At 36.1% G+C, this 55,784-nt stretch overlaps 1 protein-coding gene, 1 long non-coding RNA gene and 1 pseudogene across 3 annotated transcripts; 2 read left to right on the top strand and 1 right to left on the bottom strand.

Annotated features, from left to right (window-relative positions):
* The first annotated feature begins 12,583 nt into the window (after positions 1-12,583).
* LOC145956833 (uncharacterized) lies at positions 12,584-13,855 on the top strand (annotated as a pseudogene). The gene is made up of 4 exons (XR_014433122.1): positions 12,584-12,952; positions 13,076-13,194; positions 13,288-13,353; positions 13,442-13,855. The product of XR_014433122.1 is annotated as an uncharacterized LOC145956833 (transcript).
* Positions 13,856-13,929: 74 nt separating this feature from the next.
* LOC145956832 (uncharacterized) lies at positions 13,930-32,357 on the top strand. Its single transcript, XM_083072581.1, has 2 exons — positions 13,930-14,188; positions 23,992-32,357. Exon 2 carries the CDS (start codon positions 27,451-27,453, stop codon positions 28,093-28,095), a length of 645 nt encoding a protein of 214 aa, XP_082928707.1. The 5' UTR covers positions 13,930-14,188; positions 23,992-27,450; the 3' UTR covers positions 28,096-32,357.
* LOC145956834 (uncharacterized) lies at positions 15,212-16,625 on the bottom strand. Its single transcript, XR_014433123.1, has 2 exons — positions 16,523-16,625; positions 15,212-15,489 (listed from the first exon to the last, which is right to left on the bottom strand). It is a non-coding gene; the product is annotated as an uncharacterized LOC145956834 (long non-coding RNA).
* Positions 32,358-55,784: the final 23,427 nt, after the last annotated feature.

Raw genomic sequence — 55,784 nt, forward strand, 5'->3', positions numbered from 1 at the left:
CATCTTCTGCTCATCCAGGTAAGGGGGGAGTGAGAAACCTCACTCGGGGTCTGGGAATAACTGTTGGGTAGCAAGATTGACCCCAATCCATACACTTTATGAAAGTTTTTTGTTTTTCTTTCTGATTGTTCTGTTATGTTCCTTGTGTAAATATGCGTTTAATTTCAAGAATAAATAAGTTTTAATATGAATTAGAGTGCTCTATGGGTTTATATGGAAAAACCCTATGAGAAACAGGAAAATTTTGAATGTTTTCTGTTTTGAATTCTAAGTTTTCTATTGTATTCCTTGATGATTACTGAGCATGAATGTATGTTTTATTTTGAGTTTGAATATGTTTTGATATAAATTAGAGTGCTCTATGGGTTCCTACGGGAAACCCTATGAGAAACAGGTAAATTTCAAATGTTTTCTGTTGTGTTCCTTGGTGTTTGCTAAGTATGAATGTGTTTGATTTCGAAAACAGATAAGTTTTGATATGAATTAGTGTGTTCTATGGATTTCTGTGGGAAACCCTATGAAGTGAAATTAAGGATATGATCTTCGGATGAGTTTTGAGGCATTATATGTAAAATTGATTATGGATTCGTGTTTGAGATAATATTTGGAGTGTTTTGACCGATTGAAATATTATATTAATTGGCTAGTTTTAAAAACAAATGTGTGAACTCATGAAGTTCGGTTTATGACCTTTATGTTTCCTTTGTTAGGAATTGCGAATTGAATGCATATGATGTTGGATAATTTCTTGGTATGGTTTATGTGCTATTCTGATGTATATGCCTATGAGAAGTTTCTTGTATGAGATTATGAATATGATGAGACAATATGAAAAATGAATATGAGACATGAGACATGATGATATGTGTCAGTGAGACATGATATATGAGAAACTATGACAAGTGAAATGATGAGTCAATGAAGTGTGAATGTGTGACATGCATCATGTGCATCTATGTGACGGGTACGATGTGGAGTACATTATTAGGGAAGGCCCTCCTTGTGTAACAACTTGGGGGAGTCATAGGGGATAGTGCGGTTTGAATGTATTGATTTCGCCTATTTGTGAGTACGAGACGTAACTTGCGCAGCTTCGCTATCCCGACCAGACCCTGACAGTACATCCTTCTAGTTGAGAGTGTGTGGGTAGCTCCCTACATGTACTCCTAGATTACCTTAGGTGTGTTGTTTCAACAGCACACTAGTGATATGTGACTAGTGTCACATGCATGCATCTATGAGTCGACTTATATGAGTGAGATGTTTCTCACTCCTTTGTTTGCTCTATGTATGTTTTTTATTGTGTTGTAGGCGACCATCAACATGAGGATGTTGGTGACAAAGTTTAGGCTTCAATTAGGCGTGCTCTGATAGGACATGTGACATAAAGGTGTAGTTAGGACTAGCCTAGGATGTTGTTTCCATTAAACTGTTTTGAAAACCTTAGTTTCTTTTCTTTTGTAATTTCTACATTAGAGTTATGGTTTATGAGTTGTGAATGTGAATCTTCTACCCTACACTTATTTTATCCATGAAAGATGTTATCAACTATGAAAAATTTTATTTACTCAGAAAATTATAGTTTACATTATTGTGTATTAACGTTGGGGTAGAGAGTGTCACATCTTACATTAAATTTTAATGATTCAATTGTTAAATTAAAATTCTTAATATATAGATCAAGTTTGTAATTTAAAAAAAAAAATAAAACTATTTGATACTCCATTTCATTAATTCAAATTGACAGATAATCATAAAAATATTTTTTATACATTGATTTCAATTTATATAACAAAGTGTCAAATAGTTTTCAAATTTTGAAAAAATTTGCAGACTTGATCTATGCATTAAAAACTTTTAATTCAACAATTGGATCATTGAAATTTGATGTAGAACTTACTCTTGGAGTAAGTGAATCCCTCCTCATATATATATATATATATATGTGTGTGTGTGTGTGTGTGTGTATGAATGTCCTGAGATTGTTACATGAGAACTCTAGAGTAGTTTAATACTTTTGTTTTCGGCTACATAGTAGTTGTATTATTCTAAGTGTAATGATTTATTTGATCGTTACAATTGGTAAGACATTTAATAGAAGGCGAGATTTAAATGTACATTTATTACTATTAAGTATTGGAGGAAAGTTAATGAATTTTATTGATATAATTAATGATTTTTTCTTAATCCATACATTCATCCATAGGGTGTTTTTTTTTTTTTTTTTTATATTTATGTATTTTAATTTTTTAAAATAAAAATGTCCTATTTTAAAAAAACCAAATATATTAATTTGCTATATTACTTCATTTATAGTTTGTAATTTATCTATGATCTACAAGTTTGATAGTATTTTAAAAGTAGTCCTGGTTCAGACAAGATTATATTTATAACCAGTAAATAAAATTAAGGGATAGGTAGAATTTTCTTCCAACAATTAATTATACATGATCAACTGACCAAGAGTATTTATGATGTGTTTTATCTTTTTATAATATAGAGTAAAATAAATTTTTGACATACTTTTTAGTCTGAACTAAGATATTTTAGAATTTCCTTTTAGATATTTTATTTATTTAATTAAATTATATTAATTGATGAACCATTTATTAAGAAATGAGATTTAAACGTACATTTATTTCTATTAAGTATTAGAGGAAGGATAATAGATTTTTATGATTTCATTAATGAGTTGTTGAATTCTTATATTCACTTATTGATTACTAACATTAACATTTTAACATGTGAAATGCATAATATAATTATTTACTTTACATAACTAAATTTATAATAAATATATTTTTGATTATATATTGTATTATAATTAAAATTAATAACAAATAAATAGTTTCGAATATATAAAATTATATTTTAAATTTAGAGTAAATAATTTAAAATATGATATTTTTTTTATTATTGATGATATTTATCAAAAGAAATATTGAAATAAAATAGATGATTTTTTTAAAAAATATATTAAAATAAATACAAAATTGTTGTATTTAAAGAAATAAAAGGTTAAAAAATATTAAAATAAATATAAAATATGCATACATATAATATTTGAATTTCAAAGATAAAATATATTTCATTTTTTTATTTAGGTGTTATGTCTAGATAATACTATAATAGATCATTCATTTAATATATGAAAGAAAGAGATACCTAATATTAGGAAAGTAAAGTTCACCTATTTCCGTAGGAAAATTGATAGATAAAATATTAAAAAAATATTGAAATAAATATGAAATAATATATTCAAAGATATGAGGTTAAAAAATATTGAAATCAACTTTTATATATTAAACACGAATTTCTATTTTAGGTAAGAGTGTATTTTAGAGTTTTTCTTCAACGAAAGGATTTGAAATTTTTTTTTAACTTCTTATCTAGTTTGATTTTTATTTATCATAATTATTTAAAAATTAAATATTAATATTTTAAAATAAATTATCAATAAATAAAAATACTTTTTTATTATAATAAAAATTATTTATCATAAATCTAAAATATTATTAAAAAATATTCATGTATATCAATTTTAAATATAATTTATATATTTAAACATAATATAGAGGAGGGTTCAAATGACACCGGTAAGTATTACACCGCTCAATAACTTTATATTAAATATAAATTTTATAAATTTAACCGTTAAATTGAAAGTTCTTTACTATAATAACTTTATTATATTTTGAAATATATATATATATATATATATATATATATATATATATATATATATTACGTCAATTTTATTTTATAAGAATGAAGTATCAAATCATCATGAATTAATTTAATTTTTTTTTATATATATGATCTAAGAGTAAAAAACTTTCAATCTAATGGTTGAATTTATAAAATTTATATTTAATATAAAGTTATTGAGCAGTGTAATCAGTGTTTTAAAAATCGAACCGGTCATTGAACCGGTGAGAGTACTGGGTCAATGAGTCAATGGTTAAACCGATGGGTCACTTATTAAACCGCATGACCCGGTTTCTATTAAAAAAAATTAAAAAAATATTTGTTATACATATTTCATACTTATAAATTTTTTAAAAAAATCACATCATACCTTAAAAGAAACTCCAAAAAAATTACAAACACATTTTAACATAATTTTATAATGTCATTCATGAGTTTTAAGCAAATAAAACAAGTTCTAAATATGAGTAACCAATCCTCCTTATTGCCAGTAATAAAATTTATTTAATAATAAATATCAAAGGAGCAATACACTATCTTTATTCTTTAATTAGTCAAACAATTACGTATGTCACAGACCAAAATGTGCTACTAGCTATATAACTTATCAAGTAATAAATCTATTCGAATTTTGTAATAACAATCTTCTGGATTCTCCTTCTTCGGAAATGAAAACATTTACCTTGTGAACCGGGTTCATAAAAGCCTAGCTATTCTTCTAGATGCTGAGACGCGGGGACATGATACTGACGACCGGGGACCGCTGAAAGATCAGATGCATCTCCACCCCTACCTGCTCCGGTGAAAGATGCACATATACAAGCTAAAACTACAGCCAACAGATCTGTCTTTTTTCCCAGCTGTCTGAAGAAACCAGCGACTATGCGGTGGTGTAGTGGTGCGACTGTGCAACTGTGCGGCTATGCAGAGTGCGGCGGTGCAACTGTGCAGCGATCCGACGGAGCGACGAGCGACGCGCGATGGTGCATGAGGGTTGGGTTTCGGTCTTAAAATCAAACTGAAAAAAAAAGACTTAGGGTTTCAAAGCTTAAGCGTGCAGCAAATGGGGGCAGAGACATTAAAAATTGAAGATTTTATTTTTTAAATTAAAAAAATGACGCCATTTAATTTTTTTTTTCCAAAAAAAGTGATGACCCGGTTTGGGTCATGAGACCCGCGAGTCGCTGGTTCAACCGAATTTTTATCCGGGTCATACCGAGTCATACCGAGTCAGCTACACATCCGGTCTGATCACTGGTTCGGCTCGGTCCAACCACCGGTTTCCGGTTCGACCGGCCGGTTCGAACCGAGTTTTAAAACACTGAGTGTAATCCTTAGTAAAAATTACACGAGTATTGTTTAAACCCTCCTCATATATAAAGTTATTGAGCGGTGTAATACTTAATAAAAGTTACACTGGTCTCGTTTAAACCCTCTTCACACACACACACATATATATATATATATAGATATATATTTACATATATAATTTATTATAAATTTTAATCAATTTATGTATATTAAATATGAACTTTCATTTTGCATAAAACATTTTTAAGGACTTTTCTTCAATAAGAGGACTTTTAATTTTTTTTTTATCTAATTAGTATTTTATCTTGTGTAATACAAAAATTTGTGTATTATATATAATTAAAATTTATAGTATATTATATATATATATATATATATATATATATTATGTTTGAATATATAAATTATATTTAAAATTAGTATTTATAAATATTTTGAACATATAAATTATATTTTATATTTATAATAGATAACTTGTTTTATAACAAAAAATATTTTTATTTATTGATAATTTATTTTAAATTATTAATATTTAATTTATAAATAATTATGATAAATAAAAATTAAATTAGATAAAAATTTAAAAAAATCTGTACAAATCCTTTCATTGAAGAAAAATCCTAAAATCACTCTTAAATATGTAGGAGTTGATTTTATATTTATGACAATTAATTTATTTATAATATAATATTATTTTTATTTAGCGGTAATTTGCTTTTAAAATACTAAAATTTAATTCATAAATAATTATGATAAATAAAAATTAGATTAGATAAAAAATTTAAAAAACCCTTATCAAAGAAAAGTCCCTAAAAATACTCTCTTGCAAAATAGAGGTTCATGTTTAATATATAGGGATTGATTCGATTTTTATTTATCCTAATTATTTATGAATTAAATTTTTATATTTTTAAAATATGTTATCAATAAATAAAAATAATATTGTGCTATAATATAAATTAGTATTTTAGTTTATATAATATACAAACTTGTTTATTATATATAATATAATTAAAATTTCTAGAATAAAAATATAATAAAAAAATTATATATAAAAATAAATGCTATGTTGGAGTATATAAATTATATTTAGAATTAGTACACTAAATATTTTTAAAAAATTATATTTTAGATTTATGATAAATAATTTATATTTTAACAAAAATAATTACTTTTATATATTGATTATTTATTTTAAAACATTAATATTTAATTTATAAATAATTATGATAAATAAAAATCGGATCATATAAGTTAAAAAATTCCTACAAACACGTTTGTCGTTTGTGTAAGGAAAGTCCTTAAAAACACTCTCCCATTAAATAGAAGTTCGTATATATATATATATATATATATATATATATATATATATATATATATATATATAAAAGTTAATTATTTATCATAAATCTTAAATATAATTTATATATTTAAAATTATCTATTTATACAAATTTTAAATATGATTTTATATATTTAAACATAATATTTATTTTTATATTTTATTTATTATAAGATTTAGTATATATAATAAATATTTAACTTATGCATTTCACAAACTAAAATACTAGTAAATATAAAATTACACATACTGATAATGTTTGAATTTTGAAGATAATATATATATATATATATATATATATATATATATATCATCTTGATATTAATTTATTATTTACTAGATAATATTATAATAGATTATGCATTTTATATTATACCTAGTATTTTACCTTGTGAAATGCCCATGTATGTTGTAACACCTCCTAACCCACATATTATAACATATAAATAATAAAAGTTAAATAACGTAATTCTTTATCAATAAAAAAAATGTGTTTGAAAATAAAACTAATGTCTTTCAAAATAATTTAACAAAACAACATTCTAAATAACTTCTAGTTAAGCCCCGATGTCACATGTCCTATTAGAGCAACCCAACACGAAGTCTAAGCCTCATCACCAATATCTTCAACATCACGTCGATGATCACCTACATAATAACTAAAGGAAACAACACAAAAAGGGAGTGAGAAATATCTCACTTTGGCTCACGGTGCAAGAATGCAAACCAGATAGCCAAATACAAACAAGACATACGACAAGACAAAATATACATATATAGTATCATTATCACACTTGGTTCATTCATGGCATAATAAACAATAATAATTAACATTATAATGCATATGCAATGGATACGAACTACATATTATCATGCATGTGACGTAAGTAAAAACGTCACACTTGTGCATTGTCGCTAACAATACACGTAGTTTAGGAATACATGGGTCACATCCTTTGTGTACTCTCACTAGAAGGAGATATTATCAGAATCTGGTTAGGATAGCTAAGTCGTACAAGATGCATCCCATGCACATGAGGGCGGAATTGGGACTTCCAAACTAAGTTATCCCTAAGGACTGATCCCTTAGATTTTACACAAGGGGACCTTCCCTAATAGTGTATTCCATATCGTACCCTATTAAAGCACATTTTTATGTGAATGATGTATGTCAAACATATTCGATGCAATAACATACACATGATCTCACTTCATATATCATATATTCCTCATATCACCTCGTATATCCCATGTACATCAACTAGTTATTAGTAAAAAGGTATATCAAGATCACAAGGGTAAAACAACCATTTAATAGTCGTCAAGCAACCTGAACCCCCCTAAGGCTTCTTGCTGAACGACTAACATCTAGCTAAACAAGATGAGCCCTCTAGGGCTTCTCGCTAAGAAATCCAACACGTCTTGTTGACTGAGAACACGGTCTTTGTCTGTGGAAATCACATCTCCTCAACGACTACAAGTCATCCATATCTAGTTGAGCAAGCTGAGCCGCTTGAGGCTTTTTGTTGAGCAACCAACATCTAGCTACGTGAGTTGAACCCTTTGAGGCTTCTCACCAAGCGACCCAACACGACTCACTAAGTGATAATGCGATCTTCTTCCCTAGAAATCTGGTCCCCTAAACAATTACAAGTTACTTGTGACACCCTCTACCCCGACATAATACACAATAATTGTAAGATAAATTTTGAATGAATAAAAACTTTCTCAATTAGCAAATAGGTAAAGGATTCACATTCACATACATAATCATAGTTCACTTGCGGAAATTACAAAAGAAATAAAGTTAAAGGTTTTCCAAACAAGAAAGAAACTAAAGTCCTAAACTAGTCCTAACTATGGCTCGATGTCACATATCCTATTAGAGCACTCCCAATTGAAGCCTAGGCCTCATCACCAACATCCTCATTTTGATGATCACCTGCAACACAATAAAAATACACATAGAGCAAACAAGGGAGTGAGAAACATCTCACTCGGTTTCAGGTGTGAAAATAACAGTTAGGCAACACACACACAAATCATAACAAGCACAACCATAGCTACACATTAATCAGGTGCAAATTCAAATTATACATACAACAGTAACACATGCACAGTCATTCATCATGCAATGATGTCATGGACTTGACTCATAAATGCATGCATGTGGTGCCAGTCATATATCACATATCACTGGTGTGCTGCCTAAACAACACACGTAAGGTAGTCTAGGAGTACATGTAGGGTGCTACCCATACACTCTCAACTAGAAGGACGTACTGTTAGGGTCTGGTCAGGATAGTGAAGCTGCGCAAGTTACGTCTCGTGCTCACAAACGGGTGGAATCGAGACATCCAAACCGCAATATCTCCTAGGACTCCCCCATGCTGTTACACAAGGAGGGCCTTCCCTAATGATGTACTCCACATCGTACCTATCATATAGATGCACATGATGCATGTCACACACTCACACTTCATTTACTTATCATTTCACTTGTCATAGTTTCTCATCTATCATGTCTCATTGTCACATATCATCATGTCTCATGTCTCACATTCACCTTTCACATTGTCTCATATATTCACAGTTTTATACAAGAAACTTCTTATAGGCATATACATCAGAATAGCACATAAACCATACCAAGAAATTATCCAACATCATACGCATTCAATTCGCATATCCCTAATTTCACTTATAGGGTTTCTCATAGAAACTCACAGAGCACTCTAATTCATATCAGAACTTATTTGTTTTCAAAATCAAACACATATTCACACTCAACAAACATCAAGGAACACAACAGAACATTCATAATGCAAAACAGAAAACTTTCATATTTTGCCTGTTCCTAGAAGCATGCATTAGGCAAGGGATTGAGAGCCAATCCTGCTACCTAAAAATTATTCCCACACCCCCGAGCAAGGTTTCTCACTCCCTCTTACTTGGATAAGCAAAAGATGAAGCTAAAGAAGAATCTGATTGATCTCCTTCTCTTGGTTCTCCTTGGTCTTCAGAGAGCGTGTTAATTAAGGAGCAGTGCCTGAGTATGCTATTTATAGATGTCAAAGGTGGCCATAGCGGCCCGTTTTGGATCCAGAACGGCCCGTTCTAGATTCATTCATCATGAGTTAAATTCGCATCTAGAACGACCCATTCTTAAACCAGAACAACCCGTTCTGGAGTTGAGTTTTAACGCATAACGACCATATTTGGAATTGTTAAGTCAGACGAAGAAATTCTCAGTAAGGTTTTGAATGATACAAATATAATGCTTATTGTTATCTCTAACAAATATGTTAGTGTTTTAGATAAAAACATAAGTACAGGAAAGTTTAAGAATAGAGAAGATGCATGTATCACCTTCTACACCAGAAACAAGACAAAATTAGCTAAGCGCCGAATGAAGGTGATGAACATTGATCAAAAGAAGGAAATACATCAGACAAAGTTACCCATAAACTACAAACCTTGCAGTACAACAAATACAATGCCTCCTTCCCAACACAGACACAATGAAAAATAAAGAACAGAGCACGAGCAACCAAGATAAAGAGTAAAAGCTAACAAGACATCAGATGAGGAGATCAAACGAAATCAAAACTAGCACAAGAAAGAAGATAACGAAGCCTTAGATGATACAAAACTGCAGACGATGGACAAACCTAAATCAAAGCATCCTAGACGGAGTCAAGAGCTTGCATAGTTGACCTAAATCAAAGCGTCTGAAGTCATAATGAGAAGAACTACCTAGCATCCACACTCTTAGAAGAACACATGAAGTCATCAAAATAGAAAAAGAGAGAAAAGAAAAATGGACTAGCGCTTATCCACAAGTCAAAGCTACATGTGTCAGAGCAAGTACACCTACTTTTCAGAGAAAGGCAACGCCTTTGCAGCTACAATGCCAGGAAAGTACAAAGATGTCTAGGTCATGATTAAACCCAGACATAGAAGTATACAAACAATACAAAAGATTTCACGTAACCCAAAATCACCAAGCAAATATTTAATGTAAAATCAAATGCATTAAATGCAAGATTTACGAAGCCTGGACAAACTAAACAAGAGAATCAAATGATGGCTAGTCAAGCATCAAGATTAGGTTTGATCACAGACGGAAGAACATTCAACAAATACTAGATGAGGCCTACTACAAGTAAGAGACATTGAAGTATCAGAAGAAAATCCAAAACAAGACTGAACCTGGAACAAGAAAAGATGTGTTAAACATCAGACGAAACCAGAAGGTCAACTCTGATAAAAGAACAGTTAAGGCAAGGCACATCATGAGAACCAGATGAATCAAATTGAATAAGACAAAGTACAACATGTGCACCAAACGAATATGAGTCCAATATTAGATGAAAATGTGTCAAGAACAACCTCCAGTGCAACATAAGGAATTAGACAAAGCATGAAACAAAAAATAGAAGAAAGTCAACAACAGATAAGACAAAGGACAACATAGACTGAAAGACACTTCAGATAAAAACAAAGTTTATCCATTCACACTGTTGACCAGATCAAAAGAAAATTCAAAGCATTAAACTAAGATGCTAAGACGGAGGTCAAGATTGAGATGCATAGGACCAACAAACGCAGACGAAGACTGTCACACAAGCAATTAAAGAATCAAGTCTCAAAAGATAAACCAAGGCATCGTCTACAATCACTGAAATGCCCTCAACGTAAATGCGTGATTAAAGTGAAGAAACGAAGAAGAAGAAAAACACGCAAAAGCAAAAGCATGCATGTGTCAGAAAAAGTACATCACTTTTTCAGATAAGGACAACACTCTATAGCTATGTGACCAGAAAAGGACAAAAAGGTTCCTAAGTTTCTACTAAATACAAACACAACTACTAACAAGGCAAAGAAGAGTAAACGCAATGTATACTACAGGAAGCAACATTTAATCCAAGAACTCAAGCATTAAATGTGAGATCAAACTAGTCATGAACGACTATTTCTGCTTCAACAAACACTTGCAACGGGCAAATTCAACAAGATAATATATATATATATATATATATATATATATATATATATATATATATCACTATCTCAAACCTTGAGAGGTTGGCTTTTGGATTTTTGGCTGGCCTTTGGCTTTGCATTCTTAACCAAGTGATATCAAGCCCACAATATAACGAAACTAGAGATAAATCGTATAGAGTCAAATGTACCACAGTGTATTCATCTCTATAGACTAAGGGGTCCCAAGCATGTGTATCTTAGGAACATAAACCTTAGTGAGTGTATACAACTTATGTATCCTCTCTATGAGAGTAATCCAAACACTTAATTGTTGTAAGAACTAAGGTTGCATACCTTAGTGAGTGTACAAACCTATGTATCCTCTCTATGAGAGTAAGCCAAACACTCAAACTAAACCTGTTTAGCTATCATATGTAAATCCTAAAGAGGCTAGGAAAAGAATACTTGTAAAGCCTGGAGAGGCTTGTCAAAGAATACTCCCTACGAGCCAGAAGTGGCTGAGTAAAGAATACTACCATTGATGAGTGAAGTCAACGGGGTAGGAGGTGGTCGAGAATACTCATTGAGAGCCAGAAGTGGCTGATCAAAGAATACTAGCGTTTATGAGTGAAGTCAACAGGCCAGGAGTTGGTCGATAATACTCACTGGGAGCCAGAAGTGGCTGAGTAAAGGATACTAGTGTCTGGGAGTGAAGCTGACGAAACAGGAGTGGTTGAGAATACTTGGGACCAAGAGTGGTCGTGACCTGGGTGGTCTATAATACTCACTACGAGCTTGAAGAGGCTGAAAAAATAATACTTGTACTTCATTGAATACTTATTGGAACCCTTCATTTGAAGGAGACTGCATGTAGCTCAGTTTGAGTGAACTACATTAGTACAAAAATGATTTTAAAATCGGGGTTTTAAAATCGGTTATAAGGTAACCGATTTTAAAAGTGACGCGGTGGCAATTTTGTAAATAATGACATCACTTTTAAAATCGGTTACGTTATAACCGATTTTAAAAGTCTCTGACACTACTTTTAAAATCGGTTCTTGAAGAACCGATTTTAAAAGTGGATCTTTTAAAATCGGTTCTTAAAAAGCCGATTTTAAAAGTTCACTTTTAAAATCGGCTCTTCAAGAACCAATTTTAAAATTCTACTTTTAAAATCAGCTCTTTAAAAACCGATTTTAAAAGTGAACTTTTAAAATCGGCTCTTGAAGACCGATTTTAAAAGTCCTAACCCCCCTTTCACAAAATGCGCGTTTATCTCTGCTCTACACTCGCGCTTCGCTTCGCCTCTTGTGCTGTGCCACTTTCGTCGCAAACTCCGTTCTTCTCTTTCCGTTTTGTTCTCCGATGCCACGTCTCAATCGCGCCGATGTTTGGAAGAGCAAGGCTCGATCCCTCCAGCTCCAACTCAGGGACCGTTTCAGAGTCGTCGTCCACCGCCACTGGCGCCGCCGCCACCTCCACCATCAAGCCCTCATTCCCGCCGCCGAAGGCTACTTCTCCTCCACCATCCAGCGCTAGCTCACACGATTTCGCGATTTCCGCCGAGACTCATTGCCTTCTTCCACCTCTTTCTACCGCAAACGAGGTAACTCGATTAATTCTCTATTCCGCAAATCCACGTATATTTTCTCCAACGAATGAAATACGCAATAGGCATTATTGGCTAGGTTTTTTAATTTTTGCTTGACCTATATATATAAATCTATAGTGACTAGGGATTTCAGTTCCGAAGAAGATTAAGCTCTTGTTCGTATGATGCAAGTTGTTGCCGTTCCTGTTCTCGGTAACGTCTGTCACGTGTTTATGAACGGATTAAACCATGTGCAGGTATGATATTTACACCAAATATCTGGTTCGGTTTATCATGTCTTGCATTCTTATATTTCATGTTACATACTCCGTGTATGTATGGAAGAAGAGGTGTATGGTTTAGAGAAACTGCACTCTGCGTTGCTGCAAAGACCTAAGGGTAAACCTCTTCTTACGGTACGTGTTCTTTCTAGCTATGCAATGGAACGAATCTCTGTGTGTGGATTTAATTCATTGACGGGGGATTTTTTTGAATTTTTTTTAGGTTAGCAATCATGTTGCTTCCATGGATGATCCGCTTGTTATTGCTTCGTTGCTTCCTCCGAGTGTTCTTATGGATGCTAGGAATCTCAGATGGACGCTTTGTGCAACTGATAGGTGCCTGCGTTGTATTTTAGGAATTTTATCTGGAGTCTCCTGGGTCCATGGTTACATGCTAATAATAATGTTACCATCATACTCTTTTTCTAACTTATAAGTAAATCATGATTAGGATTTATACATTTATTTATAGTGACCAGAATTTTTCTCGTGGGACATAAAGTTAGTTATTGGTGAAATATTGTATTGTATTTTGTGTCACTTATATTGGGCATGTTTTGATACTGGGATGGGTACACTTTATGTGAAATAACTCGAGCTTTACTCACTAAAATAAAATTTATTACTTGAATATAAATTCAGTTTAATTTTTGTATTGATCAATACTCATACTGATAACCTATGGTTTTGTTGTCGATGTGTTCCGAAGATTGTAGAGCTATGGACAAAAAGAAACTTCAAATGTGATTGTGGGAATTCAAAATTTGGTGAACTCTACTGCAAGATTTTCCCAAATAAAGATGTAGAGAATGTTGAGAATTCATACAATCACAACTTTAAAGGTTCCTATTGCACATGTGGTCGCCCTTATCCAGATCTAGATGTTGAAGAACAAGTAGAGATGATACAGTGCTGTCTATGTGAGGACTGGTTTCATGAGGAGCATCTTGGTCTTGAGTCTTCTGCTGAGGTTGGTATCTTTGAATGTGGTGTTTTGACTTCTCTTATCCTTTTATTGTGTTCTTGTACTTCAGTCTTGTGAGATTTATATGCAGTTTTTGGAAAATAAAAAATATAAGGGTTTTTTTTAATAGACTTGCCAGGCAGGTTTTATGTTAAATCACACCATACTATCAGTTCATGTTGATAATAATCCATATTGTTTTGAAACGAAAGTATATCTATAAGAACGTAGACTTACAGATTTACTTTTTCTTTTTCCTTTTGTTTTTAAATGTCGGATGTCCCGCTGAACTAATAGTTTTAAAGTAGAAACAAGACCTGAGCTTTAGAGATCTTACAAATTATAAATTTTAAAACATAATTAAGAATATGAGGCCATTTAATTGGGACTTGTTATATTGCCATGTTAGCGAAGTAGAGAAAAGAAAAGGGAAAAACGGTAGAGCCTAGTTTCTGTACGGGGGATAGGAGCAAGCATTGTGCCCCTCCCCTACATAAGATTGCTTTCGGTGTCATTATAACACTGTAACTTGTAAGATATAATGACTAATCATTTTTGCTTTTTTTCTTTTACTTGTAAGTTTAACCCGTAAGATTAAAGAGGTACAATGGTAATTATTATAGGATGTGTTTGTGTGGCCAGAGCAGTTTTCAGAGCATAATAATTTTTATAGGTTCAGCTTGCTATGGGCCCTGATTAGGATTTTGGAGGAAAGTGTGGATATTTTCTATTGTAGAAGTCTGATCATCGTTTTAAATGTTCGTTTGGTCAAACTGGGTTAATTTTTTTTCCATGCTTTTATGTGATTTATTGTTGTGACACCCTCTACCCCATCATCAATATACAACAAATGTAATAACAATAAAATTTTTCTTTTCTTCTTTTTGGGTAATTAAAATCTTTCATAGTTTAATAACATCTTTCATGTATAAAACAATTGTTTCAAATATTATAAGGTAGAAGATTCACATTCGTAACTCATCAATCATAAAAAGTCAACATATAAGTATTAAGATTCAAGAAATCATATAAAGGAAAATATAGATTAATTCCAGCAAAGGTGGCAGAGCCTCCTAGTTAGGAATTAATTTATAACTTTGAAATCATATAATAAAATAGTATAATAAAGATGTACATTTTGGTCTTTTCTCAGGAACGTTCAAAATTACATAAGAAGAGAAAATTAAAGCTTTTTAATATAATAACATCCAAAATAAACCTAGCTATGCCCGACGTCACATCCTATCAGAGCATGCCCCACTGAAGCCTTTAAGCCTCATCACCAACATCCCCATGATGCTGATCATCTGCAACATAATTTAAAACATATACAAAAATAACAAGGGAGTGATTCAGGTGTAGAAATAAAGGCTAGATAGCACCCACACACACAACATATATAAATCACTTATAAACAATACACATATATCATCAATATCACATATACATTCATTTATCATGCAATGATGTCATGGACTCATCTCATAAATGCATGCATGTGGCGCCATACGGAAGTTTCACATATCATCACTGGTGACCCAAAGGTACACCTGGTTACATCACTGGTGACCCTAAGGTACACCTGGTTACATCACTGGTGACCCTAAGGTACACCTGGTTACAAGTTACATCACTGGTGACCCTAAGGTACACCTGGTTACATCACTGGTGACCCTAAGGTACACCTGGTTACAAGTTACATCACTGGTGACCCTAAGGTACACCTTGTTAGCATGTTACATCACTGGTGACCCTAAGGTACACCTTGTTAGCAAGTTACATCACTGGTATGCGGCCTCAGCGGCACACCTGGAATAATATATGCGTATGATGCATGCCATACCATCATAATCTCATTGACTCAATATTTAACTTGTTACATAATTTCATTTATTACATCATGTCCTCATTTGTCATAGTCTCATAATCACATGTCTCAATAGTCCATTCATATGTCTCATGTCATTTGTCCATATTTCACAAGGTCATGTCATAAATACTCCTCTTAAGGTCCGCATAGGTATTCACAGAGATCCAGAGAGCATTCTTATTCATATTAAAACTTATTTATTATTAACATTAATTTCATATTCATTTATTACTTTCAACAAAGAACAAGGTAGAGTAAATAGAAAATCAGACAGAACAACGACACTTTAACAAAAACAAAGTAGAATAAATAGAAAATCGGACAGAACAACGGCACCTTCAACAAAAAGCAAAGTAGAGTAAATAGAAATTTAGACAGAACAACGACAAAGGATTGGGGGCCAATCCGACAAACAACTATCCAAAAATTATCCCCACACCCTTGAGCGAGGTTCTCACTCCCCCCCTTACCTGGATAGGCGGAGTTGGAACTTGGGCAGGGTCTCCTCCTCTGGATCCCCTTTTTCTTCCCTCTCTTTCTTTCTTTCTTTCTCTCTCTCTCTCTCTCTCTCTCCTCTTTCTCTCTCTAAGATTACCACTTTTTGCTCAATATAAATTTTTCACCCCCCCTTGGCCCTATTTATAGGCCTCCTGGCGCAACCGGAACGGCCGTACTGATTTCGGAACGGCCCGTTCCGGATCCTTCAAACGTGGGCAAATTTCTCAACTGGAACGGCCCGTTCCAAAACCGGAACGGCCCGTTCTCAGAAAGCAAAATGGCCCGTTCTGAAACCAGAACGGCCCGTTCTGAAACCAGAACGGCCCGTTCTCAAACTCAGCAGAACGGCCCGTTCTCCCTCCGGAACGACCCGTTCTCCTTGTTGGAACGGCCCGTTCTGGGCCCGTTCCCAACCTAAAATTTTAGCTTATTTTAAATGCTCAGAACGGCCCGTTCCACTTTCGGAACAGCCCGTTCCGAGTTACTCAAATGCCCCTAATACCTTTATAAAATTACGAAAATGCCATCAATAATTACGAAAATGCCATTACTAATAAAAATATTCTTTTAAGGAAATTGGGGTGTTACAATTGTGTCTTATGATTTACTTGCTAATAGGACTCTTTTACCTTCCTGGTTTCCTTGGATTTTGTTATTATTGGATTGTATGTATGACATAATATCCATTATTATTCCTTTTCCATGGCAGAGAGTGCATATTCTAACATTCCCACGACTCCATACAAGTTACAACGTGGAAAAGCGTAGATTCATATTAAATTGTTTTTTTTATTTCAATAGACTTTTAAAATCGGTTGTTACATAACCGATTTTAAAAGTCTTGACTTTTAAGATCGGTTATAAATCAACCGATCTTAAAAGTCTACTTTTAAAATCAGTTGATAACCGATCTTAAAAGTCTACCTTTTCAAAATCGGCTCTTTTAAGATCGGTTCCATAATCGATTTTAAAAGTCTAAAATAACCGATTCTAAAAGCCTTTTTTCCACTAGTGCTAGTATAAAAATACTTGCTCTACACTTTAATATTTTAGACGCACTTTATTTGATTGATTTAAAATATTGAAAACTTCTTCTAACGCTTAACGTCTATTAAAACTATCTTCAGACAAAAACCATACTTGTTCAATTGATTCCTAAAAGAACGATTTTTGCGTAAGTAGTATTTTCTACTAGCAGACGATGAAATTTCCAAACACAAATATATTGTTGAACCAATCCTGGGGAATTCCAGTTGGAATTTATGAATATTATTTTACTGGATGAAAAAGAGCATGCTTGCAAAAACGTTTCTAAATTCCTTTGTTCACACACACACACACATATTCAACCCCCCTTCTATGTGTTTTTCATGCAACTTCAGGAATGGCCCATTCCCAACTTGGAACAACTCGTTCTCAACTAGGGTTTATAGGCCTTTTTAGTAGTTTGGAACGGCCCGTTCTAGTTTGAGAATGACCCGTTATGGGCTACTAAATCACCCTTATTGGGCTTTGAGCCTTCATATAATTTGTGAAAATCGGGGTGTTACAATTCTCCCCCCTTTTTGAAATTTCGTCCCCGAAATTTCCTAAAAACAGAAATGGGTAGGCTCCTCGCATCTTGCTTTCTAATTCTCATGTAGCATTTTCCTAAATATTTCCCATCAAAAACTATACCAGTAGAAAATCCCGTGTAACCTCACTACCTCACTGATGTACAACTCTATCAATCTCTCTAAAGAACATTTAATATCAATAAGGGTAAGGTGAGCAACCTTGGTGAGTTTATCCACTATAACCCAAAAAGAATCAAATTTCTTAAGCATCTTTAGGCAAACCTACAACCAAGGTCTATCTACACACCATCTCACTTCCAAAATGGGACGTCTAAAGGCTACCAAATTCCTGAAGACTTCTAGCAAACTAAACACGAGTACACAAATTTCTATACTCCTTTCTTCACCTTAGGCCACTAGAATATCTCCCTAAGGTCCTGATACATCTTAGTAGCTCCTAAATGAATGCTAAGAGTACTCGTATGTCCTTCCTCTAAGATCATCTTCCTTAATTTGGGATTACTAGGCACATAGATTCTATCCTTGAACCCCAAAACACCATCAACTTCCATTCGTAAATGGCTATCTATACCCCTACCAATCCTCTCCACTTGGTTCACTAAGAAAGGATCTAACACCTAGACTTTTCTAATCTCATCCATTAATTCACTAGTCACTTTCAACATACTTAATTCAATGCTCCTAAGGGTAAGCTCACACACCAAGCTTAAGTCTCTAAACTCTTCAATCAAATCCAACCTTTAAATCATCAAAGACGATAGGTGAAAGGTCATCCTAATCAAGGCATCTGTCACAATATTAGTTTTACTTTTATGACCCTCTCCAAGGATTAAACGCCTAAGTGTAAGTTCACTATGTACTTATACTCGATCTCCAAGTCTTGTCACCAAAATGAATCAACTAATTATGTTTCTTCATTTTCCTTCAACAATCCACTCGTTACTCGAGTCATACCTAGTTTCACACTGCTAGGAGTAATCTCAAAAGTCAAACTTAAATCCCTAATTTGAGCTGAAAGATCCATTTTTCTAATCATAAGGGATGATAAATGTAGAGGTTTCCTACTTAAAACATCCACCACCATATTGGTTTTACTCAGATAACAACTAAGATTAAAATCCTAGTCCTTAAGAAATTCCAACTATCTCTTTTGTCTCATATTCAACTCCTTCGGTTTAGACAAATATTTAAGGATCTTATGATTACTAAATACCTCAAGCTTAGAACCATACAGGTAGTGTCTCCAAATCTTAGTGTCAATATTACAACCGCTAACTCAAGGTCATGGATAAGGTAAATCCTTTCATGGATTTTCAATTGCTTAGAAACATAAGCTACTACCTTTCCTTCTTGCATCAACACTCCACCCAAACTCATCTTAGAAGCATCACTATATACCACAAAAGACTTACTAAAATCTGGTAATATTAACACTAGTCAATCTAGTCAAAGATAATGCTATCTGAGAAATTTCCTCAATAAATCTCCAATAATAATAAGCTAACCTAAGAAGACTCCTACCCTCACTAACTGACTTTGGTATCTCCCACTTAAGCACAACTTCTACCTTAGATAGATCTACGTTATACCTCCTTTAGAAATTACAGGACCTAGGAAACTCACCTCATACAATCAAAAATCATACTTAGATAACTTAGCATAAAATTGTCTTGGATACATCTGTACCCTCAACTCCAATATGAAGATATCACACCTTAAGGTCAATCTTTCTAAACACACAAACATTCAATAATTGATTCATAAAGTCATCTATCCTTATATCAACACACATGCATATCAAATCATATTAGAATACCTACTTTAAACATTCATATATACCACCCCTAAGCATGTACAAATCAATCACCATCTACTCCATATAGCATGTACATGAACCAACTTTACCACATAGCATCATACAACCTTAAACAACCTTTCAATGACAATGCCTCAGAACATCATACCAAATCAGTTTTTATCCTTGCATTGCCTAACAACTCAAAAACATTATGATAGCATACATCTCCCTTTAACAACTATCAAAGAAAATGATACACAGAGAGTTATACTCATCGAAATGATCTCAAACCTATCTCATCAGAAATCTAAGAGAATAAGCTATAACTCTTATGAAGGTATGAAATTCTAAAAATATCATATTCTTAGCTAAAAATTTCAAAAAGCGTAGCAGATATATTCAGCACTTACAACTAGACCTTTATTCACTAAAACAACCATAACTAGAGTTCTAAACCTACGTTTTACATGATTCCAGTTCCATTGGAAAGATAACATCCAAGGATAAAACTTTTATGAAGACCATAAAAACCAATTCTGTCAATAAAGTACTCATACTGGCACAACAAAACTGCAGCGAAAACATCCCCTATATCAGACAACAAAGAGTGTATACCAAAATCTAAGGCCACGAAAATACCTTTAAACCTTTCCAAACCCCTATCTAAGCTTCCCCCTACAATCCTAATCCAAAACAAATCACATATTCAACACAAAAGACTTAGAAACTGAAATAAAATCCTCATGCAACCTAACTTATAAAAAGGTTAACATGCAAGCATCAAAACTCAAAGAAATCTCCAATATTTCAGCCTTTCATAAAAAACACTCAAAACTCCAATTATCAACATATAACCTCTTTGGATTCAATCTCTATAACTATAGGTTTCAAAAATTCCATTGACAATAAAATTTTAATACACTCAACAGATCAATATGTTTCAACCACATCCAATACTCCAATAGTTCTAGTTGATTAGCACGATGCTTTGTCCACTACTACTTACACATATTTTCGCAACAGAAACGATACCACCCAACCACTACTTCTTACGTAAGCAAGAAGTATAAAAAAAATAAGCAATCATGAGAATGAAGAAAATAATCATAATAGGATCGATTAAGCTATATCATGTCTATCAGCCCTATTTTAAGAAGAGAAAGATCTAATTAAACACAACAACAACACAAAGAGAACATCATCATCATCATCAAAAAGAAAAGCATCATCAAAGTACACAACAAGCAAAACATTGTCAGAGTACACAACAGAATCATGATAAGCACATAACACACACGTTTGGTTTGAATCAACCTGGCTCTGATACGACTAAATGTGACACCCTATACCCCAACATAATACACAATAATTGTAAGATAAATTTGAATGAATAAAAACTTTCTCAATTAGAAAATAGGTAAAGGATTCACATTGACATACATAATCATAGTTCACTTGCAAAAATTACAAAAGAAATAAAGTTAAAGGTTTTCCAAACAAGAAAGAAACTATAGTCCTAAACTAGTCCTAACTATGGCTCGATGTCACATATCCCATTAGAGCACTCCCAATTGAAGCCTAGGCCTCATCACCAACATTCTCATTTTGATGATCATCTGCAACACAATAAAAATACACATAGAGCAAACAGGGGAGTGAGAAACATCTCACTCGGTTTCAAGTGAAAAAATAACAGTTAGGCAACACACACAAAAATCATAACAAGCACAGCCATAGCTACACATTAATCAAATGCAAATTCAAATTATACATACAATAGTAACACATTCATAGTTATTCATCATGCAATGATATCATGGACTCGACTCATAAATGCATGCACATGGCGCCAGTCATATATCACATATCACTGGTGTGCTGCCTAAACAACACACCTAAGGTAGTCTAGGAGTACATGTAGAGTGCTACCCATACACTCTCAACTAGAAGGATGTACTGCTAGGGTCTGGTAGGGAGAGCGAAGCTGTGCAAGTTACGTCTCGTGCTCACAAACGGGCAGAATCGAGACATCCAAACCGCACTAACCCCTAGGATTCCCCTAAGCTGTTACACAAGAAAGGCCTTCCCTAATGGTGTACTCCACATCGTACCCATCACATAGATGCACATGATGCATGTCACACACTCACACTTCATTGACTCATCATTTTACTTGTCATAGTTTCTCATATATCATGTCTCATTGTCACATATCATCATGTCTCATATCTCACATTCAATTTTCACATTGTCTCATATATTCACAATCTCATACAAGAAACTTCTCATAGGCATATACATCAAAATACCACATAAACCAGACCAAGAAATTATCCAACATCATACGCATTCAATTCGCATATCCCTAATTTCACTTCATAGGGTTTTTCATAGAAACCCACAAAGCACTCTATTTCATATCAAAACTTATCTGTTTTCAAAATCAAACACATATTCACACTCAACAAACATCAAGGAACACAACAGAACAATCAGAAAGAAAAATAGAAAAATTTCATATTTTGTCTGTTCCTAGAAACATGCATCAAGCAAGGAATTGAGGGAAATCCTACTACCTAAAAATTATTCCCACACCCCCAAGCGAGGTTTCTCACTCCCCCTTACCTGGATAAGCAGAAGATAAAGCTAGAATAGAATCTGATTGATCTCCTTCTCTTGGTTCTCCTTGGTCTTCAGAGAGCGTGTCAAGGAGCAATGCTTGAGTATGCTATTTATAGATGTCAGAGGTGGCCAGAACGGTCGGTTTCAGATCCAAGATGGCCCGTTCTGGATTCATTCATCATGTGTTAAATTCGCATCTAGAACAGCTTGTTCTTAAACCAGAACCCCCCATTCTAGAGTTGAGTTTTAACTTATAACGACCATGTTTGGAACGGCCCGTTCCCAACTAGGGTTTATAGGCCTTTTTAGTAGTTTGGAACAGCCTGTTCTGGGATACTAAATCACCCTTATTGGGCTTTGAGCCTTCATATAATTTGTGAAAATCAGGGTGTTACATTACTCACATCCAATTCCATGCACAAACTCATATATAATCGGTAAAAGTGTTCTATAACATGAAATCAACATTTCAAATCACTCAATTTACACATCTCAATCGATATCTTCACAAACTATCACAACAAGTTCCCTTAGGATTTCCCATAGGAACCTCAAATCATACAATTACAACCCAGATTATACAATTGATCATACATTCAAACAATTCATGTCAATAAAAACATGTAAGAAGAACAAGAGACAAAATAGATGTATTTAGGGAAAAGCTTCATACATACGCATATAATAAAGACAAGATTGGAGTCAATCCCACTATCCAACATACAATCACACACCTAGAGTGAGGTTTCTCACTTTCCTTTACCTTGTTGAATAGAAAAAGATGGATGATCAACTCTAGGGTGGTTTCCCTCTTGCTCTTAATCGTCAGGCTCTAAGCATAAAAGGAATACCGCATACTTATAATACAAAATGCTTAAAAGTTGATTAAAACTTTCCTTTTAAAAATTTTAACCTTCTCTTAAGCCTCTTGTAGTTAAAACACCTAATCTTAGTTACAAATTTCTTTGCCTCTAAATTAATTAAATAAAATATTTAATAAAACACCTTATATTATATTTCAAAACATACCAAATAATTAAAATAAATATTGATACATTTTATTAACAAAAATAAAATATCAAAATTATTAATTAAATATTTATAATAATTTTATGAAAAATGGGGTATTACATATGTTTATTTTATTCACTTTAAATTTACAATAAATTATATATATAACAAATACCATTTTGAATATATAAGTTATATTTAAAATTTGTATAAATAGATATTTTTAAATATATAAATTATATTTTAAATTTATGATAAATAATTTATATTATAGTAATTTTTTTTATTTATTGATGATTTATTTTCAAATATTAATGTTTAATTCATAAATAATTATTATTTGTTAAGTCAGACGAAACAATTCCTAGTAAGGTTTTGAATGAGATAAATATAATACATGTTGTTATTTCTAACAAGTGTGTTAGTGTTTCAGAAAAATATAAGTACATGCAAGATGAAGAATAGAGCAAAAACCAAGATAAAGGAAGGTAGACGAAAAGATCAAACGAAGCAAAGTCTAGCACATGAAGGAAAATGATCAAGCTTAAGATGATACAAACCACAGACGAAAGGCCAAAACAAGTATCAAACAAGACTAAGTCAAGAACAAGAAAAAGTGGTTAAGCACCGGATGAAGATTGTACAAACATCAGATGAAGCCTAATGGTCAACCAGATGAAGATAAGTCAAGACAAAGCAAAGCACGAAGATCAGACAAAGCAAGTCAAATGATAGATAAAGCAAGACATGAGTGCCAGATAATGATAAATCAAATATCAGACGAAGGTGTGTCAAGGAAAACCTAGAGCGCAATATAAGAACTCAGACGAAGGTTGGTCAAAAAGTAGAAGAAAGTCAAATATCAGACGAAGGACAGGATAGACTGAAAAGTATTCTAGACAGAAACAAAGTCTGTCCATCTACAATGTTGACCAGACCATAGAAAGTCAAAGCATCAAGGACTAATGCTCAGACAAAGATCAAGACTTGAGATGCACATGGACTATCAGACACAGACGAAGACTGCCATGCAAGTATTTGAAGAATCAAGTCTCAAGGGAAAAATCAAGCATCGTCTACGATCATACGAAAGCTTTCAACATGATCGCGTGATTAATGGAAAAGACAAAGAAGAAGAAAAGAAAGTCAAAAGTAAAAGCATGCATGTGTTAGAAAAAGTACATCACTTTTTCAGATAAAGACAATGTTTTACAACTACGCGACCAGAAAAGGACAAAAAGTTCCTAGGTCTCAGCTAAAGTCAGACACTACTGCTAACAAAACAAAGAAGACTTCACGCAATGTCTATAAACAGGAAGCAACATTTAATGAAAGATCTTGTGCATTAAATGAAATATCAAACTAGTCATGAACAACTACATTTTGTTTCAATGAACACTTGCAACGGGTTTACAAGACTATATATATGTCATAACTTCAAACCGGGAAAGGTTGGCGTTGGCATTGACAAAGAGTGATATCAAGCCCATGAAGCAATGAAACCAGAGATAGAGCTTATAGAGTCAAATGTACCATAATGTATTTATCTTTGTAGACTGAGGAGTTCTAAATGTAACTTAATTAGGAACATACACCTTAGTGAGTGTAGCAAATATTTGTATCCTCTCTATGAGAGTAAACCAAACACTCAAACCAAACCATCTATTTATCATTTGTAAAGCCTGAAGAGGCTAGGGAAAGAATACTTGTAAAGCCTGGAGAGGCTTGTCAAAGAATCCTCACTACGAGCCAGAAGTGGCTGAATAAAGAATACTAGCGCTAATGAGTGAAATTAGCGGACCAGGAGTGGTTGAGAATACTCAGGACCAGGAGTGGTCGAGAATACTCACTAAGAGCTTGAAGAGGCCAAACAAACAATACTAGAGCTAATGAGTGAAGTTAGCCGACCAGGAGTGGTTGAGAATACTCGGCACCAGGAGTGGTCGAGAATACTCACTAAGAGTCTGAAGAGGTTGAACAAAGAATACTAGTGCTAGTAGCCAACCAGGAGTGGTTGAGAATACTCGGGACTAGGAGTGGGCGAGAATACTCACTACAAGCCTAAAGAGGTTGATCAAAGAATACTAGCGCCGACGAGTGAAGTTGGCGAGCCAGAAGTGGTCGATAATACTCGGCAAACCAGAAGTGGTGATAATACTTGTACTTCATTAAAGATCTAGTGGAACCCTTCAATTGAAGGAGACTGGATGTAGCTCAGTCTGAGCATACTAGTATAAAAATCTTTGCACTGTTTATTTATGTTTCAGAAGCAATCTCGCTTAACTGCTACATCATATTGAAAATTTCGTCCATTGTTTATTCTTCGCTAAAACTATTCTCAGATGAAAAATACATTTGTTTAATTTATTACCTTAAGAAACAATTTTCCTTTAAGAAACATTTTCTTTGTGCAAACGATGAACTTTCAGACGCAAAATTCTTGGTTGAGCAAATCCTGCACAGTTCTTAAAGATTCAAATAATATTTTTACTGGACGAAAAATATTCCCTTTGCAAAAATGTTTTTAAAACTCCTCCGTTCACACATACACATATTCAACCCCCATTCTATGTGTTTTTCATCTAACTTCAATTGGTATCAGAGTTTGACCCCTTAGGTTGAGCAATTAACATTGCAGGGGTAGAATACGATCCATGGAAGAACGAAGGACAAATTGGAAATCGAAAAGCAAGGAGGACAAACAATTGGAATAGGTAAAACAAGTATCAACTCATTTATTTCAATGAAGCATGTTCCAAATGTTTGCACTAGAATATTGATATATTTACTACCCAGTTTCGTCTGAAACACAAATAGGAAAAAAAACGTAGTAAACCACTACGTTTGAATACTCCTCAAAGTGCAGTAAGAAATTTTTGCGTTTGAGAATCTCCGTCTGATGAAGTATCTGGGTAGTTTTCCTTGTGTCTAAAAATTCAGTCTAGCATATTCCTAATAAATGAACTTCATCATTAAACGTGAAATCTGTCAAGGAGCAGTAGGAGACAATCATTCTCCGCATTTAAAGGATAAAACCTTTAATTAATGTGTAGAAAAATCATCATTTGGGGTTTTTATTTGAAAAGACATATCTTTTAACCTAAATTTAATGCAAGTTGCACGTCACTCTACACGAGGAAGGCAAAATGGCACCACGTCAGACAAATTAAAATAAAAATAGAAATATTTTTTTTGTTTCAAAATCCTTATATCTTCCCTTGTACTCATTAAGCTTTCTCTTCACACTTCATACACTCGAGACTTTGAACTCTCAAGCTTTCTCTCAGAACCTCAAAACCCTAATCTCTCTCAAACCTTCCTCATCCATTAAAATGGCCACATAAGCTGGAGACACTGCAATCGTGATCATCCTTGCTGATATGTGCGAAGCCACTGACTATGCTCATACCTTCTCCACGGAGGTGAATCCAGTGATGTACCTGGAGCACACTTTAATATTAGTCAGATGAAGGAATGAGGAATACCCATCTACGAGGATTTGGTTGACTGTGGAATCCTTGGCTATTTCAACATTAAGGAGGTTGTCTACCCTAGCTTGATAAAGATGTTCTATGAGTCCTTGAAGGCTTCTCAAGGATTCTTTGAAGGAACCGTGCTCGGAGTGACGGTCAGAATCTCCCCTACCACCATCGCACAAGCCATTGGGTGCGAGAAGACAAGCAACATCTACCACAAGGAGTGGATGTTTGATGCTGGTGGTCTGTCCCAAGTCACCAAAGTCCTTCACAAGGAGGGTGAAGGAGGACCTATAAACTATAGCAAGTTTGAAGATAAGGCTAAGGTCTATTAGCAGATATTGAACAAGTTGATCCTTCACAAGGTAGGTGACAAGGACAACATCTCAGACTTGCATAAGTTCTGCTTGTTCCAGATGATGACTGGAGCCGCTTTCAACCTCCCACAAGTACTCTTTCAGCACTGGAGAGGGTGCTTGAAAGAAATCAAGGAGTTTGTGGTTCACACCATGCTCCTAAACAAAATCCTACGGGATTACAACGTCTACCACACCTTCTTCACGCTTGAAGAAGAGGAGAAGAAAAGGATCATGGCAACGGAGAGGAACAAGAGACTCAACCCCATTATCTTTGGGAAGGCTAACCTGGGGAAGATGCCTGTAAGCTACACCATCCCTGACCCCACGGTGGCCATAAAGGTCAAGAAGGAGATCAGAAGAGAACAACTGGTGTTGCGCTCAACCAGTAAGCGTCAACCCTCTCCGTCTCCCAAGGAGGATGACCATCTGGTTGTTGCTGCACAACTAGCAAAGAGGAGAATAGTTCTTCTATCAGACGAAGACTCTACGTTTGATGCTAAGGACAATCAACCCATAGGGAAGGCACTAAAAAGAAAGGCTCCTCTACATCCTCTCGCACCACCTCACCCTAAGAAGAAAAGGTTCATAAGACTAACATCAAAGGTGGTTGCTGAACCGGAGCGGTCAGCATGCGCTCCCTCACCTGAAGCTAAAAATGTGGTTTTTGAATTTGCAACTGAAGTCATCATCCCTTCAGCTTAGTCTAAAATTCCAGTGGACGCTCCTTCCTTCCTCATCACTGTACATTCTTCCTTCGTAAGTGATATTCCTATAACTTCTTTCATTTCAAACTTTTGTAAACCTTATATGATCCTAAATTTCCTTATACAGGTTACCCCTGTAAATACTTTGGCATTAAGGAAAAGAAAGATGGCAATCAGATCCGATCGTCTGATCGTGCCTCCAAGGCTTCTTCCTTCTTCCTCAACAAGGCAACCAATAAACTCCTTGATTTCAGAAGGGATGCACCCAAAGACGGATCTATATTCCATCGTTTTTCCTAGTATTGGTAACCCAGAAGGAAAAGTAGAATTACTTCAGAGTGTCTAACTCACTACAAGCACGAACATGATGAAGAAAGATAAAATTGGTCTGCGTCCAAAGACATACATTATTGACAGGACAATAAGTGTGCTTTGTGGACTTTACCCCATCAACTGGGCTATGCGCTATGTATTGTAGAAGCCCACTAAGCATGCCCTAGGGTACTACAAACCGGTGTACTCTTGGCTTGAAGAAGGCTCCACCAAACTAGACGCTTCAGGAAACCCTCTGTGCAACTCGTGAGGGAATTCACACAAGTATGAAGCCATTCTATCCAACAAGCCAACATATGGACCAAAGTATTACCATTTGAAGCATTCTCCTCCTCCAGCTCCTTTCTCAAAGCTTGCACGTCTACTCATCTTTGGACTCAAGTAGAAGTCTCCTCCTTCATCTCTAAAAGAGCTTGAAGATCAGTCCAGACATCCTCCGTCTGCGTACTATCTTCTGAAGCGCTTCCTAGCAGTTGTTGTCACTGACCCTCACAATCAAACAGTTGAAGAAGCCTTCTCTCCATCGTGCCAAGAATAATTCCCTACGCCAGTGTACGAATACGAGGAAGGGGTGTATGAGTGCACGCATTATTGCCCAGACATTCCCTTCTCTCCGTCTGAGGCCTACCTTGCTCTCCTACCAGGTATAATTACTGTTCTTCCTCCACCTTCAAGAGGAAGATTTACCCAGGAGGGTGTTAAGTAAGACAAAGAAACTCCCAACAAGGTTTTGAGTGAGACAAATATAATACATGTTGTTATCTCTAACAAGTGTGTTAGTGTTTCAAAAAAACATAAGAACAGGTAACATAAAGAACAAACATATGCATCAGACGATACAATACGACATACGAAAGGCTAACTCAAGTATCCAACAAGTCAAATCAAGAACAAGACAAAACTGTGTCAAGCACAACATAAAGACGCAGACGAAGGTTGGTTAAAGATAATTTGAAAGTCTGACCATATACAAGTTGACCAGACGAAAGAAAAAGTCAATGCGTTAATAATAAATGCTCAAACAAAGGTCAAGATTTGAGCTACATGTAGACTACCAGATGCAGACAAAAATTGTCACGCAATCACCTGAGGAATCAACTTTCAAAGGACAATTTGAATTTCATCCACACCCACAGGAGAACACATGAAGTCATCAGAGTTGTGAGAAGAAAAGAAGAAAGGAGAAACTCAAGCGCATAACTAAAAGCATGCATGTGTCAGAAAAAGTACATTACTTTTTTAGACAAGGACAAAATTCCACAACTTTGAGACCAAAAAAGGACAAAAAGGTTCCTAGGTCTCTACTAAACTTAGACACTACTGCTACCAAGACAAAGAATACTTCACGCAAGGTCTATCACAAGAAGCAACATTTAATGCAAGAATATGAACATTAAATGAGAAGATCAAACTAGTCGTGAATGAATATATCTGCTTCAACAGACACTTGCAATAGGCAGATTTCACAAGACTATATATAGGTCTCAACATCAAACCTTAAGAGGTTGGCTGTTTGGCCTGAAATGGTTCAAGCGAGAAAAAGAGTGATATCTAGCCCATGATGCAACGAAACCAGAGATAGAGAATATAGAGTCAAATGTACCTTAATGTATTCATCTTTGTAAACTACAGAGTTTCAAATATGTACATCTTAGGATCAAACCGTAGTGAGTGTGCAAACTTATGTATCCTCTCCATGAGATTAAACCAAACACTCAATCGTTGTAAAGACTGAGGTTGCATACCTTAGTGAGTGTAGAAACCTATGTATCCTCTCTATGAGAGTAAACCATACACTCAAACCAAACCTATCTAGCCAATATTGTAAAGCCTAAAGAGGCTAGGAAAAGAATACTTGTAAAGCCCAGAGGGGCTTCTCAAAGAATACTCACTGCGAGCTTGAAGAGGCTGATTAAAGAATATTAGCACTGATGAATGAAGCTGGTGGGCCAAGAGTGGTCGAGAATACTTGGACCAAGAGTGGTTCTGACCTGGGTGGTCCATAATACTCATTCTTAGCCTAAAGAGGTTGATAAGATGATACTAGCATTGATGAGTGAAGTCAACAGGCCAGAAGTGGTCGACAATACTTTTGTACTTAATTGCATATTAATTTAGTGGAACCCTTCAGTTGAAGGAGACTGGACGTAGCTCGGTCTAAGTGAACCAGTATAAAAATGATTGCATTGTTTTATTTATATTTCAGACGCAAACTTTTCTTAATTAACAAATCATGTTAAAAACTTTGTCTATTGTCTATTCTTCATTAAAACCATTTTTCAAACAAAGACGCAAATTTTATTTAACAAATATATTATACTGAAAAGTTTTATCTACTACTTATCCTTAAATGAAACTATCTTGAAAAGGGAAATGCAAGAACTTTAATTATTATTCTAAACCATTTTCCTCAGTAGACGATGAATCTTTTAGACACAATGACCGTGTGTTAAGCAAATTCTGCATAACCGTCTGGTATTTAAAAGTGCATTGGACGAAGAACATTACTCTTGCAAAAAAGATTTTAAAATTCCTTCGTACTCACACACATATTCAACCCCCCTCATTTCTATGTGTCTCATGCCTAACTTTAGAGGGGTGATCAAGTCCAAATCTGCATGGACTCCACCATAGGGAACTCCTTAACTCATCATTCCCCTACACCAACAACCATCATCCTCATCACCCAAACATAAAAAGAAAACACCATCCACCTTAGCCATCCATCCAAGACGGCCTCCACCTCCTCTACCAAAGGTAGAGTTCGTCAAAACACCAACCAAATTCATTCATGCAAATATAGGTCACGTTCGCTCCTTCTCATCGTCTGACCTTGCAGTAATTGGAGATCTACGCCTATGTATAGACACACCCTTACAATTATACATACCTCTTTCCCTATACACCACACAAGACACCCAAATTTTCATTTACCCTGACCAGATCTGCCTCCATCTTCCTCCAATTGATCAGAACAAGTTGAAGGATCCTGCACTTCATCTCGGACCAATGCCCAAACCATCAAGGGTTGAGGTTCGTCATTATCAAGGAGTAAGCTTGGACAAGCAACAGAACCCTGCCAATGCACTGAAGATGATGCTGAAAAGCTCTATCAAAACTTCATGCACAAGTGCAGTTAGGAGGCAAGTTCGTCTAGTCTCTTAGACGAAGAAAAGGCAAAGACGCTCATGTTGCGTGGGTATCGCTGGATGACCCCATGCAAACTGATGCATTTTTCTGACACCTCTACTGCCTTTCTTAGGAAAAGAAGACGTGAGCCAGACCTTGACGCTCTCAACAAGGAGTACTTCATCCATTCAGTATTTTTCAACTTGGATCTATACAAGGATGAATGGAAGGTCGTCACAGACGCATGGTACAAATCTCTTATCTAAGACTGGTGCAAGGACATTCCCTTATGGGAACCAGGTATGTCTATGCCTTGGGATGTTCCTTCTAAAATAGCACCGTTTGAATCGTCTGAGCCTATCTCCACTGAGCTAATTTTAGCACCTGCCCCTCTTGAGGAACTTCCAGCTACATCTGAACCAGAACATCAATATGTATCTATAGAGACATTCAACAAGTTTAGAGCAGACTTGGATAACAAGTTGGATCGTCTATTCAACTTGATGGTGTCTCAGCTTTCCAAGGATCCACTCCGTCTTAATAATCACCATGGGAAAGATAGGATAATATGTAGGAATAACAAAGTTAGGGGGAGAATAATTGGATGTAATTTTTTTTAACTATTTGGCTGTATAGATTCTTCTCACTATATACATTGTAATTCAATTCAATTCAATATACATTTTTCCTCCAAAGTTCGTATTTTGATGTATGGAATGCTCTAATTCTGATGTATATGATCTGGCTTGGTATCTTGCTTGTTATGATATTTATCCTGTTATCAAATTGCTCTTAAAAGATTTACCCGTTTCTTTTTTATGATTACAAAGGGGGAGAAATTGAAAAGAATTAATCAAATATGTTATATGAACCCGATATGACTAAGAAACAATCTAGTAAGGGGGTGAGCATATACTAAGGGGGAGAGTTGTAGTATGTTAATGATATGCGAACTTATTATGAACTATAAATTGCTCTGATTTAGTTTTGTCTGAAACAATTTGATCAATTATATTTGTCATCATCAAAAAGAGAGAGATTGTTAAGTTAGACGAAACAACTCCCAGCAAGGTTTTGAATGAGACAAATATAATACATGTTGTTATTTCTAACAAGTGTGTTAGTATTTCAGAAAAACATAAGTACAGGCAAGATGAAGAATAGAGCAAAAACCAAGATAAAGGAAGGCAGACAAAAAGATCAAACAAAGCAAAGTCTAGCACAAGAAGCAAAATGATCAAGCATCAGACTATACACACCACAGACAAATGGCCAAAATAAGTATCAAACAAGACTAAGTTAAGAACAAGACAAAAGTGGTTAAGCACTGGATGAAGAACGTACAAACAACAGATGAAGCCTAATGGTCAACTAGACGAAGATAATTCAAGACAAAGCAAAGCACGAAGATCAGACAAAGCAAGTTAAATGATAGATAGAGCAAGACATGAGCGCCAGATAATGATAACTCAAATATCAGACGACGGTGTGTCAAGGAAAACCTAGAGCGCAATGTAAGAACTCAAACGAAAGTTGGTCAAAGATCATAAGAAAGTCAAATATCAGACGAAGGATAACACAGACTGAAAAGTATTCCAGACAGAAACAAAGTCTGTCCATCTACAATGTTGACCAGACCATAGAAAGTCAAGGCATCAAGGACTAATGCTCAGATGAAGATTAAGACTTGAGATGCACATGGACTATCAGACGCAGACAAAGACTGCCATGCAAGTATTTGAAGAATCAAGTTTCAAGGGACAAATCAGGCATCATCTACGATCATATGAAAGCTCTCAACATGATCGCGTGATTAAAGGAAAAGACAAAGAAGAAGAAAAGCAAGTCAAAAGTAAAACCATGCATGTGTCAAAAAAAGTACATCACTTTTTTAGATAAAGACAACACTCTACAACTATGCAACCGGAAAAGGACAAAAAGTTCCTAGGTCTCAGCTAAAGTCAGACACTGCTGCTAACAAAATGAAGAAGACTTTACACAATGTCTATAAATAGGAAGCAACATTTAATGCAAGATCTTGTGCATTAAATGAAAGATCAAACTAGTCATGAACGACTACATTCTGCTTCAACGAACACTTGCAACGGACAAATTTTACAAGACTATATATATGTCATAACTTCAAACATTGAAAGGTTGGCGTTGGCATTGACAAAGAGTGATATCAAGCCCATGAAGCAATGAAACCAGAGATAGAGCTTATAGAGTCAAATGTACCATAGTGTATTTATCTTTGTAGACTAAGGAGTTCTAAGTGTAACTTAGGAACATACACCTTAGTAAGTATAGAAAATATTTGTATCCTCTTTGTGAGAGTAAACCAAACACTCAAACAAAACCATCTATTTATCATTTGTAAAGCCTGAAGAGGCTAGGGAAAGAATACATGTAAAATCCTGGAGAGGTTTGTCAAAGAATCCTCACTACGAGCCAGAAGTGGTTGCATAAAGAATACTAGCACTAATGAATGAAGTTAGCGGGCCAGGAGTGATCGACAATCCTCACTAAGAGCCTGAAGAGGTTGAATAAAGAATACTAGTGCTAATAACTGTAGACCCCTAAAATTGTCCGGGTCGGAAATAAGACTCAAAGACTCTCGAAGACCGAAGGAAAGTCAGCCGGAAGGACTCCTGGAAGACCCTAGGATGATTCTTTGTAGGTCTAGAAGTCTTAGAGTAGCTTAGAATAAGGGTGTGTGAGGATTGGAGCTCAATACGCCCTCTTAGAGGTTCAGTACGGCCGTACTGAGCTATTTGAACTACAATACGGCCATAATGAAATCAATACGGCCGTACTGTAGTTCAAAAACTCAGTACGGGCCGTATTGACTCCTTAGGCCGTACTGCGCCTCAATCCTATAAATAGGACGTCATTGGCTCGTCCTTCCACACATTTGGAGCATTTCTCCACCCTCTGGCTGAGTATTCTTGGGTTTTTGAGCTATTCTCTGCCCTAGAAATCTCTCCGAGAGCTGATCCGACTAAGTTCTTGAGTTCACGAGCCTTTAGCTTGAGACTCGAACAAGTCGAAGGGAAATCTCTTTGATTTCCATAGTTAATATTTATTTTTAGGGAAAGGAGCGAGCGAACGTGTAGTGGGAAGGAGCGCCAAAAAGCCTCCTAACTCTTTTTTGAATATATAAAAGCCCGCTTCGAAGGTTTCTTTCCAAATCCTTTCTTTTACCGCTTTCATTTATCGCTTTTTTGATTGTTGTATTGCACGTTTAAAGCTTTCATCATGTAGATAGTTTACTTATAATCGTTCTAATAAATAGGGGTAGTTTAGTAATTTTACGCTATTATTTATGAAATAATCTGTCATAGGGAACCCGAAAGGGGCGTTGTGGGGTGCTAACACCTTCCCCACACGTAATCGACTCCCTTACCCAACTCTGGTTGTAATGGCCAAAGTTGATTTGCGAAAATCAATTGCCTTATGTCTTCATTACCCCTCGCTTGTATGATAATATGTTTTACCTAATTGGCTTTAATAACTGTTGGGTGTTTAAATTTTCGCAATTGTTTGAAATATAAACTGCACACGAACCTTTGCACACAACAGTTCCCTCTATACCCGGGGGCATGAGTGGAAAGCCATAGGGAGTGGATGTTAGTACGGCCGGTTGTCGAATGGGTCTATAGGTGCCCGTAGACCGTTGTCGGAAAGCATCACTCAAGGTGAAAACCATGAACTCAAGTCCGACAGTGCGTTGGAGCTTTCCATCGACTTACGACGAGAGGGATTGGGTCCCTATAATGGGGGCACCTTGGGGGCCTTAGACCGGTGAGAACAGTTAGAACCTCCTTGAATATGCACTTGTCTGCAGGATACCCCTACCTCGTGATTCGCTCGTGACTGTTCGTGGATGAGTGAATTGTTTGTGTATAGGTCTATGTGACATTGTTTGTGCATTAATAATAAACCTCGTGATGAGGTCTAAGAATAACCCCCATGCATGAAAAATGTCATGACATGAGAGGAAAGACCATGTGTGAAAATATAATGAAAGTGAGGAGCATGTGCATCATTACCAATAAGACATCATGCATCCTCATAACCATTCATTTTAGGCTCACCAATACCCCTTGACATGAGTGAAAGAGACCCATGACTATTGAGATTCTCCGTTAGGGGAGAGATCATAAGTCAAGGAGGGTGGTAAACCTCCGTCTTAAAAAGGTAGCACCTTAAAGATGGAAGGTTATCAAGCTCATGTCAAGAGTGTATTCATTCCATAAATAAACTAATTAGATTAAGCATTCATTTTAGAAAGTGGCTGGTCATCTCTCTGTCCTCACGCGCGCGCAGAAACTCAAGAAGATGGACGCGTTGGAGGAACAAAATAGGAAGCTTACAGCCGAGCTTTCACAGCTCAAGGAGCAAATGGCGCAAATGATGGAACTCATGCGTCACCAAAACATACACGGGGCTCAACACAGTGACCATGAATCCCATCATGAGGAGGAGCAAGAGCAAGAGCCTCCGCAAGCTGTACCCCTTGGGGCGGGGATTACAATTAGAGAGCCCGAGATTTCAAAGGAGCAATTCCACGCTCTCGAGGACCGGCTGAGGGCTATGGAGGGGCATGATTTTGATATCAAAGATGCCGCCGACATGTGCTTAGTGAGGGACATCCAATTCCCTCCCAAATTTAAAGTGCCCGATCTCCCAAAGTATGTGGGATCGACTTGCCCCAAAAGTCATCTCACCATGTATTGCCGAAAGATGGCTGCATATGCCACTAATGAAAAGCTCTTAATCCATTGCTTCCAAGAGAGCTTGGCTGACACCGCACTCAACTGGTATATGCAGCTGGATGGGAATCAGGTGCTTACATGGAAGCAGTTGGCCGACGCATTTCTCAAGCGCTACAAGTATAACATCGACCTAACACCCGATAGGTCCGATCTTCAAGCCTTGAGTAAGAAAAGTGATGAATCCTTTAAGGCGTACGCCCAACGATGGAGGGAGTTGGCGGCACAAATAGAGCCCCCGCTGTCGGATAAGGAGACGGTGTCCCTGTTTATAAACTCGTTGACCGGTCCCTATTATGACAAGATGATAGGGAACACGACAACGCTCTTCTCGGACATCATCACCATTGGAGAAAGAGTGGAACAAGGGCTGAAAAGTGGGAAGCTAGCTAAGCCTTCCCAATCATTTGAAGCTAACAAGACCTATGGGAAGAAGAAGGAGGGAGGAGTCAACGCCGTAACTATTTCTTCATCTTCCTCCGCTTCGAAGTCGGGAAAGTCACAGTACAACCCTGTGAAGAAGTTTGATAAACTTCCGACCACATATAGCGACCTCCTGCCGAAGCTAGTGCAAGCTCATCTTCTAGCTTACATTCCACCAAGGAAAATTGATCCACCTTACCCCGATTGGTACAATCCGCAAGACAAATGTCTATACCATTCGGGGGCACCGGGGCATTCAACGGAGAACTGTAGAGCTCTCAAATATAAGGTCCAAGACCTTATCGATGCTGGGTGGATCACTTTTGATTCGACAGCGCCCAACGTGAGCAAGAATCCTCTACCGAAGCAGGAGTAGAGAGAAGAGCAAGCCACGATAGGGCCCCTCCACATTTTTCTTTTCTTTTTGGGACTCATGATCAGTACCCGAGATCATGAGATCCTTTTCATATAAATAAGGGTTTTTTGTACAGTTTTTTATACATATCAATAAAGAGGAATTTTTCACACATCATTCTCTCATTTATTCTTTTCTCTCTTTCTCTCATTAACATTAATAATTCTAAACCAAAAACAGAACCGATAAAATAATTATGTCTGTGATTGTTCGCTCCCACCGGGATCCGAAAGTTGAGGATGAATGGGTTGAGTTGGACAGTGATGAGGAGACCATCTCTCCGGATCTGCAAAGACTGCTAGATCAAGAAGCTCGTCTACTCCAACCATATCAAGAGAAATTGGAGACCGTAAATTTGGGGCAGGGCCAAGAGATAAAAGAGGTCAACATTGGGACCCATATCAGTGATGAAATAAGGGCGCAATTGATCCAATTGCTAAGGGAATATAAGGACGTATTTGCATGGTCGTATCATGATATACCCGGTTTGGACTCTAACATCGTCGAGCACAAGTTACCGTTGAAAGAAGGGTTTCGACCCATCAAACAAAAGCTCCGACGAATCAAGCCCGAATGGTCTTTAAAGATCAAGGAGGAGGTAGAAAAGCAATTAGACGCGGGATTCTTGGTTGTATCTCAGTATCCCGAATGGCTGGCTAACATCGTGCCAGTCATTAAAAAGAATGGAAAGGTTAGAGTTTGTGTTGACTACAGGGATCTAAATCGTGCCAGTCCAAAGGACGATTTTCCCTTACCGCACATCGATACACTAGTGGATCATACAGCCACGAACACACTCTATTCCTTTATGGATGGGTACTCTGGGTACAACCAAATCAAGATGAATGTGGAAGACCGCGAGAAAACTTCCTTCATTACACCCTGGGGCACTTTCTGCTACAGGGTGATGCCTTTTGGACTCAAAAATGCGGGTGCCACCTACCAACGAGCGATGGTGATGTTATTCCACGACATGATCCACAAAGAAATCGAAGTATACGTCGACGACATGATCGCAAAGTCGAAGGACGAAATGGACCATATCCAATATTTGAGAAAATTATTCAACCGGTTTTGCAAGTATCAGCTTAAGCTAAATCCGGCTAAGTGCACTTTCGGAGTTCGGTCGGGTAAGCTTCTCGGGTTCATCGTCAGTAAAAAAGGCATAGAGGTGGACCCCGATAAAGTGAAGGCAATAATGGAAATGCCTCCTCCTAAGACCGAGAAAGAGATAAGAGGATTCCTCGGCAGGGTGAACTATGTCGCAAGGTTCATCGCACAGTTGACTGACACGTGCAAACCAATATTCAGGCTGTTGCGCAAGAATCATTCCGAATCTTGGGATGAGGATTGTCAAAAAGATTTTGATAAGATCAAACAGTGTTTGGTCAATCCACCAGTATTGGTGCCACCTGTCAAGGGAAGACCATTAATCCTCTACTTAACCGTGCTTGATGAGTCCATGGGAGGTGTGCTAGGACAACAAGATGAAACGGGAAAGAAAGAACGAGCCATCTACTACCTGAGCAAGAAATTTCTCGACTATGAAACCCGCTACACGCCGTTAGAAAAGACGTGTTGTGCATTAGCGTGGGCAACACAACGGCTCAGGCAGTATATGATTAGGGATACTACTTGGTTGGTTTCCAAAATGGATCCAATTAAGTACGTGTTCGACAAACCAATAATCACTGGGAAGATTGCCCGATGGCAAGTACAGTTATTAGAATTTGACATCATACATGTCACACAAAAGGCCATCAAGGGCAGTACCCTAGCTGATTACCTAGCACACGGGCCGACCAACGACTACCAATCCCTTCAGGATAATTTCCCCGATGAGGATATAATGAATCTACAACATGAAGAGCCTAAAGATGATGCGTGGACCATGTATTTTGATGGAGCCTCCAACATGCTTGGACGAGGGATTGGCACAGTGCTAATCTCTCCACAAGGAAAATACATTCCCATAACGGCAAGACTCAACTTCGATTGTACAAACAACATGGCTGAATACGAGGCTTGCGCGTTGGGAATCCAAGTAGCCATCAACAATGGTATCCTAAAGCTCAAAGTGTTTGGTGATTCGGCCCTAGTCATCTACCAACTACGAGGTGATTGGGAAGTCCGAAATCCTAAACTGATACCATATGTTGAGCACATCAAAGATTTGACACATCTCTTCCAAAGTGTCGTCTTTGAATACATTCCAAGGGAGGAGAATCAGTTTGCCGACGCTCTTGCTACGCTCTCGTCGATGTTCGCCTTGGATAGTGAGCATGAAATGCCCATCATCAATATCCGGTGGCACGATAAGCAAGCGTTCTGCCTTCTGATAGATAAAGCTGTCGATGATCGTCCATGGTTCCATGACATCAAGCAATATTTAACAAAAGAGGAATATCCTGATGCGGCCAACGATAATGACAAGAAGCATATCCGAAGAAGGGCCATGGGATTTCTGCTAGTCGGTGAAACCCTCTACAAGAAAAATTATGACTCGGTCTTGTTGAGATGTATAGACCGAGTCGAAGCTCAAAATATGATCAAAGAAGTACATGAGGGGGTTTTCGGTACCCATATCCCCGGGCCTGCAATGGCTAAAAAGATCCTCAGGGCGGGATACTATTGGTCGACCATGGAAAGGGATTGTTACCAGTACGTGCGAAAATGCCATAAGTGTCAAGCATACGCCGACAACATTCATGTCCCACCGACTCCACTCAACGTATTGGCTTCACCTCGGCCATTCGCAATGTGGGGCATAGATGTTATTGGACCCATCGAGCCGAAAGCATCCAATGGACATAGATTCATCCTTGTGGCCATTGACTACTTCACCAAATGGGTAGAAGCGGCATCGTATGCTCATGTGACCCGAAAGATGGTAACATCCTTCATCAAGAAGAACATTATATGCAGATACGGTATTCCCGATAAAATCATCACTGATAATGGATCTAATTTGAATAACAAAATGGTGGAAGAACTGTGCCAAGAATTCAAGATCCAACACCACAACTCTTCCCCATATCGGCCAAAGATGAATGGGGCAGTCGAGGCAGCCAATAAAAACATCAAGAAAATAGTGCAAAAGATGGTTGTCTCATTTAAAGACTGGCATGAGATGTTACCCTTCGCTCTTCATGGTTATAGGACTTCAGTACGCACATCTACAGGAGCTACTCCATTCTCCCTCGTCTATGGGATGGAGGCAGTTCTACCCTGTCGAAGTCGAGATACCTTCTCTAAGGGTAATCATGGAAGCAAAACTTTCTGAGGCAGAATGGGTTCAAAGCCGATACGACCAGTTGAATCTTATCGAAGAGAAACGGCTGAACGCCATATGCCATGGTCAAGCCTATCAGAGGAAGATCAAAAAGGCTTTTGACAAGAAAGTCCACCCTCGAGTCTACCATGAGGGAGAGCTGGTAATGAAGAAGTTGCTACCAGCTCAAAAGGACAAAATCGGAAAGTGGGCCCCGAATTACGAAGGACCATACGTGGTGAAGCGAGCCTTCTCAGGAGGAGCATTGATCCTCACGGACATGGATGGAGAAGAACTTCGATACCCAGTCAACGCTGACGTGGTAAAGAAGTACTATGCTTGAAGACGTTGCTTGCATAGGCCCGCTAGGATGAAAACCCGAAAAGGGCGTCCTAGGCAAAAGTTAGGGCAAAATAAAAAGTCCGCCAGTACAAGGGTATTAGGCAAAATAAAGGCGAATTTATCCCCGCTAGGATACGTCCTAGGCAAAAATTAGGGGCAAAAGAATAAGACACAAAAACAAAGCAAGCAACGATCACTTGAATCGAAAACTGAAAGGCGGTTCAAGTGATTATCTTCTAGAAGCAAGCGTCTTGCAGTGTCTACACTCCTGGCTCAGGCATCTCACCCGAAGCAATTAGGGGAACGTAAGAGCAACAATTACAGATATAATTGTTAAGCCTAATGTATATAGCCTACCCTGGCCAGCCATTCTTGAGAAATTCCTTTTGTGTATCTTTCTGTAAAAACATTTGTGAATATCAATAAAATATCTATTCATTTCTCTTCTCTTGACCATGTGATTATGCCTCTAAATTGGTGTTTCTTAAAAAAATTGTACGAAATTCCTTTAATAATCGGTCAATAAAGAAAGTTGGAGGGGTTCCTATAAAATCCGTAATCTCCTGCGTAAGAGGCTCACAGAAATCCTCCCTCACGTCGACGATAGAAATTCCTCCAAGAAGAGGAGGATAGGGAGAGCCATTCATTTTTCTTAAAACATTAACAAAATGATTAAACTTGCATTTTGTGCATCACACACACATTAGTTGCACATTCAAAGACCTTATCATGAGGCAGTCGCATAAAATAGAAAAATAGGAAAAATTTCTTGTGTATGACAGCAGCCAACAGAAAAAGCCGAAAAATCGACAAAAAAGGCAAAAATTCATAAAATCCAACAATCGTACAGAATAACTGAGCCTGGAGAGGCTTGCCGAAATAATACTCCCCAGAGACATCTCAGCTTGCACTCTTGGGCCGAATTCCCAGTGAAAGCTATCAGAGCAAGATCAGCAAGATTCCCCAATGGAAGCATGATCATCCAAACAAAATATCCGAGTCAAAGGACTTAGACTTCCTCAGTGGAAGATAGCTTTCCAACTCGAGCGACGAGTGAAGCTAAGCCTGAAGAGGCTTTCTAAATAATACTCTGGGATACATAAGATCCTCAATCCCCATTCGCCTACTCAGAGGCACTTCTCAAAAAGAGAAAATCCGAAAAGATCAATAACCATTCCCCAAGCGGAATTCGGTATTCAGCTAAACACCGAACGTCAAGATAATCCGCCTAACAGAAGAGGCCAATCAAGATCAATACGACAGAATCCCCCAGATAACAGCCTACGCAGAGGCAACAAAACCAGAAAATCAAAAAAGTCACCCGAATAAGGATAACCGGGATACTCCACCAACGTCGAAAGGACGTCAGCCAATCATAAGGCATCGCTCACCTCAGAAAGAGCATCTTTGTGTCTGCATCCCCAAGGAATCAGAATTTCCCCAGTGGGCACCAACTACGCAATGGAAAGTTGGGACACAAGAACCTATGAGTAACTGCACATCCCCTAGACGGATCCCTGCGTTATCCAGCCCTCAACGGCACCAAAATCAAAAACAACCGTCGAAGCAGCATCGTGGACTGTGGAGACAAAATCATCACAAATCCCTGGAGAGGGCAAACTCACGCTACCAAAGTGACCAGAAGCACGGAGGTATGCAACCCTGGGGAGGGCAAATCGCAGACCCTGGAGAGGGCAAACTCACGCTACCAAGGTCGTCAGAAACACCGAGGTATGCACGAGCCTAGAGAGGCGACGACTAATACTCAACTACCGACGTCGTCAGAAACACGGAGGTATGCAGCTGCCAACGTCGTCAGAAACACGGAGGCATGCAGACCCTGGAGAGGGCAAACTCACGCTACCGAGGTCGTCAGAAACACCGAGGTATGCACGAGCCTGGAGAGGCGACGACTAATACTCAGCTACCGACGTCGTCAGAAACACGGAGGTATGCAGCTGCCAACGTCGTCCGAAACACGGAGGCATGCAGACCCTGGAGAGGGCAAACTCACGCTACCGAGGTCGTCAGAAACACCGAGGTATGCACGAGCCTGGAGAGGCGACGACTAATACTCAGCTACCGACGTCGTCAGAAACACGGAGGTATGCAGCTGCCAACGTCGTCAGAAACACGGAGGCATGCAGACCCTGGAGAGGGCAAACTCACGCTATCGAGGTCGTCAGAAACACCGAGGTATGCACGAGCCTGGAGAGGCGACGACTAATACTCACCCTGGAGAGGGCAAACTCAACCTGGAGAGGCTACTCAACAATTTTCCCACCTGAAGACACTACAAGTCGGAAGGATGGCTTACTCCCCGGACAATTGGGTCAACTCCTTTACTTGTCAACCGGTACACCAAAAAAAGTCGTTCGACTAAGTAAAGGGGGGCAGCTGTAGACCCCTAAAATTGTCCGGGTCGGAAATAAGACTCAAAGACTCTCGAAGACCGAAGGAAAGTCAGCCGGAAGGACTCCTGGAAGACCCTAGGATGATTCTTTGTAGGTCTAGAAGTCTTAGAGTAGCTTAGAATAAGGGTGTGTGAGGATTGGAGCTCAATACGCCCTCTTAGAGGTTCAGTACGGCCGTACTGAGCCATTTGAACTACAATACGGCCATAATGAAATCAATACGGCCGTACTGAAGTTTTTGAACTTCAGTACGGCCGTACTGAATTTAGTACGGTCGTACTGTAGTTCAAAAACTCAGTACGGGCCGTATTGACTCCTTAGGCCGTACTGCGCCTCAATCCTATAAATAGGACGTCATTGGCTCGTCCTTCCACACATTTGGAGCATTTCTCCACCCTCTGGCTGAGTATTCTTGGGTTTTTGAGCTATTCTCTGCCCTAGAAATCTCTCCGAGAGCTGATCCGACTAAGTTCTTGAGTTCACGAGCCTTTAGCTTGAGACTCGAACAAGTCGAAGGGAAATCTCTTTGATTTCCATAGTTAATATTTATTTTTAGGGAAAGGAGCGAGCGAACGTGTAGTGGGAAGGAGCGCCAAAAAGCCTCCTAACTCCTTTTTGAATATATAAAAGCCCGCTTCGAAGGTTTCTTTCCAAATCCTTTCTTTTACCGCTTTCATTTATCGCTTTTTTGATTGTTGCATTGCACGTTTAAAGCTTTCATCATGTAGATAGTTTACTTATAATCGTTCTAATAAATAGGGGTAGTTTAGTAATTTTACGCTATTATTTATGAAATAATCTGTCATAGGGAACCCGAAAGGGGCGTTGTGGGGTGCTAACACCTTCCCCACACGTAATCGACTCCCTTACCCAACTCTGGTTGTAATGGCCAAAGTTGATTTGCGAAAATCAATTGCCTTATGTCTTTTTCCAATGTTTTGAGTAAAACATTGGTGGCGACTCCAAGAACCCCTTTTTGCGAAAACCACTAATCCATGGAGGGTCCCGTTTGGGATTAACACGGATTGGTGAGAATCATTTAACAAAATTGTTAGTTCGATGAGGTCTCAGTTTGAGAATAAGTCGTTCTAACAATCCATCATTTTTCAAAACTAAAAAGAGAGTCCAACCATCGTCGCGAATGCCAATGTCCGTTTCGGCGGGTGGCGACAATAACCAACTAAAAGTGGTTGAGAATACTCAGGACCAGGAGTGGTTGAGAATACTCACTAAGAGCCTGAAGAGGCTGAACAAAGAATACTAGAGCTATTGAGTGAAGTTAGCCAACCAGGAGTGGTTGAGAATACTCACTGAGAGCCTGAAGAGGCTGAACAAAGAATACTAGAGCTAATGAGTGAATTTAGCCAACCGGGAGTGGTTGAGAATACTCACTGAGAGGCTAAAGAGGCTGAGCAAAGAATACTAGTTCTAGTAGCCAACTAGGAGTGGTTGAGAATACTCGGGACCAGGAGTGGTCGAGAATACTCACTACGAGCCAGAAAAAGCTGATCAAAGAATACTAGCGTCGACGAGTGAAGTTGGCAAGCCAAAAGTGGTCGATAATACTCGACAAACTAGAAGTGGTGATAATACTTGTACTATAACATCCCAAATTTTCTACATAGTTAACTATTATTTTTATATTTATGGAGCTTATTTTCTTATAGTTATTTTAATTAATTAAGGGGATTTTATAGAACATTTTAGAGATTTTTTTAATAATTTAAATATTTATAAAAAAATAATTTTTATTTGAAATTCTGTCTTTTTAGGCCCAGAATGGACCGTTCCAAAAAGAAGAATGGGTTGTTCCCAAAAAGTGGAACGGGTCGTTCTAGAATAATAAAATGGCCTAAAATACTAAGTTTGAAACGGACCGTTCCAATTATGGTCAATATGTGTTAAAATCAACCATAGAACGGGTCGTTCTAGTTTTGAGAACGCACCGTTCTGGTTTTGAACGAGTCATTCTACTTGTAAATTTTGCATATAATAGATGGGTCTAGAACGGGCCGTTCTGGTTTTGAGAACGGGTCGTTCCAGCCACCCTGATGCGTATAAATAGGAGGCTCAGGCTTGATTTCAAATCATACTATTCACTTTTGACTTTTTCTTCTTCTAAACTTTCTAAAGACCAAGGGGAATCTAGAGGAGGAGATTAGCAAGGTCCTGCTTTAGTTTCAACCCTTGCTTATCGAGGTAAGGGGGGAGTGAGAAACCTCGCTTGCGGATTTGGGAATAATTGTTGGGTAGTCGGATTGGCCCCAATCCCTTGCCTGGTGTATGTTTCTAGGAACATGAAAAGTATAAATGTTTTATGTTTTACTTTATGATTACTGTACTATGTTCCTTGTTGGAGATGATGAATGAATATGTGATTAATTTTGAAAATAGATAAATTTTAATATGAACTAAAGTGCTCTGTGAATTCCTGTGCGAACCTTGTGAGGTAATAAATGAAATTCCATGATAAGTGAAATGTTGAGTTAATGAAATAGTGTATGACATGCATCATATACATATATAACTCCAGGTGTGCCGGTTAGGCCGCATACCAGTGATGTAACAAGCTATGTGATGAAATGACTTATTCCAGGTGTGTCGCTTAGGCCGCATACCAGTGATGTAACAAGCTATGTGATGAAATGACTTATTCCATGTGTGCCGCTTAGGCCGCATACCGGTGATGTAACAAGCTATGTGATGAAATGATTTATTCCAGGTGTGTCGCTTAGGCCGCATACCAGTGATGTAACAAGCTATGTGATGAAATAAGTTATTCCAGTGTGCCGTTTAGACCGCATACGAGTGATGCACTGAGATATTTTAGGTGTACCTTTGGTCACCAGTGATGTATTCATGAACGAACGTGGCCAGGTATGTTACTGTGCAGCATACCAGTGATGAGAAATGTGAACTTCCGTATGGCGCCACATGCATGCATTTATGAGTCGAGTCCGTGGCATTATTGCATGATAGATGAATGTATATGTATTCTAATGTATTTATAACTTGAGAGTTATAATTGGTTATGTGTAATTTGTGTGGTATTTGTTATGACTGTGTGTGCGTTGCCTAACATTTATTTCTACATCTGAATTAGAGTGAGATATTTCTCACTCCCTTGTTATTCTTGTACATGTTTAAATTATGTTGCAGGTGATCATCATCATGAGGATGTTGATGATGAGACTTTAAGGCTTCAGTTGGGCATGCTCTGATAGGTTATGGGACATAAGGGCATAGTTAGGCTTAGTTTAGGATGTTATTGTTTTTTTTTAAAAAAAACTTAGTTTCTTTTCTTTTGTAATTTCTAGCGAAGGTATAACGAAGATAAAGTCTATAGTTACAGCGATTGAATCCAAGGAAAGTGTATGTTGAGAATTGTAATTTTGAATGTTCTTGATGAAAGGCCAAAGTGTGCATCTTTGTTATATTTTTATTACATGATTTGGAAGTTATAAATTAATTCCTAACTAGGAGGCACTGCCATCTTTATTGGAATTAATCGATATTTCCTTTATTACTTATTTTTTATATGATTTCTTGATTTTTGATACTTACATGTTGACTTTTTATGGTTTATGAGTTACGAATGTGAACTTTCTACCTTATGATATTTGAGACATTTGTTTTATCCATGAAAGATGTTATCAACTATGAAAGATTTTATTTACTCAAAAAGAAAAAAAAATTATTGTTTACATTTATTGTGTATTAATGTTGGGGTAGAGAATGTCCCATGTACTTCATTGAATATCTAGTGGAACCCTTCAATTGAAGGAGACTGGACGTAGCTCAATCTGAGCGAATTAGTTTAAAAATCCTTGCACTGTTTATTTATGTTTCAGACGCAATCTCGCTTAACTACTACATCATATTGAAAATTTCGTCCATTGTTTATTCTTCACTAAAACTATTCTCAGATGAAAATACACTTGTTTAATTCATTACCTTAAAGAAACATTTTTCCTTTAAGAAACATTTTCTTTGTGTAGACGATGAACTTTCAGACGCAAAATCCTTGGTTGAGCAAATCCTGTACAGTTCTTAAAGATTCAAATAATATTTTTACTAGATGAAAAGGATTCCATTTGCAAAAACGTTTTTAAAAATCCTCCATTCACACACACATATATTCAACCCCCTTCTGTGTGTTTTTCATCTAACTTCATGATTAATAAAAACTAAATTAGATAAAGAGGTAAAAAAATCTCAACAAACTTTCTCACAAAGGAAAACCTAAAAGTACTATTGTATAATATAGGGGTTCATGTTTAATATATTAGAGTGGGTAAATTTTTTATATTAAAAACTACAATACACTTACATGAAATGATTTCCAGACACATGTTTCAATAAAAACTCTCTACGAGTCTGTCCGTTTAAACTTAATCTCCTAAAAAAACAATTATTTTTAATAAAATAAGTATTTTTTTTTTTACGTTTTTGCCTAAAATTCTTATGAAAAAAATATAAGCAACTTTTTGTTTTTCTTTTTTTAAAATGTCTTATATCTAATTTTACATAACTACCTTTTTTTTAAAAGCACTTGTTTAAAATCATTTTCTTTTAAGTTTAAACAAATAGACCTTACTTTTGGTTTTTAACAACTACCTTAAGGGCATTGGTTAACATTTTCCTTTTTCAATATCTAACAACAAGAAACACATATTTTTATAATTTTTTAATAATGATAAAAGATAAAAAAAAATTACTTATATAAATTATAAATCAACTCTTATATATTAAACACGAACATGTATCATATGTGAAAGAGGTTAAAAAGTTTTTCTTTTGATGAAAGAGTTTTGAGAGATTTTTTTTAACTTCTTATCTAATTCGATTTTTATTTATCATAATTATTTAATAATTAAATTTCAATATTTCTTTTTGTCCATGGAACAAATTTTTTTCAATATTTTTAAAATAAATTATTAATAAATAAAGATAATATTGTGTTACAATGCAAATTATATCATAAACTTAAATATAATTTATATGTTTTAAGTATCAATATATACAAATTTTAAATATAATTTATAGATTCAAATTAATATTTATTTTTATATGTAATTTATTATAAATTTTAGTAACATATAATAAATATTTAGCATGTGTATTGTACAAGTTAAAATAGTAGTTGCTTTATTAAAAAAAACACAATTTTCTTCTAAATTGTACCTTCTCTTAAAGATCAGTGGGGATATTAAATTTGAAAAAAAATTAATTTTCAAAATCTCATTTAAGAAATTAACACATAGGCTTAATGATGGTGAAAATTATGAAGAAGTGGACGAATTTCCTCCCATAGCCTTCACCAAGCACAAGATCGTCTTCTTTGAAGTTGGAACCGATTGAATGAAGCATAAGAGACTCGAATGGATGACTTGAGACTTCTAGACTAGAGAAGGAAGCACCCTAGCTCAAGAAGCAAAGGAAAGCTCACTTTCAAAAGTAGGAAATGAGATAGGTTTTTCCTAATTCTAAGAGTGGCTCTCGGTGACCTTTGAGGGAGAATTTGGCTGAATGGTTTTTTAGAAAATTTTCATTGATTTCAAAAGTGAGAATACAATGTAATGAAAGGCATTTATAGGCACGGAAATGACTAAGGGTGCACCAATCCGTGGCAAGCAATATTGGCGCCAAATTTAAAATTCAAAATTGAATTTGAATTTCAAATTTGGTGAGCCATGTGCCTAATCCGGATCATGCTATATCTTCATGTAATTTAAGGGTAATTTGGATTTGAATTTGGGCAACTCATGGCCGGTCATCACCATGCTAATCCATGTGACTCAAATTCACTCTAAATGACTCTTAAATAGCATGTAGATTATCCCTAATGCACCTATTAATGACTTCTTTGAATAAACCTATTCTAATGGCCTAAATACAATGGCCAATCAAATACAATGAAAGGAAAAAATTACAAGAATGAAAATGAGCCCAATATTGGGTATCAAAAGCCCAAAGGCCCATGAAGCCGAAAACTAGGCCCAATAAGCCTAAAGCCCAAAAGTCCTAATCTAGGGTCCATAATACAAGACCAAAACAATGTAAATTCCTACACTACTAATATGCATTAAAGTGGTGGTCATTCAAGTAAAGCCCAAGTGAAAAGCACCCTAGGCCCACCAAGCCCATTAGGCCCACTAAGCTCTAAAGCAATCAAATCTTCAAGTAGTCTTCTAGTCATTGCTCTAGTGGTTGGACCCTTGGTCCATGCTTAGAATTAGCCTTGATTTATAATTTTAATCTTTGTAAAATGAGAGTTTTAATTTCGGTTCCTATAAAAAGAATTTCTTTGTTTTTCACCTTCTAAAGTTTGTAAAAATTGTTTTTAATACTTGTCAAATGAGTAAATTATAGTTTTAGTCCCTATAAGATATTTTTCTTTGATTTTCATCATTCTAAAATTTAAAATAATTATTTTTTATCCCTAACAATGATTTTAATGTCGGTAAATAGCATTTATTTTAAGAACTTATAAAAAATTTTATAGAGTTGTCACACACTAACATGATATCATTGATGATTATTGGTAACACACTTAATCTTTTAAGGTTTAAATATAATTTTTGTCCCTGTAATTTATCGTCTTTTCACTTTTAGTCCTTATAAATTTGGTTATTGATTTTCACAAATTATACAAAGGCTCAAAGCCCAATAAGGGTGATTTAGTAACCCAGAACGGGTCGTTCCCAAACTAGAACGGACCATTCCAAACTACTAAAATGGCCTATAACCCTAGTTGGGAAGGGGTCATTCCAAACATGGTTGTTATGTGTTAAAACGCAACCCCAGAACGGGCTGTTCTAGTTTGAGAACGGGACGTTCCAGACGTGAATTTTACCCATGACGAATGAGTCTAGAACGGGTCGTTCCAGATTCGAATTGGGTCGTTCTGGCCACTTCTGACATCTATAAATATCATACTCTAGCACTGTTTCTAGACACACTCTCTGAAGACCAAGGAGAACCAAGAGAAGGAGATCAAGAAGATTCCGCTCTAGCTTTGTCTTCTGCTTAGCCAGGTAAAGGGGGAGTGAGAAACCTCGCTCGGGAGTGTGGGAATAATTGTTGGGTAGTAGGATTGACCCTCAATCCCTTGCCTGATGCATGCTTCTAGGAACAGACAAAATATGAACGTTTTATGTTTTGCCTTCTGATTGTTCTATTGTGTTCCTTGTGTGATGTAGAGTGTAAATATGTATTTGATTTCAAAATTAGATAAGTTTTGATATGAATTAGACTGCTCTATGGGTTCTTGTGCGAAACCCTATGAGGAACAATTATGAGTAAGACTATGTGAAATATGGACAAATGACATGAGACATGATGTGAATGAGAATGTGCTAATGTGAACACTTTGACTATGAGAATGTGAAATGTGATGAAATGAGATAAGACATGAAAATTCCATGACAAGTGAAATGTTGAGTCAATGAAATAGTGAATGTGTGACATGCATCATGTGCATATATGATTTATTCCAGGTGTGCCGCTTAGGCCGCATACCAATGATGTAACAAGCTATGTGATGAAATGATTTATTATAGGTGTGCCGCTTAGGCCGCATACCAGTGATGTAACCAGCTATGTGATGAAATGATTTATTCCAGGTGTGTCGCTTAGGCCACATACCAGTGATGTAACCAGCTATGTGATGAAATGATTTATTCCAGGTGTACCGCTTAGGTCGCATACCAGTGATGTAACAAGCTATGTGATGAAATGATTTATTCCAGGTGTGCCACTTAGGCCACATATCAGTGTTGTAACAAGCTATTCTAGGTGTACCTTGGGTCACCACTGATGAAATGATGAGAGATGTGAAACTTTCGTATGGCGCCACATGCATGCATTTACGAGTCGAGTCCATGGCATCATTGCATAATGAGTGATTATGTATGTGCTATTAATGTATGTATGACTTGTGTTGTGCTTGATTAATGTGTATTTTTTCCTATGCTTTGTTATGATTTGTGTGTGTTTTGCCTAACTGTTATTTTTACACCTGAACCTGAGTGAGATGTTTCTCACTCCCTTGTTGTTCTTTGTATGTGTTTAAATTGTTTTGCAGGTGATCATAAGGATGTTGGTGATGAGGCTTAGGCTTCAGTTGGGCATGCTCTAATAGGATATGTGATATCAGGGCATAGCTAGGCTTAGTTTAGGATTTCCTTATTCTGTGTTGGAAAAGATTCATTTTTCTATAAATTCTGCCTTTGACCATGTTTGAAGTTTACGAATGTGAATTCTCTACTCTTATGTTAATGGATTCATTTTTTTTTAATTCTAAAGATTTTATTTAAGCGAAGAATATGTTTGTTATAATTATTGTATATATATGTTGGGGTAGAGGGTGTCACACATACCATGAACTTCCGTTAATTGTATCAAACATAATACATATTATATTTGTTATATTCCATTTTACCATTGACAATAGGTATATGATTTTAGACAAAATCTCAAAATACAAATTCCTATTGCCACTTCATCATACTTTTATGTGCAACCTCTTCGTGTAATGGAACATCGCGTCCTGGATATCATTGGTGGAAAAGCTGGACCATCGATTGTAACAGCCCAATTTTCACAGATTGTATGAGGACCCAAAGCCCAATAGGGGTGATTTAGTAGCCCAGAATGCGCTGTTCTCAAATTAGAACGGGTCGTTCCAAACTACTAAAACGAGGGTGATTTAGTATCTCAGAACGGGCCGTTCCCGAATTGGAACAAGGCATTCCAAAATACTAAAACTTCCTACAAATCTTAATTGGGAACGGGGCGTTCCAAATTACCAAAGAGGCTTGTAACCCTAGTTGGGAATGGGCTATTCTGGTTTAAGAATGGGTTGTTCCAAATATGGTCGTTATGGGTTAAAATGTAACCCCAGAACGGGTCGTTCTGGTTTTAGAACGGGCCATTCTAGATGTGAAATTTTACACATGACGAAGAGTCGAGAACGGCCCGTTCCAGATTTGAAATAGATCATTCTAGCAACTCCTGATGCCTATAAATAGAGCGCTCTGGCACTCCCAAAAAAGCACACTTTTTAGTTCTGAATTCTTTCAGTTCTGACTTCTTTTCTTCTACATTCTCTTCTTTTCTTCTACACTCTCTGAAGCTAGAGGAGGAGACCAACCAAATCTTTCTCTAGTTTCACCTACCATTTATCAAGGTACGGGGGAAAAGGGAAGATTTATGTGTAGAGTCACATGAGGGAATGGGTGGAGAAGAGTTCCTATAGAAATTTTAATAATTTTATAATTATTTCTATTTGAAGAATTATAGGTATTATTAGATTTTGTATGTGTTAAGGATCATGAATATATATTTTATTTGTAAAACTGATGATCTGGGAGAGAGAAAGAAATTGTAGAAAAGTGTCTGTGAGTTAAGTTTTAGAAAAATTGGGGGTTTTACCATTTAAGTAAGATTCTATTAAATTGGTGATTCAATTGAGTGTTATAATAATTTATAAATATTTTTATATTATATGGTAAAAATTGATAATCTAGAAGAGGATTCATGGTGAATTGCTTGAGGAGTACGTGAACCACTATTTTGTATGGATTTTGTGTATGTGTTGTGGAATTGAGTTATGGAATGTGAATGTGAATGTGATTGTGATTGTGGTTCCTCACACTGTGACCAGGGGTGGCACAACCTTGGGCAAGAGATGCTACAGGTGTGACCTTGGCATAGTATGGGATGGGTGATTCCTCATGCTTATGTCGGGGGTGGCAAGACCTTGGGCAAGAGATGCTATAGGCGTGACCTTGGCATAGTGTAGGATGTGTGATTTCTCATGCTTATGTCGGGGGTGGCACGACCTTGGGCAAGAGATGTTACAGGCGTGACCTTGGCATAGGGTGGGATGTGTGAGGCAATTAATACTTATGTCGGGGGTGGCACGACCTTGGGCAAGAGATTCTACAGGCGTGACCTTGGCATAGTATGGGATGGGTGATTCCTCATGCTTATGCTGGGGGTGGCACAACCTTGGGCATGAGATGCTACAGGAGTGACCTTGGCATAAGGTTAATTGCAAGATTTTGTGATGGATTGATGTGATTGTGAATTGTGATGTGAAGATGTTGCATGATTGATAGAATTAGGATATATAGAAATGCTTGTAAATACTTTATTAAGTAATGAGTTATGATGAGAGGATATTGTAGATTTTCCTTGTGTGCTTTACATATAGATGTTTTCTTTTCTCACCGTATAATTTGTGGATGTTTTTGGTGAAGAAGATCCGGCTATGAGTGGCATCTAGAATGCCAACAGTTGAATTGTGGGTATGCTCTGATATTGTGACATCGGGGTAGAGGATTTCTAGGACATGGAATTTTTATATGCATTTGGAGTTGTATTTATTATTTTTTAAAAACATTTTGTAAACTCTTATGTTTTATTTTACAATATTCATTTTCAATCATTTTGGATATTGAAGAACATTTGTGAAGGTTTTTATGTGAACCCTTTTACCAATGTTGAAAATTTTATTTCCTTAATTTAATTACATTATTACAATATATGTGTTGGGGTAGTAAGGGTGTCACATCGATCTCCTTCTCTGAGTAGCTGAGCATGGAGTCAAACTCCTCTATGGTGAGGTGGCGGTTGGTGACGACCTCGTAGAAGCGATGGTTGTGAAGGATGAACTCGACATCATTGTCGAGATCGTGGATTGTGATAAATTACTCCCTATAGGGGGTTTGAAGTTTGGATTGGGGGGTTTAGGGTATGCAATATCGGATTTGGATCAAAGAGAGGAAGTAAGACAACAAGGATGAGGATGAGGGTTTGGGTGTCTAAAATTTTTTTAAAATCAATTTACCTATGTGACAATGGTAAAATAGAATATAACAAATATAATATATATTTTGTTTATCCGATAAAGACTATTTTTTAAATGTTATAAAGATTAAGGATGAAATAGCATCAACAAAAAGCTATAAGGACCAAAAGTGAAAAGTGATAAGTTACATGGACGAAAATTATAGTTAAACCATCTTTTAATAAACAAACTAGATATTGACCTGTATGTCGTATGGGTGTATGAATAAATATATGTTATAATTTGAAAATATTATAAATATTTAAAAATTAAAAATAAACATTATATTAAATATTAAAACTGAATAATTTTAGAAAAGGTATTAAATTTATATGTAAAAATATATTTATTAATCAACATTATATTAATTATACAAATTATTTTTTAATTATATTTATGTATGATATAATTTACAGTTGTTATATAATGAATGAAGAATTATTTGAAATTGAAGTATAATGATAAATTATGCATGAGTTTTTCAAATTTAAATATATTTTAAAAGTATATATTTAAATAATATTTTTAATTAATTAATTAATTTAAATATATGCATAGGTATCAAATATTGAAAAGAATGAAGATAAAATTAAAGTTTGTATTGAATATTTTAATTACAAATAATACTTTATACAATCATGTGATAAAAAAATAATTGATAGTCATAATCAAATATTGTTATAATTTTTAATCAATAAAAAATAATTTTAAATTGTAATTAATTATAGCATTTATAATTTATAATTTATACAATCATGTCATAATTGATAGTCCTATAATGAATTTTGTTACGATCTATAATTAATAAAATAATTTAAATTATAATTAATCAAAAGTTATTATTGAGGATTAATTTGTAATTAAGAAATATTGATTATAATTTAATTTAGTAAATAAGGGAAAAAATAATTTATTTTATTTATTGATAACTTGACATTTTTTTAATAATTATTTATCATCACTTTGTGATTTCTTGATAAAAACCAGAAGCTTAGAAGAATTTAAAAGAGAAGAAAAGGACGATAGATATTAGATAAAGACTAAGAAAAATAAAATATGATTTATAATTAGAATGAAGGAATTTAAGAGGTAAAACTTTAAATATCAAATACAAAGAGTGAATGAAATATGAGAAGGAATGAATACTACCAATAATTTCAACAATGACATTCAAATTATTTATATTTTGTTTAATTAAAATTATATAACAAAAAATTATAAAGATTCTAAAACAATTTAAATAATTATAAAAATATAGTTTCAAAAAGTAATTTTATAACTCTTCTAAACAAAGAAAAACATACAAATTAATAATTGAGGAAATTTGTAATGATGAAGAAAAAGTTTAGTTCCATGATTCTCCCAAAGTTTGTAGTTCAACTCCATGATTCTTCTAAAGCTCGTTATCTAATTCCTTGCTAGATCTTGTAGTGCAATGTTGTCTCATCCATTAGGGTTCATAGTATTACCTTGTCCTGAAGTTGCATGAAAAACCACATAAAAGGAGGATTGAATATGTGTGTGTGTGAACAAAGGAATTTTAGAAACTCTTTCGCAATAAGGCTCTCTTTCGTCCAGTAAAAATAATATTAGTGAATGCTGAATAGAAACTTCTCAGGATTGGTTTAACAAAATCATCTTCAGTCTGGGGGTTTCATTATCTATTTAGATAAAATGCTTCTTTAAAGGAAAACCGTTATTTAGGATGACAAGTTGAACAGGTATGGTTT

This window comes from Cajanus cajan, chromosome 4, assembly GCF_000230855.2.
Source record: "Cajanus cajan strain Asha chromosome 4, NIPB_CcT2T_4, whole genome shotgun sequence".
NCBI lineage: Eukaryota > Viridiplantae > Streptophyta > Magnoliopsida > Fabales > Fabaceae > Cajanus > Cajanus cajan.

Excerpts from the sequence above, each read along its gene's own strand:
- LOC145956832 (XM_083072581.1), top strand. The coding sequence starts at position 27,451 with ATGATGACTGGAGCCGCTTTCAACCTCCCACAAGTACTCTTTCAGCAC.